This window comes from Gossypium hirsutum, chromosome A09, assembly GCF_007990345.1.
Source record: "Gossypium hirsutum isolate 1008001.06 chromosome A09, Gossypium_hirsutum_v2.1, whole genome shotgun sequence".
In the NCBI taxonomy this organism is placed as follows: domain Eukaryota; kingdom Viridiplantae; phylum Streptophyta; class Magnoliopsida; order Malvales; family Malvaceae; genus Gossypium; species Gossypium hirsutum.
In genome coordinates, this window is record NC_053432.1 from 66932050 (window position 1) to 67004138 (window position 72089).

The 72089-nt window shown below is 32.0% G+C and overlaps 2 protein-coding genes across 3 annotated transcripts; one reads left to right on the forward strand and one right to left on the reverse strand.

Moving 5' to 3' along the window:
* The first annotated feature begins 14838 nt into the window (after positions 1-14838).
* Positions 14839-20992, forward strand: LOC107889233 (putative axial regulator YABBY 2). Of its 2 annotated transcripts, none has more exons than XM_041076458.1 (6): positions 14839-15203; positions 16878-16997; positions 17483-17618; positions 18376-18424; positions 18520-18595; positions 20628-20992. In XM_041076458.1, the coding sequence occupies exons 1-6, from the start codon at positions 15135-15137 to the stop codon at positions 20739-20741; spliced, it is 564 nt and encodes a 187-aa protein (XP_040932392.1). In that variant the 5' UTR covers positions 14839-15134; the 3' UTR covers positions 20742-20992. The 2 variants fall into 2 exon arrangements, with proteins under 2 accessions (XP_040932392.1, XP_016669077.1); XM_016813588.2 differs by having other exon boundaries at positions 17489-17618.
* An 8792-nt stretch (positions 20993-29784) lies between these two features.
* Positions 29785-40663, reverse strand: LOC107889234 (ubiquitin carboxyl-terminal hydrolase 8). Its single transcript, XM_016813589.2, has 13 exons — positions 40244-40663; positions 39552-39806; positions 38317-38458; positions 37626-37685; positions 37447-37542; positions 36141-36488; positions 35875-36015; positions 35587-35757; positions 34811-35068; positions 34556-34704; positions 32422-32982; positions 31226-31499; positions 29785-30407 (listed from the first exon to the last, which is right to left on the reverse strand). The coding sequence occupies exons 1-13, from the start codon at positions 40366-40368 to the stop codon at positions 30294-30296; spliced, it is 2694 nt and encodes an 897-aa protein (XP_016669078.1). The 5' UTR covers positions 40369-40663; the 3' UTR covers positions 29785-30293.
* Between the last annotated feature and the right edge of the window lie 31426 nt (positions 40664-72089).

The following is a 72089-nucleotide window of genomic DNA, read 5'->3' on the forward strand; positions in this document are numbered from 1 at the left end:
TCTTTATAATTTAGTCCTTCCACCAAAAATTCACCATTTTCACCTAGAAATCAAAAGAATTTTCGTGGTTACTAAGAGAGAAAAATAATAAGGAGACTATGGGAAGCTAGAATATCAAGTTAGATTCAAGAAATAAAAGCTGGAGGAGATAGAAAATCAAGTTAAAAGATTGGAAACAATAAGACAAGGTAAGAACATCAAGATTTCCATGTATTTTTAAGTTTGATATTATTGAAAAAGCATGGAAATGAAGCTAAAGTAGAGTTTTCTTATATATGGTTCTATGTTCTTGATATATTAGTGAAGAGAAATAAGAAAAAGTGGTGGGAAATATTGTAGAGGAAGGAAATAAGGGTGTTAAAAACTTAATAATTAACATTTTGCACTAAAACAGTTTTGGGCAGTAGCAGTAGTCTAACTTTCCAAAATACCAAAAATTGTAGAAATCGAATTATAGAATGAATAAAATATTAAATTAAATCTTATTAAGTCTAGTTTCTTATAGAAGAAATCGTGTAAGCAATGGAATTGTGAATCATGAGATATAATAAATTTTGTGAGACAAGGTCAGAATGATTTTAGTTTCCCCTATTCAGACTTTGAAAAATCATAAAAAAAATTGGAGAAAAATAATTAGGTTCTTAAATTTATATGTTTAAAATCCTGAATGAGTCTATTTTCAATAGAAACAAACAATAACATCATCTGAATCCTGTACAATGATATTATTAATTTTTAGTAAAGAATGGTCGGCACTGTCAGACAGCAGAATAAGGGTGACTTTAAAGAATAAACTGTACTTATTGGATAAACCAAAAATTCTAAAAATTTTATGGTAAAAAGATACGTAAGTATGGTTTCATGGAAAATTATCAGATCTTAATTTCGAGTTTTGTAGCTCAAGATATAAATAATTTGGTGACTATAACACAAATGGACAGTTTTGAATATACATATAAGTAAATAGTGAAATTATTGATAATATTACTTGTAGCATGTTATATAAATTAAGGATGTGGAATGGTGAGGAGGGGGAGGAAAATATGTATGAATATTCAGCTAGCATGGCTAATTTGCATGAATTGGAATATTTTATTATTCAAAATTGCAAAATTTAATGAAATTATTAATTTAGTTCAATATCGGGGAAAAATATGTTTTAAGGATTAAATTGAAAAGTGTTGAAATTATGAAAAATTCTAATATTTTATAGAATTCATGGGTTGTTATCAATTTGTATGAGAATAAAAACTGGAAATAAGGATAAATTGCAAGAATTTTATTTTTTTGAGCCTAAGGATGAAATCGTCATTAATTAAAAGTTTAGGGGTAAAATGGTAATTTTGTTTAGAGCATTAATTGAATGTATTAGAACATGAAATAAATGAAAACGACGATCAAATTTATTTATAAAGATCTGGATGACTCGAATACGAGACTTGAACGTGGAAAAGAAAATATATCGGATTAATGAAATTATAAACATGAACAAGCAATGAGGTAAGTTAGTGTAACTTAAATTGTATTTTTAAATGCATGAAATATCGATATAATGAATTACCTGATTTATGTTTATGAAGAAATGGCAAGAGATTATCATGACATGTAAATATGAGATTATCTTTGATACATTATAATCTTTGATACATTAATACAAGGAAATTAAGTATATTTAGACGAGTAATAAATTCAAGTAAAACATGTCGAGAAAAATAAGTACGTTTAAGGGACAATATGTTTGATTTTAATTGGTTCCAAATATGAACGTTAGATGAAATAAAATATCTGATAAATAAATCGGTAACTCTGGTAATGTTCCGTAACTCTATTCCGGTGATGGATTCGGGTTAGAAGCGTTACAGATGTAATGGTTACTAAGACAAAATAGAATCATATTCGGAGAATGGATTTATGACAGGGTAATTGGATGAGCACTGATCGAGTAGCTTTCTTAATGGTATATAATTGGGGAGAGCTAAGTCACGATATTGTAGTTGAATGACTTTGTGACTGAATGAGTTTATAATTAATAGGTAAAAAGATGAAACTTAATTATAAATCATTTGAGCCTTAATTACATATTTCCAATCGTTCCATCCGCTAGCTCGTTGAAACCATAAATGAATTGAATGTAAAATCAAATGGATAGAAATGATAAAGTTAGAGAAATGGGTTACATTCAAAAATGAATGTGATTTCTCACTAGGTATGGAAATGACCTAAAAATTAATTTAAGTTTTTCAGATTATTATTTAATTAAATAATTGAAGTTCAAAAATAAAATAAAATTAATAGGTCATTGTGAATCCCTTGAATATGGAAATTAAATTTATTTTCTCCCTAGATTCTTTTATAGTAAAGTTGCGATGACTTTAACAAAATTAGAATTTGGTTGAGAAAATATTTAATTGGATAATTAATTAATTTAAATTAATTTAATAAATGATTTTTATTTTAGGAAATAGAGAAACATGTACTGGGTTGGATTAGATTACAAAGTGCTAGGTTAAAACTTTAGGACGTACTGTTAAATATGACTTCTATTTTCAGTCAAATTTGAAAAATAATCTTTCAGTTAAACTCTGTTTACTTGTTTCAATCAAACACTGATTAGTTTAGATTATTTTATTATTATTTGATCTATGAATTTAGCCTATAAATAGGCTCTTTTACAACCTTAGAAAATACACCCATTAGAAATTAGAACTCATAACACATTTAGAGAATTTTGTGTTTACATTTTGTGGGTTCTTTGTTTTCGGGTTTTCGGGGTTTAGTTTTTATCTCCATCTTTTGTACTCTTCGTTCTTTTGCCATTATAGTAAAATTATCTTTGCCCGTGGTTTTTTATCCTCTTTGGAGGGGTTTTTCCACGTTAAATTTATGTGTTCAATTTCTCAATTTATTCTGATATTTTACTTATTCGCTGCTTAATCGGGTCAAAATCCTAACAAGTGGTACCAGAGCTAGTTCAATTTTCATAGATCAGCCCGTTCAGAGATGGCAACAATAAGGTTTGAAATTGAGAAGTTCGATGGTGAGACAAATTTCAATCTGTGGCAAGTTCGGATGATGGCAATTCTAGTTCAATCAGGCTTGAAAAAGGTTGTTATCGGGAAAAAGCCTGAGAATCTAAATAAAACAGAATGGGAAGAGCTTGATGAAAAGGCTTTATCTGTAATCCAGTTGTGCCTCACGAATACGGTATTGCAGGAGGTATTGATGGAGAAGACCTTATCTGCCTTGTGGAAAAGGCTAGAAACTCTTTATGCGACTAAGTTTCTGGCTAACCGTTTAGTGTTGAAACAACGTCTATTTACGTTTCGCATGAACAAAGGTGAGCTTCTTAGAGATCACATCAGTCAATTCATTACTCTTTTAAATGATTTAAAGAATGTTGAGGTTCATATTGACGATGAAGATCAGGCTATGCTATTATTGCGCTCTTTACCCCCTTCATACAAATCTTTCAGGGAGACCCTGATTCATGGCAGAGACAAACTCTTGTTCGAAGATGTGAAGGGTCATTTGTTGAGTAGAGACAAACTCGATAATGAGCTTCATTTGGATAGCAAGACAGATATGCAAGCTTCCGTTTTGGTAGCATCAAAGAAACGAGATAAAAGGTGTCGCTATTGTAAAAATTTAGGTCACATCAAAGCAGATTGTTATAAACTGCGAAATAAAAAAGCTGTTGAGAGTAACGAGGAAGATGTAGCTGGTGCTAATTTGGCCGATGAAAATAGGGATGATTTCTTGTTAGCGTCAACAAGTGATAACACCAAGCTCACGTCCGAGTGGATCCTAGATTCAGGATGTTCTTTCCACATGTGTCTCAATAGAGAATGATTCTCCACATACAGTTCGATTGAAGGTAGAGTTGTGCGCATGGGAAACGATTCATCTAGTAAGGTAATTGGTATTGGTACTGTTAAAATTAAGATGCACGATGGGACGATTAGGACACTCTCAGATGACAGGTATGTACCTGATTTACGAAAGAATCTCATCTCCTTAAGTATTTTAGACTTGAAAGGATGCAAAATGAACATCGAGTCGAGTGGCATTAAAGTATCTCGTGAAGCTCTCGTTTTGTTAAAAGGTAAAAGAACCGGCAGTATTTATATTCTGAAAGGTTATACAGTGACCGGTGAAATCGGACGTCCCTCGTCCGTTACAGAGTTGAAGTCAACTTGTTTGGAGCGAAGGTAACTTGGTCATAGGAAGGAAAAATGTATGACTGTTTCATTGAAGAGAGGTTCTCTTTTGGATGCAGGTTCTGAAAAGTTAGGGCACTGTGTTCGTGAAAACCAGACCTGGGTTAGTTTTGATTTGGTAGTGTACAAGTCGAATGCTAGAAGTCTTCCAGTTTCTAAGCACAAATTCGACTCAGTTAATTCCCTGCATAGTTCAAGATAGGCTCGTGGCGGGCTTTGGCAAAGATGGCGTTGTGGAAATATGAGTCAAGGTGGAGATTTGTTAAATATGAGTCCTATTTTCAGTCAAATTTGAAAATTAATCTTTCAGTTAAACTCTGTTTACTTGTTTCAATCAAACACTGATTAATTTAGATTATTTTATTATTATTTGATCTATGAATTTAGCCTATAAATAGGCTCTTTTACAACCTTAGAAAATACACCCATTAGAAATTAGAACTCATAACACATTTAGAGAATTTTGTGTTTACGTTTTGTGGGTTCTTTGTTTTCGGGTTTTCGGGGTTTAGTTTTTATCTCCATTTTTTGTACTCTTCGTTCTTTTGCTATTATAGTAAAATTATCTTTACCCGTGGTTTTTTATCCTCTTTGGAGGGGTTTTTCCACGTTAAATTTGTGTGTTCAATTTCTCAATTTATTCTGCTATTTTCTTGTTCGTTACTTAAGCAGGTTAAAATCCTAATGCGTACATATAATTGAACTCAATATAAGAGAGGCCCAAAACCCCTCGAACTATATATGATGAAACTGAAACCCTAGCATCTTTAACAAATGTGTGTCGACCTTCTCTTCTAAGTAGAACTAAGGGGCTAGTTTTTCTATCAAATAAGTATTATTTGTATTCTACTAATTCAAACAGGATTCTTCTAAACAGGATTCTTCTATCTCTCTCTATAAATAGATGACGTTGGTATGGCTAAAATAACAGAATTTTTCAATATTTTTATTTTACCCAAAAACAGTGAGAACTTATTTTCTAAGTATAAATTTTATCTTCCAAGAATAACAATTCTATCGGTTTCTATTAATATAGAGATTTACTTTCCAACTGAAAATAAGAAAACTGTTTTTGGTTTTGTGTTTGATTCTTAATTGTTCGAGCCCACACTCAAAGCGATTCTTGGTACGAGAATAGCAAAAAAATTTATTCGATCGAAAGCCAGGAATGTCTAGGATCCATCTCACACAAAGCACAAGTACATTTCAGGAAAAGTTTATTGCTATAATGGGTGTAATATATTGGGCCACTTTATGAAGTAAAACTAAAAATGCATGGTCATGCTCAAATATTTGATATATCACACTTATTTATTTAACATAGTCTACACAGAATATCAATAAATATGATATTGGATTTTACAAGTGTGGCTATATTATGACTTGTTTTCAATCTAGATATAAAGGATAAAAGAATATGATGCATGAAAAGTTTATCACCTAAAGGGTATGTCGAATCACAACTTCATGTAACTTGGGTACCAATGATGCATTACTAGATGCCACTCATTGTTTGTAACTTTAGAAATGTTTTAATATTACTACCAATGTTATAAAAACATACAGGTTCATACCATATGGTTAAAGCAAACAGACTTCACGCCAATAGAATGGGCGTATACCCTCCTACGTACAACTATGTCAGATTCTTATCATTGGCGGATAAATATCACCTGGTGGATAATTTCGTCTGGTGGACAGTATTGCCAATGGGACAGCATTGCCTAAAGGACAATGTTACTTGGCGGATATGATTCGGAATTAGCGGATACGATTCACAACTTCTTTCTAGAGTTAATATTAATGGAAGTTAGTATTCTTTTGGAAAAAATATAATTTCAATATCTTCCATGATTTTCTCTGAAAAGTAAAAGGGATTTATTCCATTTAAATATGCATGATATTATTAAAAAAGGAATACAATCCCTGATTATGTAGAGGTGAGTAAGAAAATCAAACTAGGCCTAGCAGCCAAAAGTTTGGATACTCTCTGAGACATTTTTTTATGGTTAGAATTGACATTGCGCAAAGGATTTCAACTAACAACGCTATTCGTCATTTTCAGTTTTAAAAGTTATATCTTCAACCGGATTCGTTCCTCGTACATAGATCCATGGTTGACAATCACCAAAATAAATTTTTTGTTGCGCCATGAGGAATACCTGCAATCCAATAATATGCATATTCATGACATAGATGAAGGTTTGGGTTGATAGCTTGCATATTAAGGTACATTTTTGGGTTGCACTATTTACCACAAGGCCTTGTGTCATACACAGGTTATTGACACGGTCGTGTGCAATTTGATTTTTGGTTACTTTTAAATCACATGGTCACAGTCAGTTACATGGTCCAACCACACAGTCGTGTGACATTTGTTGAAACTTTACAATTTGAGCCACATGGTCGTGTGAGTCAATGCCACACTGTTTCAGCCTGGTTACACGATTATGTGACTCTCTTGTTTTACACTTTTTCCCATTCTATTTCGAAATGTTTCAATTCTTTCCTTGATTGTTTTCGGTTTTATTGTAGAGTTTTTGTAAGCTCTATTTAAGTTCGAAATCATATGCAAAACATGCTTGTTTGAATAATTTAAATATGATGAATGTTTTGTTAAATTTTTAATTAAATTCCCATGTTTTTGTTCTGTTTGTTACTGTAGCATCTCGTAATCTGATTCAAATGACGAATATGAGTGAAGGGTGTTACACACTAATCAACCTTTAAATTAACACATTGCTCTCATTCTTGAAAATCTCTCTATTTAACTTCCCAAGATAGCTTATTTAAGAAATCTAGCTAAAAATTAAACTTCCTAAAGATTAAGGCATTACAAAAGGTTCCAAATTGAAGCCTTTTCTCCACCACGATTTAGATTTCAAAAGAAAAGCCCCAACGGTGTAAAATCCCACCTTTAACTTCAAAGAATTGCAACTCCATAAAACAACATCCATGTATTCTCTTCTCCCAAAGGCTCATTAGAGAACCAACTTCGAAACAACCCCAAATAAGCCTCTTATCTCATTTTTAATCTTTTTGTTTTTAGGTTTTTAAAAATTTTCCTTTCCTTTCTATTTTCATTAGCTCTCTACTTTTAATTATTTGTTGATTTTGTAGTCTTTGTTTCTTTTTTGTAGGTTCGAGCTAGCAATTTCCTCGACTCCTTTTTGTTTTGACTACTTTTTGTTGTTATTGTTTCCTTTTTTGTTTTGTTGTTGCGGTTTATTTCTAGTTTATTGAGAAAATGTTATTTTCCTAGGAAAAAGTCTCGTGTTAAGGTTCAATAGAGGATTGTTGGTTAGGTATAAGGTCAATAATGAGGAGTATAGTGATGACAAAGGACTATTGTGAGGCTTTAAGAGGTTGGAGGTGGCCAAATGGGGCTTGGATGGGTGGGTGGTGTTGAAAAATCAGTTTGAAAATAACGAAATAGTGCATGGTAGAATTTTTTAAAAAATTTTTCAAACCGACAGTTGTGATGTTTATAGAAGTTATTTACCTGGGTTTTGTATGAGATGAACTAAATTGTTTCCAACTTTCAACCACTTGATCTTCTTCACTATCCTCAACCTTGGTTTGTTAGAGTGTGGGCTCTATCATCAAATCGACGAAAACTTTAATGTGAAACTTTTAAGATATAGAAACCAAAAGATGAATTCTTGTCAAAAGATAGAATATATTTGTGAAAATAACTTTTCTATATTTTGACAGAATATCGATATGTATGAGGCATATCTTTGACCTAACCCTTAATCTCTATTTATATATAATGTAACAAGACTTTTAAACGAACAAGTGTTAACTAAATAATAATATTTAAATAGGAAAATAAAACTCCTACTTAGAGTATATCATAGGGGTGATGACAACCCTATTTTGAGACTAGGATTCGCCACCCCTTACTATTAGATTGGGTTTGTTGGTCGTCATGTATCAAGTCAATTATATGTGCTATTTGGTCTTTAAACCAACTCATATAATTTATCCAAGCCTATTAAATATATTTTTCTATGCCCAAAATATTATCTATACTTTTAATTAATTAAACTAATTAAATTATTTTTTGAACCCAATTCTAATTCCGTCAGAGTCATGACAACTTTACCATACTAAAATCTATGAGATGCGTCCATGAAACTATGAGGACTTAATTAACTTAATTTGTACTTCAAATTTCAATTATTTTGTTTCAAATTAAATAATAATTCAAAGATATAAATAAATTTCTAAGTAACTTCTTGTTCATGGCGAGGAATATCATTCACGACAGATAGTGATTCATGCGACTTATCTCTCTAATTCGTCGTTTCACATTTTTCCATTTCATCAAAATTAAATGCAAACCATCAAAATTATATCAAGCTAACGGATGGACCGATTAAACATATAAAATTAGGGATCAAATATTTTGTAATTAAGTTCTGACTCTTCATCTATTAATTACAATATTATTTAGTCATTAAGTCTTTCCACTAAAGTATCATGACTAAGTTCTCCTATTATATGCCATTACAAAAGCTAATTTACTAAGTGCTCGTCCAATGACCTTGTCATATGTGTGTCACCCTCATAAGATAACTTTAATCTCTTTGGGATAAATTTGTTCTTCCACTATGATCTTATTTTATCTCATAGTAACTATTACATCTTCCTTCATGAAAAATCAATTACTAACAAATAATAATTAAATCATTTATCTCTAAGACAAATGACTCATTGTCACATTACTTTTCATCTATCACGTAATATCAATGAGACAATATCATTTACCCTTTATTAAGCTATGAATTTCATTATTGTAAGTGAAACTATGTCATGCAAAATGTTGGATCTGGTGCCTTAAGTGTAGTATTTTCGTTTACGTACACTTATTATTTTTTCGAACAGATTGGTTAATAAAATAATTCATGAATTACATTAATATATTTTGTATAATTTCCTCATGTGGTTTTTGTATGTAAAGTAAAATAGAAGAAAATATTGTCTCATTGGTTGTCTAATGTTTAAGCTAATATTATGCGATATATATTATGTGGCAGGAGCGTAATACAAAAAAACAACTTATATTAGTAGATGAACCTAAACATGTCCTTAGTCTAATAAAAAATGAGTTGGTTGAAAGACTAATATATTGTCTATCAAGTCCAACTGGGGAGATGTTTTGTCTTAGGCGTCAGAACGGATGACTCCCAGAAGATAAAGACATAGATATAACTAACTAAAATGCTATGAAGACATCTTAATCTAGAAATGTCTAGATCCTATCCAAAAAATTGTCGCAAGTTGACTAATCTTTTCAATTTGAAAATTGACATTTCTATTGAATTGACTTTAATACAATTCACATATTCTGTGCATATATCATTCCTCGTTTCCTCGAAAAGATTCATCCTCATATACTGGCTTTGGTTGAATCTTAGTTTGATTTGTTTGACCTTTGACCTTGTTGTTGGGCCTTGAGGTGATGTAAACCTATCACATCCATGGGCTTGGAATTGGGCCTTGAGACTCGTATCATTGCATCAAGACCCAAAAAGAATAGATCCTAAATCTATTTATGAATTTATTCACGTGTAACATTCAAAGTGTGGCATACCTTAATCCTAAATGGATGATAGATTATGTATGCATGACTCGTATACTTTGATGTAAGTAAAAGCCTGAGTTTAAATAGATAAGAAATCAAAAGTTGGTGTGTTGGGTATGCGACTTCTGCAATATGTACCGTCATTCACAATAATGGAATTCATAGCTAGAGATATGGGTAAATGATATTCTCTCATTGGCATTAAATGATAGATGAAAAGTAAACATGGCAATGGGCCGTTCGACTTTGTGATGAATGACTTGATTATTATTTGATAGTAATTGACTTTTTATGAAGAAAGATGTAATTGTTACTATGAGATAAAATAGAATCATATTGGGAGGGATGAATGTCCCTCCTAACAATATTGCCTTCAAAGTTGGAACTTGGATTTTTCTTATTATAGCCAGTTACTTGGTGAATATTTTAACAATATTTTTAGGTTTAATTAATATCTTTTTATTAATTAAAAAATTAATATCTTTTTATAAAGGAGCATGTAGTTTGGAATAACAGAAAATATTATAGAACGTTAAGAATCACTTTATATATCGCTCCGCTAGATTTCTTGTAAAGGTAAGTCTCCACAAAGCGATTTAATTTTGGTAACCAATAACTTAAGAATATTATTCTTTTAACAAGGGATAGGAGCAAAGGAATTTATTAATCTCAGATAGTAGGCAATGTTTGAAAATTTTAACACAATCTTTTTACTGTTTCACTTATAGTTTGATTGACATAGGAGAAGTAGGACCTTGGGTTGGCTCTGCTTTTAGCCTTTCCAAGAATTAACATTTTTAATTTAACCTTATTAGCTTTTAATTAAATGGAATATTTTATATTTTTAGCTTTTTAAAAATATAATAATTTACTTTTTACCTTCCCACATTTTGTTACTTTATTTTGATCTCTTTAACAATTTTTTTTTACCGTGGATTGCCATATTATTCATATATATGTTAAAAGCAATTTGAAGAAGAAATTAATCCTACGTATCGCAGTTAGATTATCGCTATTTATCAATCTAATAATCAGACATCAGTAATTAGATTTCTCTAGCTAAACATATTTAGGTTAAGGAAAATTCTTAAGTAGTTGCTTAGAATATGTTAGTCAAAGGTTTCACCCTCTGCTATTATGCGAAATCTCATTATTAAGGAAAATGCTTAATTAGTTGCTTTGAATATATTAGTCTAAAGTCTCACCTCCTACAACATGTGTACAAGTATAAGAACTAGAAGAAGATGAAATCTATTTCTGTCCATATTATGTGGCTAAGCAATAGCAGGATCCAATATGATTAGATGTTGGAAATATATATATATTAAATTTTAATTTATTTTTTAAAAAAATTAATGTATAATTATAAACATGAACTTTGATTTTGAATAATGGTATAAATGAAATTTAAATTTGATTTAATTCTCACAAATTATTAATACAATTATTGATGTAGCATTATTTTATGTTCATATATTACATACTGAAATAATTATATTTATCTAATATAAAAATTAATTGATATATTTATTTAAATACGTACAATTAAATCAAAATTAAAATTTTAAATAATATCATATTGCACATTAAATCAAAATTCATATATAATTTTGAGATTTATCTTTAAATCTTAAACAAATTCATCACTTAATTAATTCCTTAAAATTAGGCTGCATGTTAAAAAAAAAAATAGTTTTAAAAATATTCTTTACGTTTTTTGTCCAATGCTGTGAAAATGGTAAACTAAGTTGTCAATAAATATATTTACCACATTGTTAATTAATATATTCATTTTGTTCATTTTATTTATATTTACAAATTTTGAAAAGTGTCATAAGAATATTTAAAACTGTATAAAATAAATATTTATAAAAAAAATTTAATCACTATTTTATATAAATTAAGATTATAATTTGAGGTTAAACCCATTACTTACATTTTTCATATTTGAGGGTTAAAATTTTGTACTTAATATGTATAACATTCGTATATACACTTCATATTATAATTACTTAATCTAAAATATTATTTATATGCTTGATTAAGTTAGTGACACAATTTGGTTAGGAAAATTATGAAAATGACATTCCATATTTAAAATGAGTTATATTATTATAATACACTCTAGCCTTTTTATTTTAAAAAAAAAGTAATAAATAATTTGTGTAGGATGAAATTTGAACTCATGTATTTGCATTGTTAAAACATTAATTTTACCACTTAACCAAAGCTTTATTTTAATATATTTATAGTATTTTAATTTTTTATGCATATTATATTACCTCTATAAATTGCATATTTATACTATTATTTTAACTCTTGATTGAGTTGGTATTATGAGTCAATGATATAAAAACTCAATTAGGAAAATTACAAAAATATTATTTTGTATTTAAAATAAGTAATGTTATTCTATGATACTTTAATCTTTTTTATTTTAAAAGAAATAATAAATCATTTGTATATGGTGGGATTTTACAAACTTAAAACTTTATCACTAAATCAAAACTTCATCTCAAAATATATAATACATTTTAATTTTATTATGCATATTTTATTAACTCATCAATTGTATACATTAATAATGCTATTGATTGAGTCGATGTCACAAATTAACTTGATATCAATTAAAGATTGATGACAACATTATAATAAACAATTATAGTGTATTCAAATATTCTTAATCTTATATATTTACGTATTTAAATTTCGTTTTACTCAAAATTTAATCTATTTTTTTATTTTAATATTATAAATATTTTTTAATTTTAAACTATGCATTTCACTATGTAGATAATTTTTAAATTTGTAATATGTATAATATACTTTTTAAGATTACATGATGTTTAGTTTGTTGTACACATTTTCCAAAACAAAAACATTTGCCATTCAAAATAATTTCAAACTTATCAGCAAATTTGATTATAACCCACCAACTGCATATTTAATGACGTAATGATGTTATCAAAATATATATACATTCAACTTCCTCATCTCTCCTTTCCCAAATCACCTTCACATCTCTTTTAACCCAGTTTATAAGAAAAAAAAAAGAGTAATCTTAAAATATTAATCAATTAATATTATAGGAAAAAGTAAAGTTGAATAAGATGATGATAAAAGCTGATGTGTTGAGCCAATCTAGGGAGGTTAGTGAAGAGATTTTATGGGGGGATTTAATCTCAAATCCCTAAAACATTCGAAAGCATAAACAAGAGTGGGGGCTCCTCCTCGTCCGCTACACAAACCCAGGTATGAATGGATGGTTAACTTAAATGACTTGAGAGTTGAGTAACTCCCACCCACTCATTCCCACAATCATAACACCCATTCCCCCCCCCCCTTCCCTTTCTCTCTCCCCTCCTATCTTTTCATATCCCAATCCTATTTTATATTCTATCCATAAATTTACTTGAATTAATCCTTTTATTATTAAAATAATTAAATCAAATCAAATTTTAATAAAGTTAATTTAAAAAATATTAGTTATTTTTTAATAAAGTTATATTTTAAATTTTTTTATAATTTTATAAATAAAAATTTTTGTTTGGAATTAAACTGTAAATGAAAAAAATATAAATTTTATGTCATTTTTAATACAGTAAATGTTATATATATTCTAATTTAGCCTTATTTGAATTTTTTTAATAATACAAGGATTAAATTCTTCCACTTAATAATATGGGGACTTCTAAAGTGCTTTCACTTATATCTATTTATATTATTATTAAGTATTTTGGTTAAGTTGATGTTACCTATTAATTGGGTTCCAAATTAGTTGTAAGGTAGCAAAAATACATTTATTTTACGAAGTAAATTATATTTTTATGGTTTTTTTATCATTTTATATATTTTACATAGAAAATAGCAAAAACATACACATGATAAAATTTGAAGCTACACCTTCAAAGTTTTCAACATTTAAACTTTATCATTCAACCAAAGTCACATTTACTATTTATACCAAATTTTAATAAATATATTTGTTACATAATTTTATTTTTCTCCCACATGTGTGTCTACAGTAATCTAATTTTTTGATAAACCGTTAGCACAAGCGAGTTGAGGGCGTGACAAATCTCACATTTATTTAAATAATTATTTACTTTATTTTTTACTATACCCTATAATAAACTTATCACACCCTCAATCTGCTTGCAAAGTCTAAAAATTTTCACTGGCAATGTATCAAATAATTTTTCATATAAAATTTTGATATAATTGTATTTTTTCTATCGTATATTCTATTACTATATTAAAATGTTTCATTAAATTTGTGTCACCCTTAATCAAATCACCAACTCATTAATGAATTTACTAAAAGCGCCTCATTTTTAATTTATTATTATATTTAAATGTTTTTATTGAGTTGGTGTGACCCTCAATTAAATTACCAATTCAATAATGAATTTACCAAAAACCCCTGTTTTTTAATAATCAATAGATATTATTTTATCTTTTCATATACAATCTAAAAAAATACTTGTGTATAATATGGCTTGAACCTAAAATATTATTATGATTTTTAATTTTATCATTTTTACCTAAATTATTTTTTATTATTGTATAAATTATTTTAAATTTATTACATATATTTTTATCGGAATAACAATATAATCACAAATAGTATATATCCAAACAACAATCAAACCAAAAATAACACCTCATTGATATTTCTTGATGTCATCTTTATTTTATATAATTGTATTCAGATGCCTCATTTAGCATTTTAACTTTTAAATTTTATACGACTTAATAAGGTATGTTTATAGAAGAAGATCATGACGCATTTCACAAGTTGGCTAAAAAAAAAATTGGAAGGAAAACTATATTTATTTGATAAAAAAAGTAGTTGAAATAATAATAACGTAAGTAATTTAATTATGTAAAAAAGGTTAGAATAATTAATTAATTAATAATGTAAGATGTGGGTCTAGGACTTTTTTTTTTTTTAAATATGATAGTTCAAATTTAAATGATTTTTTAATATAATTCAAATACCACATTTTAATTTTAAAAAATGCTAATAATGAAAAGGGTAATAAAAAAAACACTTCCCTACCCACTGTCACTTCGTCCACCCCCACTTCACTACACTCTTTCTCTCTCTCCCGACCAGACTAGTCCTATCAGATTTTTATACATTTCTATATAAATTCATCTACATAAATTATAAGCCAAAAGAAAAGCCAACAAATTTCTTGTTCTTTGTCCTCCTACTTCTCTCCATCAATTCTTCAACCTTTCATCATTTCTTTATTTTGTTGTTGTTGGTTCTAGGGGAATATATATTTAAAAAGAGAGAGAAAAAAAAAGTTGAAACAAAAATGTCACTGGATTTGGCATCTGAACGTGTTTGTTATGTTCACTGCAACTTCTGCAACACCATTTTAGCGGTACACCACTCTAATTCTGATTTTCTTTTTCTCTGTTTATATAGCTTTTCTTTTTTTTTTTTGTTTTTGGGAAAAGAGAGTTGAATTGCCCATTACTGGCTTGTTTTCAATGCCTACCCTTTTGGTTTTGCTGAATTGGGTTCTTTTCTTGAAGAACAGTGTGTGGGAATTCACCTGAAAATATTTAACACTTAAAATATGCCCTTTTACCCCTCCAATTTTCTTCTTCTTAATTTTATGGCCAAAAACAAAAAAACACGCAAAAATAATATTCACTTTACCTATCATAATTCACGGATCATGTGATTTCTTGATTTGACTTGGAAAAAGTAGCTTAAAATTCTTCTTCTTATGTCATATTTTATGAGAAATTTTAGCCTGGTTGGGGATTTTATGATTTGAAACTCTTGAAAAGATTGATCCCTCATAAACAAGCAAATGAAGTGAGTTTCAACAGTTCAAAAGGGAAAACAAAATATCCTCCAAAGGGACTTGTTCTGGTGGTAAAAGCTTTTTCAGGCTATGACTAGGGCTACAGGTAAGCACTATTTAGGGTTCTTCCAGGTCAAGGTACAAGTCAACAATGGAGGAGATTCTTTCCTTTTCCTACCTTCCAAAGTCAATATTATTCATGGTACTTCATGTCTGATTTACCGCTCCTCTCCTCTCCAAATTCAAGCCTACAAGTTGCTTTAGGTTTTTTCAATTACAAATCCTCTTAGATCTTCTTCATTTTATCAGCTAAACATCTACTGCATCAACAATCTTTCTTCTTTTAAGATCTTTACTCTTATGGGTGCTTTTTGTGATGGACATGTATTCGATATAAATATCAAAAAGAAAGAGGTGGAGAGAGAGGTGGTCATGGATAATAAGCAGCAAGCAATAAAACCCAAGTGCTGCTTTTCTTTTTCAACCATCTTTTCCTCATAACATGCTCCGAAAACAAACAAAACCACATTTACAGGATCCCAAACACTGCACATAGATCAGTAAATCAATCACCATTCATGATAAATGTTTTTTTTAATCTTTTTCTTTATTCAATGGCCATATTTGATAGCTCATGACTTTTATGGTTTCCGTTCCAGTCACGTCGTTTTCATCTCTCTCTTTCACTCTGGGTTTTCTTTTTTTCCTTTTTCTATCTTTTATCATCTAGCTTGCGGTGTCAGCCAAAAAAGTGAGGCGCACCGAAAGGAAAATACATAATAATATTGGGGGAGAAATGAGAAGTCCTTTGTACTTGTAGTCATTGCCCATGTGAGCTAATCAAATCACTCACCTCTTTCAACTTTGATGTCTTATTAGTATAAACTTGGCACCTGCTATCATTTCTATCTCCTCCCCCATATAAATAGAACCCTCAATGAAAACTGAAAGCCATACGTAGTTTTTATGACAAAGGGTTACTTCATGTTCATGACTCCCCCCCCCCCTTTCTCTCATTTGCAAGTGTTTGGATACTCAGAAAATGGCAGATCCGGGGACCATAGAAGGAAAATGTCATGGTCTCTGGGGATATTAGGCTTGGAACTTTGATTTCTTCGCTTAGGGTTTGATAATATTGTAATATATGAAACAAACATAACACACCCATATATATATACAGTTTGTTGCTTTTAATCAGTTCTCACTACTTTATTAAGCTTCCAAAATGGTAACATTTTGCAGGTTAGTGTTCCATACAACAGCTTGTTCAAATTTGTGACTGTTAGATGCGGGCATTGTGCCAATCTGCTGTCTGTAAATATGGGAACTTCACAGCAAACAGTTCCCATTCAAGATGCTCAGGTATAAATATAATCAAGGTTCTATTTCCCCCCTCTTATCACTTCCTGAATATTAAACTCAATACTAAAAGATTATGGAAAAGAAGGGTAAGCATTTAAGACAAGGAATGCATATTTTTTCATTAACCAAAGATTCCAAAGCATACTATTATTTTATGGGTTCCTAACCCTTTTAGCTGATATTAATAATATTATACTGTGCTGTGTTCTCAAAATACTATATGAAACAATAAATCTGTTGTTTCAGTTGATTTGACCTCTTTCCTCTTATACTCTGATATTATTATACATACTAACCCTTTTAGTTTCTTTTGTTGGGTGTTTTTCGTTACAATTAATATATGTACCTTGGTCTTTGGATGTGTTTTTTAAACCAAGGCCAAAGTGGAGCTTCAATGCTCTTCTCAATGCTATCAAAAGCTTTGTGGGCCAAATCAGAAAGGGACTGTTTGGAGGATTCACTTGTTTACTTTGTTTTGAGTGGAGTTGCAGAAACAGCAGATCATAAACATTGATGAAGATCCTTCAAATAAGGAATGTGGGTCGTCTTCCAAATGCAACAAGCAGTTTTCTGGATTTGACTCTGCACAAAATGAAGCACCCAGAATGCCTCCTATTCGCCGTTAGTCTCTCTCCCTCTCATATATAGTATTTATATTTGATGGACTATCAAATTCTATGCTCTCTTAGTTCACTGATAATACATCAAATTTTAACTCATATATATTGTACTTATACATATCTACGCAAATGCATTGAGCTAAGTTCCTTATGCAAAAGCCCAATGCATAGTTGATACCATAAGGTTAAATGTAGAACCAAATACCTAGCTTTTGTATGACGGATATGGAAAACTTGGAACCAAAAGGATAAAAAGGGGCTCCCTCACAACTGGCAAAAGTAAAAAAATCAACACATTAAGCAACTTATCTGAGCTCTCCTTTCCAATCATAGTCCCTACAAGATGGTGACCTTACATAACAAGTTTAACTCCTCATTAATTATTAACAGTTCCTACACCATAGCCTATACCATATCAAAGTTGCCCCTACAGCATACGTTAAATTGTTATATATTAATTATCACAAACAATTCGTATGCTTACGTCTGCATGAAAATGGACCACCATTTGAGCACCCAGGTTGGAACCCTATACTGTCAAGTTTCACATGCCACAAATGCTGATTGCCTATGCCAATTGAAAAAATTTCCTTCCTATGTTTTAGCATCTACTATATATCTGCCTACATTCTCTATATATGATCACATAAGTATGGAAAAAACATTGCATAGAGATGTGAAGCCTTAGATCCAGAGTTTTGTTAAATTTAAGCTTGCTTATAATTAAATGTTTGATGAAGTATGATGAAATAATGCAGCCCCTGAGAAGAGACAACGTGTTCCTTCTGCATATAACAGGTTTATAAAGTAAGTTGAACCAAACACATGGTTACTTGATTATGGATGATGGATGGTAAACCATCTTTCACACGTTCTCTTTACTTGGATAATGCTATATTTAGGGAGGAAATCCAAAGGATTAAGGCAAGTAATCCAGACATCAGCCACAGGGAAGCTTTCAGCACTGCTGCAAAAAATGTAAGTTTTTTGGATACATACAATATATACTCATTGCTTATCTAATGCAATTAACCATAACTCCATTATAAGAGATCTTTTCTTCTTCTTCTTGTTGTTTTAAGTTGATGGGTCGAACTTACTCTTTTTTAAGAAGAAATAAATTTGATAAAAAAATATCTTACTTCCTCCTAAAGTTTGAAAAAGACCCACTTATCTCCTAAATTTTGATAAAAATGCATTTACTTATTAAACAAATTTTAAATAAAATTAAAAATTTACTTTTTATTAATTACTTATTTTTTAATTTGTTCTTGTTATCTTCAATCTTTATTTTCAATAATTTTAAATTAAAAATAATAAAAAATAATTAATTATGAAATATTTTGATTATTATTAAATTAAATTATAATTTTTTTTGTAATCATATGTTAAACATGATATATTTTTCAATTAATATATACAAGTTTTTCTTGAGGTTACAAATACATTCACATTGTAATTACAAAGAATAGATCGGATAGACTTAATCATTATAAAATACGATTAGATTAATAACCAAAATATGATGCAGGCTTATATCAAAACAATTTAATTTATAAATTGTTTTATATTATAATATAATCATATTTTAAATATAATGTATTTTCAATTAATATATTAAATAAATTTTTTTAAGTTAGAAATACATTGTGATTAATAAAAAATAGATTGGAATAACTATAATGACAGTTAATCATTACAAAGCATAATTAATTTGATAACAAAATATATCTAAACTTAGACTAGAATAAATTTATACAAGACCCAAATATAATAAAAAATAAATTAAAATAAATATGAATTAAAAACCTATACATGATTTATACAAAAATAAACTTGAAATTGAGATCTTGATTTAACCTTACCCATTAATGTAAGACTTCATTGCCCATATTTTATTTTTATCTTCTCTTTTACTCTTTTTTTTTAAAATAATTTCTTATGCAAATACATGTTACAACCTTTTAAATTTTAATTATATATTAATTTTGAGATTTTTTTATATTTTAGTATTTTTTCCATTAAAACTTTTTGAATAATGGTAACTAATTATTTTACATAGAATTCATCTTAAGCTTAACATATAACTAAATTATATAAAATTAAAATACTTAATTTAAATTGAAGTCAAATATAATTTTTATAAAAAAATTTAAATATATTTAATATTATAATACTTCAATATGTAATTAATTTTTTATTTTTTATTGTTTATTTTTTATACAATCAATTTATGCCTACTTCTACCACAACTCTTCTCAAGATTTAATTGAACCCGTGTCCTCTTAATTAACTTGTAATTAAAACTATAAAAATAAAAAAATAGAAAATATATAGATAAATAATGACAATATTTTTATTATTTTATCTTTTCATTTAAAACTTGCTTAGCAAATAGATCTAACAGTTTATATGATTTTCTTCAAATATGAGGCATAAGGGCATTCTAAAAATCATAGGGATATGTGTAATTTACAGTAAATTAGGATTAAGTTATTTTTTAATACCCAAAACATTATGATTTTTAGTTTTAATTTTACCATTTTAACTAAACTCATATTTGATTATTATAATTTTTTTAAAAATTATTATATATATTTTTTATTCAAGTCGTGAGTGTGTCATAATCTATGATATAGGTATAAATAAAAACATATTCAAAAAATACTTAAACATTATCCATTTATCCAATGAATAATACACACCTTTCGTAATGAAATTACGTCCCTAATGCCAGGCTATTAATTTGGTTATATCCACAATTTGTGTTGAGAACTAATGATTTGTTCTCCACATGTTAAAGGAAACAAGAAATGTAGGACTTTTGCCATGCCTTGACAATATCTTCCACATCTTATCTTTATATTGACAAGTGAAGAAACAATTTAGTCCCTATTATTTGGGTTTCACTTCTTATATGAATATGTATTTATATTGGAAGATTATAAGTGCTTTAGAAGACTTGCACTAATATGATAGTATGCAAATAACAACATAAATGCTTTTGCAGTGGGCACATTTTCCTCACATTCACTTTGGGCTAAAACTGGAGGGAAACAAGCAAGCAAAACTGGACCAGTCATTTGCAGACCAGGGTGCTCAAAAGTCTAACCCCTACTACTGAATACACAGTGGCAATTTGTGACTACAAGCCAATCATCATATGTTTATTTACAAAACAAAGTTGAGGTTTTGATTAATAGTCTCGTAAACCATATTACTAGGAAGGCTGTCCTCTCCTGACCTTGCTATTTGCGTGTTTTGCACTTTTCACAACTAATTTCCTTCTATTTTCTAGCGCTTGCATTTATGCATGTTGAATTCAGCTCCTAACTTTATTCCAGGGAATAATATGTTGCAATTTCTTTTGGTTCATTATGCGACAGGGGTGATAGATACTAAGGCCCCCTAATATGGGAACATTTTAGTAAATTGTTAAATTGCACTTTGACCCTCAAAATAATAATATTTTAATTTAATTTTTTAAAAATTATAAATATATATAAACTAATGCAATATTGATGAAATTGTATTTTAATTGTCATAAAAATACATAAATGTTTAAGCAAAAACCCACTAAGGCCCCTTTATATAGTTAAGCATGGACCCTCTGCAAGGTGTGCCTCTATTCTCTTCTCTCCTTCTGGGTCATCTCTCTATCTTCATGGGAAACCCATCTCTCTAGAGAAGCACTAAGCTTCCTTACCACACTCCAGCTACCATATCATCGGCTCTCCCCCTATCCTAAATAGGGTAAATCAATCAACTCCGCCACTAACCAGTAGGTTATAACAAATAAATTCTGCCAAAATCTCCCCTTTCTGTTTTTCTCTTAATTCCTTTCAATTCTATAGTCCACGACAGGCACTTTGATTCATTCACTACTTAGCCAATATGACATTTTGTTCATGATTTAATGCTTGCTTTAGACGTTTGTGCGGTTAAATATTTTTTTATAAAGAAAAATAGCAATAAAAATACACATTATAGGATTTGAACTCAAAACATTGAGAGGGAATCCTTTTGAGGACCTAGGGGACCTTCTCGCCTGCCAAATTTTAGGAAATTTTGATTTTTTGTTCTGTTGAAATTTTTAGAATATCTTAATTAAGTCCCCTCATATATTTGAGAATTTTCCTTCTACTTTTTAAAATTTTTTTCTAATATTTTAATTAAACTTTCTTAAAAATTTTAAAAATTCTCATTAATCTCACAAAAAGATTAATTGAACCCCTAATTCTTTTATAAAAAATTTTCATTAAACTCTTTAAAATTTTTGAAAATTTTATTAAACTCTCTTCTCAAAATTTAATCTCAAATCTACCGCTACAAACATCTATAATTTTAAACACTTTATAATTTAACATTCAATCAAAACCTCGTCTATTAATAATATTTATTATTACACATATAAGAGAGTTTAGAAATTTCATGATAAAAGCTTTCTCAAGGTTGTTTCACATAATCTTATCAATAGGTTAGATATAATAATTAATATTGATATATAAGCATTGTTTAGCATGTGTCCATATGTTGTGTTCAGATGTCAAATCAAACTCAGATGATTAAATATTAAGGGTTCGTTTACTTACATATAAAAAATTTTGCGAAAAATATTTTCTATATCTTTTTTGTATTTGTTTCATAGAAAACAGTTTACTCAACAGAAAATGACTTACAAGTAATTGTAAAATAAGCCATTTTCCCGTAAAATGACTTACGCTTTTATTTTTTGAAAAAGAGCTCCTCTATAGGTAATTTTATTTTTATATAAAAATTAACTTAAATCAAGCTTAATATTATTATATTGTTAATAAATTTAATTTTTATTTTTAAAAATATTTAAAATTATTGAAATATTAGTATAAAATATTATTAAACATACATAATTAATTATTTATATTTAGTATTAAACATACATAATTATTTATTTATATTTAGTCATATAATAAATTATATTAATAAATTATTTAATATTTCAATTTTACCTTAATAACAAATTTTTTAAAATTATAATGTTAAATAATATTCTTCACATATTATTGAAAATATTCAATATTATAATTTTAATAATAAATGTTTTGTAGTATAAAGGTTAAAATATGTAATAAGTCCATGTACTTTTCACAAATTTACAATTTAGTCTCTGTACTTTTACTTTCAAAAACTTAGTCCCTCTATTTTTCAGATTTGAAAATCAAGTCCAATCGTTGACATTTTTGAAATTTTTTGTCAATTTTTTATATCACGTTTAAAAAAATACTCACTTGATAGTCATGTAACTAAAAAATGACATTGTACTGAACCTGAATTTAACAAAATATTTTTAATATATGCAAAAAAATTGTAAAATATAAATTTATAAATATAAAATAAACTCAGTTAAATAATGAAAAGATAAAAAAAATTAATGTATGTTTGTTTTATTGAAAACAACTTTTATAAAATATTTTTAAGAAAATCAAATAATTGAAAATACTTTACACAGATTAATCCAAACATCAGAAAATATTATTTTTTAAAAACATTAAGTCATTTTTTAAAAATCACTTTCAAGAAACTATTTTCAATGGAACAAACGAAGTCTAAATGTCATTTATAAAGATGATTAAAGTATTTTGTTGGGCTTTCTTCACATAATTTGATGGCACAAAAACCATGCAGAAAGAGTTACACAAATACACGACGAACACACACAAACACACCACCTTGGAGTTCAAAAAAAGTAACATTTATAAGGTTTTGGATTGACCAACCCAATCATACCCTTGTCATACAGAGAACGCTTGGCATTCCAATTTCAGTTCAAACCTCTCTTCAACTCTGCTTTTATTTCTCTACATTTTTGCTTAGATTTTTGTCACCCCTTTTTAAGCTCGATAAAAAGTTGGATTCATGTTTGAGGATGACGACTTAATTTAAAGGTCTGATTTAGTTGGTAGAATATTGATAGGGAGTTTTAAAAAGAAAAAGTTTTGACAAATCACAAATACAATAATTGATATATATATACAGAATTGATTATATTTTTCTTATAAATGTACACAATCGAATTAAAATAAGAGTTTTATGTATAGATTTGAACTATAATATATAATTACATCAAATCAAAATTCATACATTAGATCACAGATTGAACCAAAGTTGATGTATAATTTTGATATTTATCTCAAATATTGAACATTTGATTACATAGTTCACAATGAATGAATAATCTTTAAATAATCAAACTCAGAATGACAATCATGTATGTATTTTGATTAATTTTTAATTTTTAATATTATATAAATACACATGACAAAGACATAGTAGTTCATATTTTGGGTTTATTGTTAATTGTAATAATTGTTTAGCACAGATGTTGAATGCGCATGCATTATGCTGTGCATAATTTTTTAGAATATAGATTCAAGGATCCCACCAGATACCTCCAATAATAGATTTGAGTCATAATAAAGTGGGGTTTAATTGCATAATAAATATGATATCACGCATGCCACTAAATTAACCTAAATTATTCTTAAATGAGGTCATTCACAAAACTCATTTTACTATTTGGGCAAAAAGAGAAAGTGAAGGATTTGAGGGTGTAAATGGAAGTGTTTACAACCCAGTTGGAATAATATATATGTATATGTATATGTATGCTGCCTGGTTTTCCTTTTATGTTTTATATTTTTCTGATACTCTTATTGTTACTGTGATACTGAGTACGAAAAAGATGAGTGGATTGTGTTGTCATGTCGGGTATAAATCAGAGGCTGTACATTTTTATACATTAAAATTTGAATTCAAACAGTAATATTTTTTATGTAAAATATTAAATTTGAATATTATGATTAAAAAATTTAATTCGACTCTACACAAATTCCATCCTAAGATTTAGGAAAGAGAGTGAGATGTTGGTGGTTTCCGTAGCAGACAGCAGCAGTAGCAGGTAGGAAGAAAAAAGCGGATGAGTCAAGTCAATAGTGACATAACCTTATTTTCTCGGTTGCCAGAACATCAGTTTTTTTTATATAAATAATCTAAAAATATTCATTAATTACTAAATTAATCATAAAGATATTTTATATAAGAAAATGACTCGTTTGTAACAATATCGGTTGGTGCTATTAATACACTGGTAGTACCACCCCTTTTCCCTTAATCATCACTCAATTATCAGATTTTTAAAAAAAAATCTCGTATATATTTTTTAAAATACCCGTGAAAAATATAGGTATTCACAGTAGATAAAAAAAAGGAAAAAAAATTTTAATGGGTGCTGCTGGTGTGTCAGGTGGCACCGGTCAAATTTTTTTGAAAAAACCAGGTGAAACAAAAGAAAAAAAATAATTGTAATAAAAAAAACCAAAAAAAAATAAAGAAGGGAGCCCGTGACCGATGCTTGTTTCATAGGTGACTCTTGTCTTCTTAGCTTATTGATGCCACCACCAGTGGATTGAAAAATTCAAAAAATGAAAATTGAACACAAATATTATTTAGTTTCCGACTTTTCCTCTCTCATCCCTCTATTTTTCTCTTATATCTCTTTCTTTCCCACTCTCATCTCATCTAAGATTATTTGGGTTTAGTTGTCCTTTCCTGAGTTTTTCAATCCACTAATGGTGGCATTAGCAAGCCAAGAAAACAAGAGCCACTTATGAAGCAAGCATCGATCAAGGACTTCCTCCTTTATTTTTTTTTTTGGTTTTTTTCTATTTCAACTGTTTCTTTTCAACTTTTTTTTTTCACTTTTTTTAAAAAAAATTCTCACAGTTGTCACTTGATGCATCGATGACCAATAAAAACATATTTTTTTTCATATTTTTCATTGACAAAATATTTTTTTTTAAAAGTTGGACCGACTACTTGCTAGACCGGCTACATCCATTAAAAAATATTTTTTCTTTTTTTTCTCCACCATGAATATTTATATTTTTCACAGGGATTTCAAAAAATACATACAAGTACCACCTGACACAATAACGACACTGAAATAATTTTTTTTATATAATTTTTCCTAAAAGAAAAACCCAACATCATGCATTATCTCCATTTCTAATATCAGTACAAAATATATCTTAAAATGGATGTCCAAATTCTAAATTAGAAAAAAGAAAAAAAAAACTATATATCAGATAGTAACAGTAGATATTTTTACTCCGGTTTAAATAATTAATTTATAAAAATAAATTTAATTATATTAAATAATTATTATTAATATAATATAATTATCATAAATTATATAAGATATGTTGAGATAAAATATATATATGATATCACATAATACATTAAAAAAACAAATAAAATATTACACAAATTTATGAACTATAATTATTAATTTCTTAAATTCGTATTAAAAATCACATACAAATCATGATTTGTACAAATTTGGTTTGAGAAATCAGACACGCTGCACTCCCACTCCACTTTCTAAACTGCTAATTAAAGCTTTCCAAAATTTATAATTATATTTTTTTAAGGGTAAAATATAGAAATAGTGACTTATATGTGGTTTAGGTCACCCAACTTTAATTTGTTGTAAAATGATCACTAATTAATATTATCGATTTATAATATTTCAGATATTAATTGTTAAACAAAAATTTAGGTTAAAGCGCACGTCAAGTCCCTATTCTTTTTTTCTTTTTTTTTTTGTGAGCAGTTTAATTCTTTTTCTTTTTAACTCTCATTTTACAAATTTAATTCATCTAAAAATTAAAATATAGACACGTGAAAAAGTATATATTCATATTGTACACTCTTCTTACCTTTTACAAATTTCCATTATTTGGTACTTTCTTTTGTCCTAAGTCTCATCTTTTACAAAGTAATTCAACCTTTTCAATTAGCTGTAAGTTTTTTACTCATTTGGGATGAGCATGTAGACAATCGAAGTCCCAGAAACTTGGAAAGTGATGAGTAGTCACCACTCGGTTGTGAGTTTACTAGTTCAATTAGTATATGTATTATTATCAATCTAAGAGGATATGGGTTCAAGTGCGCTGAAGTGCATTATCCTCTTATTTATGGGTTGGGGAAGTACTATGAATAATTTTAGACATTGTGTAAAAATAAAAACAAATATGATTATAACTTATAATGAATTTATTAAAAAAAAAGAATAAAATTCACTATATATTTAGAATTTATTTTTAATTCATTTAAAATATTAAGGTTTAGATGAAATCAATTTTGTTAGTGTGCCGATCTTAAATTTCAAAATTTTGATAAAAAATAAGAGATACTTCTTTGATTCCACATAATACATAAAATTAGAAACTCAATGAACCACTAAAAAGAGGAAATTATTTGGTACACTGTAATTGGAGTTTTTAGACTCCACAAGTAAGATTAGGGGATTGACAAATGTATCAAATTATTTCGTGGATTGGATTTCACTTGACTGTCTACGGTTCCATTGCGTGCGCCCGGGGTAGAAGTTTTGTATAAATGTATCGCCATGCTATTATGTATTTTGATTTAAGTTCTTTTCATTCTAAGAGGTGGAATAGAATATCCCGGTTGAAGCATAATGATCATATGCCTATAATGCATTGTATGTCCCATAATAGGTTCCATTCTTCTACCCTTTCCGGGGAGTCGATGACTATTCATAGCTATTACCTTGACACCAAAGAAGAGTTCGACTAATGCTTTATTTCTGTCCTAGTTGATCCTGATTTGACATTAGAAGTATATTGATTTTTCACCAATAACCGAATACTTTTGTCTGTAACTACTACATATTTGATTCCATCCATAAATCTATTTTCTGCCCTATGATTTCAAGTCTCAATAAGAATGCTAGTTCTTACTATTCATATGTTATGATATGAATATACCACACCCATTCGTTATAAGAATATAGTAAAATTTTAAAAAATAAATATTTTTAAAAAGAGACATATGTCAATATTTTAAGGTTGATTGTGAAATAAAAAAATACACTACTAATGTACCAAATACTCAACCCTAAAAAAATATGTTCCAATTGGAATAAAAAAATAGAAGTGTTTTTTTTCATTTTTGTTTTCTTGAAAAATAAAAAACATTAAATAAAATTGAAATTTTTAATTTTTAATTTTTAATTTTTGAAAATGAAAATAAAAACATGTTAAAGAAAAAAAATTTAAAAGTTCTTTTCATTTATTTTCACTATTTTTTTTGTAAAATTGAAAATTTGAAATTAAGGCTGGTAAATTTTAAATAAATTGATGATGGTTCAACTAAAAAATATTCTTTTGTTTAGACAGTTTTTAAATATCAAATTTGTTATGGAATTTATTTCTCATGATTTTATTATAGAAAAATAGATGTTTTTATATTGTTATTATTGAATATAAATTTTTAATTCTATTTATTAAATATTTTTTAATTTTAAAAATAGAAAAAATCATTCAAAAAACACACTCACGTTGAGGAATCAAAGATTGATATTGCAAAAGTCGACAAGCTCGTAGTGGTCAGCCAAAAATATAAAGGGTAACATTAATTAGAGTTTTAATTAGGGATGGTGAAATGCCAACAACCCCATCCATTTCCAACACTGGGGGTGTGAAGACACATTTTGTGTTAGTTTGAATATAATTATTTTACCTTATGTTATATACTTGTTTTGCAAGCTATTCGAGAAGCGCAAGCTTGTGAGTGACACTTCGTTATTCATTGCCCAGGATGTGTTTAAGCTCTACCTCCATTGATCATTCGCTTCAAAATACGCTACCCACTCCTCCGGGCACCCACATCTCTACATACGAACATTCTTGGGATCCATTTAAGCAAGATTGGATAGAGTAGTATAGGCCCCACCATACGCACTCTACGACTAGATCTCCTATTAACCTCCAAACCTATGAGGGAGGGCCTAAGCAGACCTATCTACCATTCTACCCTCTTTCTTTACGTACATCGCTAGACAAGGGTGAACTGCTCCCCTTCTCTTCCCTTGTTCATCTTCGCATCAACACTTTATATATTTAAATGAGATATTTATAATTTATTCTTCCGTGTCAAATAGAGGTGCTATCCTGCCCTGTCAAAATGGCTCATTTTACCGCTTAATAATAATAATAATATATTTTCTTTAAATTTAATTATAAATATTAAATAGTAAAACGAGCCGATTGAAAAATCTAAAATCTAGACTCAAGCTTGATCCAAAAACAGGATCGATCGATGGGTCAAATGTACAATGAAAAGGGATGAGATAGAATGGTTATGGATATATAAAAAATCCATGGAAATGATAGCGATCCATTTCAGAGTATGGTTGAACAATATCAACTCCCTTCATTGCAAATTATATTTTACTTTCCTCCTATCAAAACAAAAAGATGGAAGGAAATCGTGTGGTGGCTGTTTGTCCATCTTATTTTTGATGCAAAAACCAGAAACCAAATCTCACCCACATTATTAAATGATGCCCCCCTTCGGGTCTTGTTTTGATCAAATTATTTTATGACAGGGTTACCCTACATGCATATCCATTTTAAGGTTATAAAAAAAAGGAATCAATATCACGTCTTTGGATTTTTGTACTGAATAAAACATCATTACAACGATGATGGATCACATAATTTCATTAACAGGTGGGTAGCGTTAAGAATAAAGAACAAAAAAATTATTTAAAGCAATGCTAGTAGATAAACAAGGGATGATACGAGCTTAAGTTATTTATTTAAATCCATGTAGGGAATAGAGGCATCAAAGCTTGAAACTTTGGTTTTTATGGGAGAAAAGGCAATTGGGCTAAAGTGGGTGAAATATGAGAACCACAAGGGCTGGGATAGGGACCCGACATGACGTGACCAAAATGTGAACCAAGGGATAGTGGTCCTGGAATTTAACCGGGCTCATTTCATGGCTGCCATGGTACTATCGGAGAAAGTCTGGTCACATCTTACACCAAAATGGGAAAAGAACTGTGGCCCACCATTACTGGTAGAACTCTGAAATAAAAAACACATAGCAGCTTCCTTCTTATCCTACATTATAAACAAAAACAGATTTTTTTTTCCCTGAGAATTTAACTCATTCTGTCTTCACATCAAAATTCAAGGCAATCCCTATGTAAATCTGAATTTGAGCATGTATGCATGCAGGCATAAAGATGTCATTTAGATTATAAGTGAAGCATACAGGCAATGGGTTATGAAATCACATTTTGGACAAAATGGAAATTCATGAATTAGCTATCAATCAATTAATTCAGTGTTCAATCAACAATTGTACATTAATAACGGTAAACAAAAACTACACTTTCATGGATTAAAACCAACAACATTTGTTAAACCTTTCACAATATTATAGAAGAAAAAAATAATAAAAAAATAAGAAAAGGAGGAAAAAGAAGATAAGGCTAGACACTTCATTTCACAAATGATTATAGGTATAAAAGGGGGTAAAAAAGGAAAAAGAAAAGATCCCCTTCTTCGATCACTCTCACCTCTCATTTCTTTCTTGCTACTATATTACAATCATCAATGGCATCAACTCTAAGATTATTATTCCCCTTCCTCTGTAACACTGGCTGCTATCAACTTAGGCTTAAACAGTGCCAAACATGAAAGCATGCTACTCTTTTGAGATTGAGTTGATAATTGTAAGGCAGCATGAACTTTGATATACTCACCAACAAATGATACCTGGCTTGAAATTGTTTACTCAGTAAATGATGTCTCGGATGTTTTTATTCTACAACTCTTCTGTAGAAAAGAAGATAAGCAGCAGATGTCTTTATCTTCTCCAGGCTGATGGGAAAAACATGACTATCATCGAACTCATACCATTGTCCACCCCCATGCTACATCACAAAAACAAAATTTAGATTAATCTAGCAATGCCAACATGCAATCACAAATCTTTAGAATGAGAAGGGGAATTTATATTTCTTAGATTTGAGTCCTAGAAGGGTGACCACATAAATTAAATGAGCTAATCCCTGGGTTTGAATACTTCTATATTTCATGCTAAACAAATTGATCAGTAGCATCATCACAATATATTGGTATTTATACATGTGCATCCTCTTCTGATACAAGCCTGCATCATACAATCCAATGTCAAAATTTTGGACAACATTTAGGGGGACTGGGGGAGAGTCTGGGGCTTGAGAAGTGCAAGAAGCACGTTCTGAAGCTTGAAAGATGTTGTACTCAGTATTAACTTCACGAATGAAGTACTCCATTAATATGTGCCGAATTGAGATAACTACAAAGAAGTAAATAAGCTAAGCTCAAGAATGCTAAACTAATTAGTTTAATTGTCCACCTAAAATTTTGCTATCAGATCATAAGGTTAAAATATTAAGGCACTATGCCTTTGGTACAGAGCAATATCCATGTGCTATTTCAAAAGGTTCCCCTACCCTGACCAATGTTGAGACTGACCACCATGGTTCCAAATTTACTGAAACAGGTTTGACGTTTACAGCAACTCTAGGGGTGTTAGTGTGAGTGTGTTTTGGTCTTTCCACATGAACAAACCTACAGTTCATGATGGCACATACTAATATGATAATATGAAATTAATTTATTAATTAAAAAAGCCAATAAAAAGCTTTTTGCCCTTTTTTTATTCTATGGAAAAAAAAATCAGATTCCAGCTTATTTCATCACTTACATGGACAAATGCAGTATAGTGACCACCTCCCATACTTCCATAGTGGTTACTGACAGCATAAAGCATGTAACGATTAGATAACTCGCCATTCCTAGAGCCAATATAATTTGACAAATCAAGATTGTCAATGGGGAAGTCAACATATGTCTCCAGCTTGTTTTTCAAGAATCGATTATAAGAAAATCGTTTTAAATGAATAACCACAATCTCAGGCAGCCTCCAAAGATCCAACTTTTTACTGGCTTGATGGTGCTCTTTGCAGCGTGGACAGTACCTAAAATCACATTAAACAAGACCAGACATTAGATAGACAATGACCACCAAAGCATCCACGCGAAGGGTTAATATACCATTTGGTACCTAAGTTTGGCTTCAACATTTGGTACCCAGACCAATAAGCATCATATGGCCCGATGAATGTTTGACCTATGTGTACTAGTACAAAATACACAGGTGCTTAATTGAAAGGAAAAAAGCTTAGATACCAAATTGAATATTGAAGCCACGCTCAGGTATTTAACTGAGATAAAAAACTCAAGTATCAAAATGGAAAATTCGGCCTCCGGTACCAAATTGGGACAAGAAAACTCAAGTACTAAATTGAACATTAAAGCCAAACTCAAGTGCCAAATAGAATATTAACCCTTTCTAATATACATGCATGCATTGATATATATATAGTAGGCTAATGTTTTAAGTACTCATATAAACAACTTATCGAAGCTTGGAGAGATTGTGTCAATTCAAGAAACAAATAGATTTTAAAAACTGTATCTCACGCATTAAAAACAGAATGACATTTTTTTTCTTTTAATCTGCAAAAAAATGCAGTGGCTGGTTAAGCAAACCTGCTAGAGGTCTATAGCTTTGAAAAACAGATGCGGAGCATAGAGTCTAAGCCGATATATATTAAATCCTAAATCAAGGGACCTCTTAACAAATAGAATAGTAATGATGAGCTATTAGTTCATACAAGGACATTGCATCTTCCAAATAGGAAACACCTATAGACAAAGTTTTCTATCACAAGGCAAAGCAAAGACAAGGAAACATTGCTAGGATCAAAATAATCAGCAAAATAATATTCAACTTGCTGATAAAAGTTAATCCTCCCAAATAAGGAACACATTCTAGTTACTTTAAGATTCAAAATACTTCTTAAGCAAAGTTACAAATGTGAAAATTTAGACACTAACCACATATCTTCTGGCCCAAGTGGCTCCTCCATTAAGAATGCTTGAAGACATTTATAAAGAGAAACAGATTCCTGAGGTCGCTTAGCAAAAAAGCAGGACTTAAAAATCTGCGGTAAAGAGCCAAGAAGCTGTGTATCATACTGTTTAACATATTTTTCTGGCCAAGGAACGAGCACATGTAACCTTCTAGACATGCCAGCAGCTGGTATTGCTTCAGCCATAAGTATCTGGGATTCCTTGACTATTCCCTTGTCATCTGTTATGTAAAGTTGTAATTTAGCCTCTGAGAGTGCAGAAACCCCATTTGCATCGCGAGGCTTTTCAATGCCGTTTGAAGTCGGAGATGATGCATCATGCTCTTTCAGAGAAATGGCTTCAACTGCAGTACTCTCAGAGGTATCATTGTCTTCTAAGACATCTTCAGCCTGTGTCTGAAATGAATTTAGTAATTTGAGATATAGACCATGGATGTCAGACCCAGTGACAACATTAGAAAGCCTTGCTACAAGAGGAATTCCAAATGTTTTCCAACTTGAAGTCAGTTTCCCAAGCATATACTGCCTGAAAATATGAAATTCAAAAACCTTAGGTTATGAGGATACACCAACCAAACTAACTGATATTCTTTAAACAAACCCAAAGTATTTGTTGTGCAGCAGTAAGTGCGTGAACAACAAAGATAATTTTTTGAGTCGAAAGAAAACAAGTAACATTTAATTAAAATATTTCTAGCCAATCATAGGGGTTATCAGCAAGTAGAGAAAGGAAAAGGAAAACGAACAAGAAGAAACAGGAAAAACAGTACAATCCACGTGAGAGTTTTATATCTTTAGAAGGTAAAACACCATGTGAGAGCCTTAATGCTCAACATGTTAAACCCGTCTTTCTTTTCCAAGTAACATTGATAGGTAAAAACTAGAGCTTACAAAATATTTCATTTGATATATATACATACATATATGTATATGTATACATATATCATCAGTTTCAGTTATTAAGTTCAAGCATTGATTGAGTTTGACCTTAGTTGTTAGGATCCATCAAGCAATCTCAAAATGTGTCCTTACGAAGCAAGCAGCAAGATTTACATAATACGAAATGAATTGTATTCTATCAAATCTACAATAAATGATTGATAAACAACTTTATAAAGCCATTAAACTTGATAATACCATAAAGAGATGCAAGAATTCTGAGTAGCCATACAAAGATGCAACTATAGGATAACTTTACTAACATGTTTTGGTTCAAACATGCGCCTTCAGTAACAGACACTCGTAAATACAAAATATAGACTAGGAATAGCAAAATTTGGTAGTAACATATAACCCATACTACTTATTTTCAATTTACATGAACTAGAATATTCTTTTAGCAAAGTAAAACAAGAGATGCAAACATATAAAAGTCAAATCTAAATCCTGAAGAGGGTGGGAATGGGATGTTGAGCAGTGATGTCAAGGCGAGCGCCTAGGTGCTAAGGCACAGCGCAAATGGCCATTACCACCTCAGCCACCTCAAGGTGAGGCAACTTCAATTAGGCGAGCTCCTGGTGCGCTTTTCGGGCACCTTTGTTGCAAACCCAGACGCAAAAGAAGCATGCCTCACTAAAGAGCCATTCCATTCCCCCTTTTTGTTTTTCATTTTGACTTTTAAAAGAAAAGTATGACTTTTTTAATTAATTATGGACCTAATTTTATTATATAAAAACCTAGTTAACTCTTAAAAGTTAAAACTTTTAAGAGAAGATGAAGGAAATTTAGAGCTAGTTTCTGATGATATATTTAATTTCATTCTTATGGTGTTTTATTTTACAATACATTTAAGTAAATTATTAAACTTAAACTATAGAACAATGTTTTGAATTTATAAATTGAACTATATTAAAATTTATCTTTCTTTTACTAATTAATACTTATCAATTATATGTATTAGTTACATATGTTTTTATTTACATTTTACTTATATATTTATATTTATATGCTTGTGCCTCGGTTTACTTGGGTGAGCGCTTTTTTTGTGCCTTGCACCTCAGGCTATATAGAGGTCTTAGCGCCTCAAGTGCACCTAGCGCTGTTGACAACATTGATCTTGAGTGCTGAAAACAGTCAAGCTAGGAATTAAACGAACTTACTCCTCCATCTGCTGATGCATAAACACAACTAAAGGAGCTTTCTCAATGTCTTTATTTAATCGATAAGCAACCAGCGTGTCATCGTCTCTAATCAAGGATAACGAATCAGAAAGCTCTTCAAGATAACGTATAATTCGGTGGTTGTATATCTGCAATATAAGTTAATGCTTACAGATTAATTAAACATTCATAAGCATAAAAACGATATTAGTAAATAATCCAACAAATGCAGATGTTGTAAAGAAGGTAATATACCTCTGCCACCAGAAGGTTCTCATCAGCCCCCAAAGAACAAGCAATACTGAGAGCCTGTATAAGGTCTTCAAGTTTCCCACTCTTTGGGACAGTAATTGTAAATGGGGCTGGTTGAAAGGTTCCATCAGTACTGATGACAGTTACAGTCATTGTTCGCGAAGTTGTTGATGGTAGAGGTAGTGACAGGTACATGAATGGATCAAACGTTACAGAAACCTTTTTGCATTGTGGACAAACTAAAGTTGATTTATACTGACCCTGCAATGAATATGATCTTGACTAATTAAGTGGAATAACAAACATGCAAACAAATAAAGCAAACACCAGCTACTTTTATACTGGAATACATAGTGTGTTACTTAAGATTGTAAATAAATTAGATCCAACTTGCCTGAGGTATTTGATTAAGTAAACAAAATTAACTATGGTATAAATGAATAATTGATTCAACCTACAAGCAACATTACTATAATTCTATAAGAAAACATTAAAGCAAAAATGAATAGTGAATCTTCCAAAATGCTATCACCATGTCCCCCTCCTCCAAAAGAAAAGGAATTTTATGCTATCCATTACTTCCCCCCCCCCGGGCGGGTGGGGACCAATGCTATCTCCAACTTACATAAGTAATGAATATCTTTAGAAGTTCGACGTTCAAAAGAATGGAAATTAAATAACGACCAACGGAAAATGAAAGTGATTACTATGTGAACAATGCTGATGAAACCTTTCAATGAGTACTCAGAACAAAGTCAAATCAGGGGGGAAAAAATTACTTGGCACACATCAACGATGATAGAATCATTGCGAGCGATGTGATTTTGCCAATACTCATCAGCTACTTCTTCATCTTGGCGACCTTCGCTGTCCTTCATTTCAACATAAGGCTTACTTTTCACACGGTTGAGATCCTCATGAAGTCCATCCAACAAAAATGCAAGAAGTTCCTAAGATAAAAGGCACATCAAATTAATAAAGAAAAACATGGAATATGATCACATTACAATCACCCACCAAAGGGAAAACAAAACTCAACTATTGAGATCAAGAAAACGTTCACCGACTTGAGAATCATGCTGATTGAAGCCACTAAACTGAGGAGCAAAACGAGCAAGCTTTGACTTAAATGTTCTCGGTGCCACAGGGGTTGCTCCAGGGGCCCATAACTTCCTCAACAGATCCCCGAAGGCTGAAGCAATCTCACCCTGAAAAACTCGCATGCTTTATGGATGCATACAACTAAGAACAGTTCAAACTTCACACTATTCTGAAACCTATAATAAATGTAATGAAACATGAAAGCAGAGGGATTGAAGTAAATATAACGTACTTTCATTCCCAAAGGATTGTCGGGATTTATTTCTCTAGTATAATCTCCAAGAAAATAATCAACCACCTTTGGTGTATGAGCCAAGCACTGAATGGCACTGTTCATGAAACAAGTGTTCCCAAGATTTTGTAATCCAGTTAATCCCAAAGAACCAGCTTCTCCAGATCGTCCACAGAATATTGAAGCACTTGTGCTGCCAAAATTGGAATTTGTAGTGCCATTGCAACCATTTGACAAGACTGGAGCATCAGAAGAGCAATTTGCTGGATGTCCTAACATTTCATCTTTTCTCCCCTCCCTACATTTCATGGAATCTGACAACCCATAGACTTGCAACTCCAGGAGAATCTACAGATAAACAAATGTAACAAAACGTTATTGGCATGCATCAAAACTACAACAAATGATTTGTCATTGATCTGATCAACAAGAAAGCAGAAGAGAGCAGTATATTAACATGAAGATGAAAATCAGTTTGCCCATAGAGTCAATACTGGTTGACACTCTGCCACACATTGCTTCCTACTCACAGCTGGCATCATCTTCAGATTCATCCCCTTATTTTAAAATTTGAGTCATAGTAAAAATTACCTCAAGTATACAAAATACCCTTTTAAGGTTACATAAGATTATTTATTGCCACAGAATTTGACCTTTTGGGGCCTCAAATTTGGTGAGACATAATTGCTAGAAATTTTAGTATAATAAAGCAATCAATGAAAAAACAATAGTATATGGTAGGAATAATTGATACATGACAAGTGGCTTAAATTGTACCATAAAAAGAATCAATCAAATGGGAAAAGGAAAGCATAAGGACATCCCTTGTAAGGGAAAAGAAACATGAAACTCTCTTGAAGGAAATTCAAATGTCAAGATTTGTCTCAGAAGGCACAATTAATCTCATGTAATCTTACTTCATAAAAAAAATCTCATGTAATCTTTAATCACATCAATAAAGGATTCTTCCAATTTTCTTTAGTGACTAGCCAAACACTGGAGCATGAAACATACAACAGATTCAACGTTTATGAATTAGTATTTAGTTTTATTTATAACAATCATATTAGAAATGAATTTCATCAAAATGTTATACTAAACGTGAAGACAGTGTCAGATTCTATAACTTGAATAGTTAGGCCAATTATGAACTTATTAAGAACAATGCTTGCAGACAAGCACAATAGTTAAAAGAGTGGGTTTTAAAAAACTAAGGATGACATCTTGGAGGGAGAGTGAACAGAATCAAACAAACGTGTAGATGTAAACCAATATCTCATTTAAAACCCAAAAAGATACCTCTTACCTCCTGATCTGATTGGCGTTGAGAATCTTTGAGAAATCTATCTCTCTCATTCACAAAATATAGAGCTGTCTGCCCGGAAAAGTCCCAAATGCGTAACTGTGCAATAGATGAACATAGATAGCCATCTCATTGAAAAGTAACTAAAAAGAAAAATCCTCCCTAAAGAAAAGGAAAATTACCTGCTCAGAATCTATACTAAAGATTTTGCATGCTCTTCTGAAAAGTTCCACTGCATTGTCCTGTAAAAAGTGAAATATAAAGTTGGCACAGAGAACCAAGGGCATTCCATAATAAGGATGAGGGCTAATGATTCAGAAATGCAAGAACATGTCAAATTTAACCAAATAACAACTAATGAGAAAACATCTTTTAGTACAGGTGAGAAAACTGTAAACTATAGCATGATTCGAGAACACTTTAATTGTAAGAACATCAAAAATCCCAAGATGCAAGCAAAAATGTTATGAATCAAAAATCAATTTATATGGAGTCGATTTGTCTGTCAATAATAAAGTTTCAAACTAAGTCGTTACATTACCACAAAGGACTCAAATCAGAAATGCATTTAGTCCTCTAACTGGAAAATTTATATAAATAACACAAGTGGTCCTATGAAAATAGAACTAATTATTTTTTAAACATTTTTTATAACAAACATGGAATGAATAAACTAAGTCCATCTCCAGAGTGAAAAATGAACATAGACCTTTAATCTTATGCTATCAATATCATGCTCGATATCCACTTTACAAATAAGATTGGGGGAAACATTAAAACTAAAAATTAGACTTATACAAATCTATGGCCAGACTAGAGTGATATATCTTCACAGACCAAATGTGGAAAAATGGGTTACTTAAATGAACTTACCTTTTTGCTAATTTTTACTGCCAACGAATTCGTTTCCCTTGGAATAGAAAGTCTTAGATGTAAGGGATACACATCCGCCATGTCATCTTCAGCAGCTGAAAAGCTTTTTCCACCTTTTGCTGCAACTTTAGCATCGCTATGCCTACAAGGAACAGCACAAAGTAGAACTTGAGAGATATTAAAAAACTCTTTTTAGTTTCTAAGGGCCACATAGAATTGATTCATCAAGCGCTAGAACAGAATTCCAGGTATCAAATCTTAGTAAGTCAAATACACATTGCTTTTCATTCTAAAATTCATTCGACCAGTGGCAAATAACAGGAGAATGAAAAGCAAAGCAGAAATGGAAGAATAAGCCATGTAAATATCCCAAAGTAAAGGATCCAAAAAAAAATGGAAATGATGCATAAAAGCTTATTATAAATTGACTGTTGTTGCAAATAGAATAAACAGATCATTCTTAATATAGGAGGTCATACTCTTCTAAAACTAAGATTAACAAGTTTAATTTTGCTACAATGAAGGAGCAATCTTAGAAAAGATGTGGAATATGCGTAGTTACAGTTTTCATCTGAAATAAACTTGTCATAAATTTTCAGTCCATATTAGTGGGCTTCCCTAATTAATATAGACTACAGTGACATAAAAGTTCAGAAAGCAGATCTTAAGCTAAATCAGTTTTAAAAGGTCACACATAGTTTTCCATGTCAAGAACGCAGGAATTGTACTAGAATATATACTGAGGTGTGATGCAAAGATCCCAAAGTAGGATAATTCCCCATGTCAAGAATTGTTGACCTAGTTTTCCGTAGACTTACTGTGCTTATGTTTCAAGGAGCAATGGAGACATTCCCACGATATTAAAGAGGAAGCAAATAGCTCACTTAATGAAGAAACTATACTTAACAGAGAACTTAAGGATCTTTTTAAAGGCAGACTGGGATCAAAAACAGAATATGCTAAAATTATCACTTTTCTCTAATCCGAACATTTGAAGCAGATCCACACTTCACTTTGATTCAATTGCCTCATACAAGTCCCATTCTTTCCTCTTTATTCCTATCAATCCAATTAATATCCATTGCTTAAACTCTTAGATGCAATGCACCCAAGGCAGGAACCAAAAAGCATGCAAAGAACAGTAGATAAGTAGAACCACCTATTCAAACTATTTAACATCAAAGGCTACAGTATCTGATCTGATTATACTGAAAAATCAATCTTAAAACACTCACCACTTAAGAGCCTGCAACCACATTTCACCAGGAACCAATGCATAGTCCCTTCCTGAAACACCAACCTCTCCATTTTCACCATTGTGCAAAGAACTCTCCTCTTCCTTCCTTAAATTGAAAGCAAGATCTGAGTTGAAAATGTTGTTGATTAACTTCATGGGACCCGCATACGAGGTTCCTGATGTAGCTGTATACAAAATCCCCTTCTTCGAATCAGATTCGCTTGAAGTTGAATCCTGTGCATCCTTCCACCACCTTTAAGAGAAAAGTATAAATATGAATCAACTCTTAACCAATGTAGAGCGTAGACATTACCAAAAAAAAAAAAAAAAAGAAGGTCAAAATCTTAAAATACAACACTAAAAATTTCTAAAGGTAGATATCTCACTTCAAACAGTTCGTAAAAAAGAAATCCAAGCAAATCCTTATAAATTTTAACGAAAACCCAATTGAAGCAAATCTAAATGAAGGATCGAAAACATTATCTTTTTGGTTACTAAGAAAGTTACCCGTAAAGAACACCATAAAAAGTAAATGTTTATCAACATTCCAAATCATATTACCAGAGATTGACTACTACATTAATACCCAATACCCAACAATAGAAAAACCCTTTTTTATTGTGATTGGATCAATTTTTAAGTAGGGTTATTTTAGATTTCAAGAAATGTTTTGCTGGAAAGGAAACTGACCTGAAGGGCACAAAGTAAACTCGCTGGTCATCATTGTTGCTGATGTCGTTGTTGTTGTTGCCCTCGTCGTCTGAGTCGACTCGGTAAGTGGAATCTGAGGAATCCTCAGAAGGGAGACCCACCATTTCCGGAAGAGAAAGAACGAAAGAAAAGAAAAGAAAAGAAAAGGAAGAACGAACGAGAGCTTAAAAATGAAGAGAGAAAAGGGTGCTCATCATTATTGCTTTTCGCTATATATTTTGAGAGAACAGAGAGGGAAAAAAATGCCGGATTTCGCAAAATAAAGGAAGAAATAAACAAAACAAAGTGGAGTTTTTTTTTTTCCCCCTTCTTGTGAAGAGGATTCAAGGAGGGGAAAACATATATTTTTGGGTTTATTTTTTCCATTATTTATGGATTGATGTTGGGAAATAAAGATTTCGGACAAAAAGAGAGACGAATGAATTGAAAAAATAATAAATAAATAAATAATAATAAATCAAGGCCTAGATTCATTTCAGTAAGTTTGATCGGATTGGTGATGGAATAAGTTGTTATTAAATTTTATTTACGGTATAAATTACAATATTAATTTAATTTAAATTTAATATTAAATTTTAATATATTTCTATTAATATGATTATTTTATTTGATCTTTTGGATCAAGTTTTTTAAAATCGAACCAATAATTGAATCAGTTACACTATCAATTTATCGTTTTGATCAATTCTATTAAAAATTATAAAAACAAAAAAAATTAATTTATCAATCGGTTCAATAGATTTTTAACTTAATTCAATCGGTTAACATTTGTTTATGGATTATCTGACTCAACTTCTTATTTCAAATCAAATTCTAATTTCACGAAAAAATTATAGGTTGGAATTCATATTCCTGTAAAATTAAAAAGCTTACATTAATCTATCTTTAGTCTTTGCCGCTTAAAACAAATTTAATTTTTTCATAAAAAAATCATATCAAAAAAATTCAACAAAAAATAGTAATTTAAATGTTAGTTTGTTGGATTATTTAAAATTTTGCTAATTTTTCGCAGCTTCACATCTCAAATGAAACATGAAACTCGCTTTGCAAGGGAGTTGTACAATTTGCTATATTGATTGGTATTATTTTCATCCAAATATCTTAGACTTATTCATACATCTAAGCAGTAAATTAGTGATCAGATCATGCTGAATATCAATGAAGCAAGATATCTTTTTGAAGACTTTATGAATGGTCGTATGTCCTTAATTAAAGAGATCCAATTTCTTTAAAAATCTACAAGTCAAAAACAAATTTACATTCCTTGTTCAATCTAACACAAATCATTTCTCACATTTCTTGTTCAATCTATAAACTGTAAACTTCAAGTTATTGGTCGACGATTTTGTCTTTTCCTTTTTTTTTCAAGGAATTTGGGTTGACATTAGCTACGAATTAATATAAACATACAAAATCATCAATATACAAACCAATTCACACTCAATTGCTAATTTAACCAACTTTCACATTTTATTCAATTTAATCCCTAAAATTGAGACTAATATAACTTTCGATTCTATCCTCAATTTTTCATGTCAATTTCACTATAGTCCTTATTGGACCTCATATTTCTCACTTTTACCATAAATTTTAAATTTTTACATTTTAGTCCCTATTGAACAAAACCATCAATTGACTTTACAATTTAATCTTTTTTCAACTCCAAACTTAAAATGTATCAAGTTAACATCTAAAACTTCAAATATCCAACAATGGCAACATCCTAAATCTTTAACAGTTTCGAAAATCAATACATGGGTCGGCTAGCTTAAGCTCCTAGGATTCCAAAAAAATAAAAATTACAAGAAAATGTGTAACACCCCTAACCTATATCCATTGTGGGAATAGGGTTACGAAGCATTACCATAAAACCGTAATATAAAAACATACATTTCCAATTATTTCATTAATCATAGCAAAGCCCATTCATACACATGCATGACGTCCCTTAATCGAGCCTTCGAGGCCTTAGAAACACTTTAGAAACAGTTCGGGACTAAATCGAAAACATTTAAATATTTAAGGAAAAAGTTGGAAAAAACTTAAATTGCAAGGGTCACACGGCCATGTGACTTACACGACTGAGACACACACCTGTGTCTCAAGTCGTGTAACATTTGAAATAGGGACACACGATCGTGTCCCAGCCTATGTCCATGCCCGTGTAACTCTCTGACTTAGGTCACACGACCAAGCCACACACCCGTATGCCAAGCCATGTAACTCTCGAAATGGTCTTACACGCCTGTGTGCCAAACCATGTGCTAGGCCGTGTAACTACCTGACTTGTAACCCTTTAAAACCTACAAGGGACAGACGACCGTGTCGCATGGCCGTGTGTCACACACAATTGAGATATACACCTATGTCTTAGGCTATGTGGACAAGAAATAGACTAAAAACAAGCTATTTCCACCACCTCTTTCACGCTTGTACCTAAACACATTTTGCACATATGAACAAGGCATCATAAACATACCAAAACATACATAATATGACCAATTAGCCATACAAGGCACCTAAAAAGCAAGCATTCAACTTAACTACACATGTGCATAATTGGTCACCTTACTACCATTACAAAACATACCGTACTTGACTTATACCATGTCAATATAACTTACCATTTGAACCATTATTCTAATTCATTTCAAACACATATACCTAACTTATACATATTTGACCATAACTCATCCATACATATCTAGCTTAATTCCATACCAAGTTATACCAAAATTAACCATATTGCAAACATGCCAAACTTACCATTTTGGTCATAGAACCATGCATCAACTTGACCATATTAACACCAACCATCAAAATACCATAAGTACATTAACCATAATGACACTTATACATATCAACACAACAACTAGATCATTTATACACAAATCCACCTATACATGCCATTATAACCTTGCTTAAAACATCAAAATCTACGGATATAATCTCTGGATAGTGTGATTGATCTCCAATAAGCTTCCAAACCAATCGAGCTTCCAATAATCTAAAAAGTAAAGGAAAATAACTACGTAAGCAATAAATGCTTAGCAAGCTCGTATAAACTATAAACATAACATACCATTTTAATAATAAACTTTATGGGGTAATTATAAAACCTATACCAATTCTACAAAGTTTATCAACTTTATAACCATCAACTCATAAATGAGTAAGTTCATCAATATCACAAATATTTTTCATTCCTAACATACTAGGATTTATAAAACATATTACTCAATCATTAACCTTTTCATAATACTATGAACCACTCCATTTACTTTCTTACCATTCCATTTACTTACTTTCCATTTCATTTACTTAGCATAAAATTAATTAACAACATCAATTTACTAATTAGTATATTTGTTCATAAACTAGGTCAATTCATCCATAACATACGCAAGTTTCTAACATATAAGTACATCATTCAACTCATCAATCCCTTTTTCATTATATTACATTACAACTTTGAACTTATCGTTTTGTCACCTTTTCTTACATGTTTTGTAATACCCCAAAACCCGACCTAGAAGTTTAAACTGAATCTCAAAGGTTACATTGATCACTGAAGTGATCGTGGGAAAATTTTACAAAACAAACATTTTTGTTTTAACGAACCGAAAACATTTAATCATTTAGATTTCAATCAAAAAAATTACAGTTAGGTTTAATATATGATCAAAGTAAGATTTACGAGAAAAATCCAAAACAGAACTTATACCATAGTTTTTATAAAGCCTTACAGTTCGAAACAGTATATCAAAATTGGAACTGAAAAGAAGAACTGTTAACTTATTTTTAACCAGGAATGTCCGAGACCTACGCATACCGAGTCTAGCATCAGAATTCAGAAATGTACCTGAAAGGGTAAACACTAAGGGGGTGAGCTATACGAACTCAGTGTGAGTTCGAAATACAACTAATAACAGAATTACGAAAAATAATGCTTTAGCAAAACATACTTACAGATATACGCAGAATCAAAAAGTACCCTTGGAACCAACATCCCAACAGAACGTAACAATTCAAGCACACCATGTCATACACAGACACTTAGTCACAAGTGTTATTCAATTAGACAAAACACAGTCAAATAATCTTACACCCAGTCACTCAAACAGATGCGTATGAATGCAGTCAAGTGATAAAACCCACCCTTCTAGCCAAACACACCACAAAGGACCTCGAAAGGCCCATCCAACCCTACACACCATGTATATGGACTAAGCCACTTGGATAATAACACGCAGCAAAGCTAGCGTATATGCAGTACAGTGTAATGCGGTAAACTGTTGTACAGACATATTGCAGTTTAAACTATCAGATCAAATAATAATATGCAGTAAAGTTGACGTATATGCGGTACAATGCGGTAAACCATTGTACAAATAGGTTACAGTTTAACTGTCAGATCAGAACAGTCTTCCTTCTCTTCACAACCAAATCCTAAAAGTTTTATGCAAATGTATGTATGCAAACAAACGTACAGAATTAGAATACAATATTTCCAAACAGTCATTCGAACCCAGAAACTCACATCAAGTCAATCAGTTATAGAATTCCCATCCAGTCACAGAATGTGCACTACACACAAACACTCACATACCAATCACTCAGAATTAGAAATGCGTACATTCATTTACCCAAATTCAGTATCAATTGCAAAGTAATCTCAAGCAACAATCAAACAATCTGCTTAAATAAAGGTATATCTATACAACACACACTAGTCTAGGCCAAATCAAAGTCCCAATCACCCTTGCTAAAACCTCGTTAATAGTCGGAACACACAGAATCACAATCAAGCTTTAATTGACACAAAACAACATTATGTGAGATAAGGCTACACGGCCGTGTGGAAATGCCTAGGTTATGTGGGGGGCACATGCCCGTGTGAAAGGAGGCACACGCATGTGTAACCTAGGGACATGGCCATGTGATCCTTCCATTTGTGCTAAAATAGAGCACAGGGTAGACACATTTGTGTGAGGGTCTCACACGCCCGTGTACCCACCAGACACGACCGTGTGTCCAAAACACATGCTCGTGTAGGATCCCTAAATCCCTAAATTAGCCACACGGCCATGTGGCTAGGTCGTATGACACCAAATCACTAAACCCTAATTCCCAAACGCACACGCTTGTGTGCCTAGGGGACAAGGCCGTGTGAAAATTGACTAATTATCCCAAATCAACCACATGACTGTGTGGCATCCAGATTAGCTCGTAAACCCTAAATTTCGACTGCATACGGCCGTGTGGTCCTCCTGTGTAGGGGTAAACACCCGTGTGGCCACGCAAGTGGTCACAAAGCAACACCGAAATTGGCCGAAAACTAGATTTTGTGATGTCAAAATGAACACCAAACCTTAACAACCCAAAAGTATATCAAAGTCACACCCAATTTCCAGCCATCACCACATTAATTGACCTTTCAAAAGGTTTATTTCCCAAACACACAAACAATGTCAAATTCCACAGAACATGTTGAAAATTCGACAATGAATGGGTGTAACAACCCAATTTTCAGTGATGTCGGGAAAAATGGTTCAAAACCACTAAATCCGACAAGTAAGCTCATAAATTTTATTATTTAGTATTTATGAGTCAATTGTGATTTTAAGAAGACATTTAAATTAGTGAATTGTGTTTTAGAAGAATTTAATATGTTAAGTGACTTTGAAAATAAGGTATCGAGACCTTGGATTTATAAACTGAGTCGTAAATATTTTATTTTTATAAATATTTATGGATTTTCATTGAGTTAGTGTTAAATTTTCGTTAGAAAATTTTAACGTTTTGATGGTTAATTAATTAAAAAGGATTAAATTGAAAAAGGTGCAAAATTTGCTAAAGTGATTAAATAACTTAAGTGTTTAATAAAGGAGGACTAAAAGGGAAAGCTAGCTCAAAATGAAAGGCTTGGACGGTAAAAGCTGAAAAAAAAAATCAAAGGATTAGTGTGAATAAGGGGAAAATTGGCAAAGAAATAAAATTAAATAGTTAAAATTGGACTAAACTAAATCTCTAGACATTTCCTCACTTTTCTTCAGCCAAAAACTCCATATGAGAAGGTTTTAAGATGATTTTATTTATTTTACTTCATGTAATTTCAATTCTTGCTCTTTTCTTGTATTTTTTGTGTTTTTAAGACTTTTACAATTAGGTCTAACTACTTATTTCATTAGTTTTTTCTTCTATGGGTAATTTTGAAAGTTACCATTGATGAGTTCTGGATATTTATGATGAATTATCATGGAATTTAAGCTTTAATTTTGTTATATGATGATTTTATTAAGTAATTTTGATAGATATAGATACTAGGACCAAATTGTGAAAAGGTTAAGAATTAGGGTTTGGTGTTGAAATTCTTAATATAAAAGGTTGTATGGTAACCTAAAATAATTATATGAAGTGTTAATTGTGAAAAATTAGCTTAATTGATGGGTAAATTGATGAGGGACTAAATTGTAAAAATTGTAAAAGTTGGGGAAAATGTGTAATTTTAAAAATTGAAGGGCATAAATTTTGAAGTGAATTAGAATTGAGTTAGATGCTGAATAATTTTATATTATAGATCAAGAACCTAAAGAAAATCGTGAAAAAAAATTAGCTGAGTAGTCCCCGAATTACTACGAATTCTGCAATTTAGCTAGGTAAGTTCGTATGGTTAAATTTTAATGTTTACATATTTAATTGATGAATGGTATTTATGTTTATTGATAAAAATAAAATTATTACTAAAGTTAAGAAAAATGAAATGAAAATACAAAGTAATCGGAACACAGGATTGAGTACAGTTGTAATGCCCCCACGCCCGAGACCATCACCGGAGTCGAGTTTGAGGGGTTACCGAACATAATTTATCAATTTAAGAACTTCAAATCATTTGTTTCTACACTCATAGCTTTCTAGCTACTCGCGTCACAGTTACAAGAAAAATCATATCTCAAGTTACGAAACTCGAAATCAAGATCCGTAAATTTTTCCTGAATCTAGACTCATATATCTATTTACTAATTTTTTTCTAGAATTTTTTATTAGGCCAATTAGTACAGTTATTAATTAAAGTATCCCCTGTTTCAGGGTTCGACTGCTCTGACCTCTGTGTATTACGAATCAGATATATCTCTATACAAAATTTCAATGACTATGAGGTTTGTTTCTATTAAAACTAGACTCAATATGGAATCTGTACATATAAATAAAAACTTCTAATTATTTTAGTAAAATTTATTATGAATTTTTAAAGTCAGAACAGGGGATCCAGAAATCACTCTGGCCCTGTTTCGCAAAAGTTTAAATATCTCATAAAATATAATTTATATTCCTATTTTGTTCAATCCATATGAAAATAGACTCATTAAGCTTAAATTTCATAACTTAATCATCATTTAGTTCTATTTATACTATTTTTAGTGATTTTTCAAATTCATGTCATTGCTGCAGCAATATTCTGTTTTAAGGCAAGTTTCATCTTTCCATGAATTTTTATGAACTAGATAACCTGTTAAACTTCCATGATATCAAACATGATCTAAATTAGCCATCACCATGACTTATCAATTTCAAACATTTTCTCAACCAAACATGGCCATATCATAAAATTATTTACACAAAATAGGTATATTGCTACACATGCCATACTTAAGTAGTTGTACAAGCCATTTACCAAGATAAAAGTCCTTTGGATAGTGTGATCGAACTTTCGACCTGTCCCGATTCCTGAGCCGGCTTGTTCAAAACTACAGTGAATGAAAAGGAAGGAGTAAGCATAAATGCTTAGTAAGTTCATATGTAAATAACAAGTAACATAACAATACAAATATACCAAACAACTTTAGCATGGTACCACCAAAACATATATCACATCTTTAAACATCATTCATCATCTTACCACCTTATCGTTGTTGTATCTATTTTCAACCCGAGGGTTAAGAACATACCTGTCCAAAGTGTCCATTTCACAACACTTACCCAAAACGTCACTTATATCTTAAGTGCTCTTCCATTAAACTAGAAATTTCACCCGTTGAACACATCGGAATATAACTCGGATACATGGATAATTTGCACATAAATGCCACATATGTAATCAAGAAATCATGTAACCCGCCCCTAAGTGAACTTGGACTCAACTCAACGAGCTCGGGCGTTCGCATCCATAAATGAACTCGGACTCGACTCAACGAGTTCGGATGCCTAGTTACATCTCACGAACTCGGACTCAACTCAACGAGTTCAGACATTTGCATCCATAAGTGAACTCGGACTCAACTCAACGAGTTCGGATGCTCAACCATCCTAATGACATGTCACTTGTATCCAAATCTATTCCTAAGGTTCAAACGGGCTTTTTCCCTCGATCTCACATTTGCCGTCTTCCATGGAATATCGGAACCGATACTCGATAGCAATTCATATTTATCAAGTAGTAAACATAATTTGTATATTACTCAACATTAACCACAAAGCATAATATTTCACGATTAAAAATCAGCATATCATATAATTAACATTAATAACTTAAAAATAACATTTATGCTACATTATTTACACATGAACTTACCTTGGTACCAAAATATAAAGATTTTGCAATTTAGTCCATAATCTTTTCTTTTCCTCGATCACGACTTGAATCTCGTTTTTCTTGATTATGGAGCTTGGAAGCTTGAAACAAACCCTAGCTATGGAGAACCCTTGAAATTTCGGCCTAATGAAGAAGATGGACAAAAATTGGCTTTTAATTTTGTTTTTAATTCATTTTAATAACTAAATGACCAAAATACCCTTACTACTAAACTTTCCAAAAATTCCTTCCATGTCCTAATTTTGTCCATGAACTTAAAATTGGTCAAATTGCTATTTAAGACCTCCTCATTAATATTCCAAAACAATTTCATACTAAAAACTTCTAGAATGCAAGTTTTGCAACTTATTCGATTTAGTCCCTACTTTCAATTTAAGCACTTTAGGCATAGAATTTCATCACGAAATTTTCACACAATCATGCAATCATATCAGAAACATCAAAATCATTGTAAAATAATTATTTCTATCTCAGATTTGTGGTCACGAAACCACTATTCCGATTAAGCCCTAATTCAAGATATTACAACTCTCCCCCCTTTTAAGGATTTTCATCCTCGAAAATCTTACCAGTAAACAGGTGTGGGTATTGGTTTCTCATAGTTTCTTTAGGTTCCCATGTAGTCTCTTCTACCCCATGCTTTTGCCACAACACTTTTACAAGTGCAACACTTTTATTTCTTAGTTGTTTGACTTCTCGAGCTAAAATCTTAATCGGTTCTTCTTCATAAGTCATATCCGGTCGCAGTTCAATTTCTGTAGGTGAAATTATATGTGAAGGATCCGAACGATACCGATGTAACATAGATACGTGAAACACATCATGAATCTTCTCTAATTCGGGTGGTAACGCTAGCTGATATGCTACCGGTCCAACTTTTTCAATTATTTCATACGGTCCAATAAAACGCGGACTTAACTTGCCCTTTCGTCCAAATCTAAGGACTTTCTTCCATGGAGACATTTTCAAAAATATCTTATCACCAACTTGAAACTCCATTTCCTTTCGTTTCAAATCCGCATAAGATTTATGTCTATCTGAAGCAGCTTTCAAACAATCTCGAATCACTTTCACCTTTTCTTCGGTTTCTTTTATTAAATCAACTCCATAAATCTGATTTTCCTTGAGTTCAGTCCAACACAATGACGTCCGACATTTACGACCATATAATGCTTCATAAGGTGCCATCTTCAAACTTGTCTGATAACTATTATTATAAGCAAATTCTACCAACGGTAAATACTTTTCCCAACTACCTTGAAATTCCAATACACAACATCTGAGCATGTCTTCAAGAATCTGAATTACTCTCTCTGATTGTCCATCAGTTTGTGGATGAAAGGCAGTGCTGAAATTTAACTTTGTACCTAATGCTTCTTGCAACTTTTGCCAAAACCGTGAGGTAAACCTTGGATCTCTATCCGAAATGATTGACAAAGGTATCCCATGAAGTCTAACAATCTCTCGGATATACAATTCAGCCAACTTATTAAGAGAATAATCTGCATGTACCGGAATAAAATGAGCCGATTTAGTCAGTCTGTCAACTATTGCACAGATGGCATTTTTCTTCCCTGGAGTTAACGGCAACCCTGATATAAAATCCATAGTAATCCGATCCCATTTCCATTCAGGAACCATAATAGGCTGGAGTAATCCCGAAGGTACTTGGTGTTCAGCTTTCACTTGTTGGCAAACTAAGCACTTTGATACAAACTCGGAAATATCTCTTTTCATTCCGCTCCACCAGTACATTTTCTTCAAGTCATTATACATCTTCGTACTGCCCGGATGAACCGCTAAACAACCATTATGTGCTTCATGCAAAATCTTTTGAATCAACTCATTATTTTTCGGTACACAAATCTGATTTTTAAACATCAAACAACTATCAGAACCGATTCTGAAATCTGATCCCGTATCAGCTTTACACTGTTTTCTTTTGGCTAGCAAATCTTGATCATTTTTTTGAGCTTCAGAAATCTATTGTAAAAACATCGGTCTTGCTCTTAACACTGCTAGAATCGAACCGTCATTTGAAATTTTCAACTGAGTGTTCATAACTCTCAAAGCAAACAACAACTTTCTGCTTAAAGCATCGGCAACCACATTCGCTTTTCCTGGATGATAATCGATAACAAGCTCGTAATCTTTCAATAACTCCAACCATCTTCGCTGTCTCAAATTCAAGTCTTTTTGTGACATCAAGTATTTAAGACTTTTGTGATCGGTATATACTCGGCACTTTTCACCATACAAATAATGTCGCCAAATCTTCAAAGCAAATACCACCGCAGCCAATTCCAAATCGTGAGTAGGATAATTCTTCTCATGAGGTTTTAACTATCTCGAAGCATAAGCCACCACTTTTCCTTCTTACATGAGTACACACCTCAAACCATTTAGAGAAGCATCACTATACACCACAAATTCTTTACCTGATTCGGGTTGTATCAACACTGGTGCTTCAGTTAATAACTTTTTCAATTCTTCGAAACTCTGTTGACATTCTTCCGTCCATTCAAATTTAACATCCTTTCGGAGTAGTCTAGTCATAGGAGCAGCAATTATAGAAAATCCATTTACGAACCGCCTATAATACCCAGCTAGCCCCAAGAAACTTCTAACTTCAGTTACGTTTTTCGGTGGTTTCCAATCAACAATGGCTGAAATTTTACTAGAATCAACCCGTATACCATCACCTGAAACAATATGACCCAAAAATCCAACTTCCCGGAGCAAAAATTCACTTTTACTAAACTTAACATACAGCTGCTTATCTCTCAAAGTTTGCAAAACTATCCTCAAATGCTCAGCATGCTCTGTCTCATCTTTTGAATAAATTAAAATATCATCTATAAACACCACAACAAATCTGTCCAAGTATGGCCGAAATATGCGATTCATTAAATCCATAAACACAGCAGGAGCATTTGTCAACCCGAATGGCATAACTAAAAATTCATAATGACCGTACCTTGTTCTAAAAGCAGTTTTAGGCACATCTGACTCTTTTACTTGCAGCTGATAATACCCAGATCTCAAGTCAATCTTTGAAAACCATATTGCTCCTTTTAGCTGATCAAACAAATCATAAATTCTCGGCAATGGATACTTGTTTTTGATTGTCACCTTGTTTAACTGCCGATAATCAACACATAATCTCATAGAACCATCCTTCTTTTTCACAAATAACACGGGAGCACCCCAAGGTGAAAAACTCGGTCTCACAAAGCCTTTATCAGTCAACTCTTGCAACTGCGACTTTAATTCTTTCAACTCTGTTGGTGCCATTCTATATGGAGCAATCGAGATCGGAGCTGTTCCCGGTATTAAATCAATACCAAATTCTACTTCCCTGACTGGAGGCAAACCCGGCAATTCTTCTGGAAATACGTTCGCAAATTCACACACAACCGGCACTGATTCAACTTTCTTTTCAACTTCTTTTGTATTAATTACATACGCCAAATAAGCTTCATAACCCTTTCTCAAATATCTCTGAGCCGACATCGAAGAAATCATACTAGATAATGCCTCTGATTTGTCTGGCTCAACCCGCAGAATTTCACCACTTTCACACTTTAATTCTATAACATTTTCTTTGCAATTTATTATAGCATCATGCAATGTCAACCAATCCATACCCAAAATAACATCAAATTCATCAAACGACAACAACATCAAGTCGGTCGGAAAGTAATGACCCCGAATCATTAAAGGGCATTTCTTGCTTACTTTATCAACTATCACGCATTTGCCTAACGGGTTCGACACTCTAATCATAAATTCTGTGTTCTCAACAGGTATATTCATACTAGACACCAGTTTAATGCATATGTATGAATGAGTAGAACCAGGATCAATCAAAGCAATAACATTAATATCATAAAGAGAAAATGTACCGGTAATCACATCGGGTGAGGAAGCATCTTCACGCGCTTTAATAGCATAAGTTCTAGCCAGAGCTCTTCCCTCAGATCTAACTGCTGCATCGCTGGCTACATTCTTACTGCTTGTTTCACTTCCAGCTTTTCTCGGATACCTTCCCCTCGAGTTTGCACCACTAGCTTTTACACTCTGAAATTTTTCTTTCTCAGCTCTCTCTGGGCAGTCTCTAATAAAATGATCTGGAGAACCACATCGAAAACATTCATTCATTTGCTCTGCAAGGACCAAAATGATTTCTACCACACCGCTGGCACTCGGGTTTAACAAATCTCGAGTTCCCTACACTGGCTGCAGAAGTATTCTGAGATTTAGGACCCACATTCTGCTTCTTAAAATTTCCATATGATTGCCCAGCTGAAACTGGGAACGAGGATTCATATTTCTTGACTTTCCGAGTTGCTGTGAAGGTGCCTTACTCATTGTCCTTTTCTTCCAATTTCCTGTCTCAGCCTCTACCTTCCTCTTCTCTTTAAGTAGTTCTTCAACCTTACAAGCTCGATCAACTAGGACTACCATTTCTTTCAGTTCAAGGATCCCGACTAAATGTAATGCCCCCAAGCCCGAGACCATCACCGGAGTCGAGCTTGAGGGGTTACCAAACATAATTTAATAATTTAAGAACTTCAAATCATTTGTTTCTACATTCACAGCTTTTTAGCTACTCGCGTCACAGTTACAAAAAAAATCATATCTCGAGTTACGAAACTCGAAATCAAGATCCGTAAATTTTCCCTGAATCTAGACTCATATATCTATTTACTAATTTTTTTCTAGAGTTTTTTATTGGGCAAATTAGTACAGTTTATTAATTAAAGTATCCCCTGTTTTAGGGTTTGACTGCTCTAACCTCTGTGTATTACGAATCAGATATATCTCTATACAAAATTTCAATGACTATGAGGTTTGTTTCTATTAAAACTAGACTCAATAAGGAATCTGTAAATATAAATAAAAACTTATAATTATTTTAGTAAAATTTATTATGAATTTTTAAAGTCAAAACAGGGGATCCAGAAATCACTCTGGCCCTGTTTCGCAAAAGTTTAAATATCTCATAAAATATAATTTATATTCCTGTTTTGTTCAATCCATATGAAAATAGACTCATTAAGATTCAATTTCATAACTTAATCATCATTTAGTTCTATTTATACTATTTTTAGTGATTTTTCAAATTCATGTCATTGCTGCAGCAATATTCTGTTTTAAGGCAAGTTTCATCTTTCCATGAATTTTTATGAACTAGATAACCTGTTAAACTTCCATGATATCAAACATGATCTAAATTAGCCATCACCATGACTTATCAATATCAAACATTTTCTCAACCAAACATGGCCATATCATAAAATTATTTACACAAAATAGGTATATTGCTATACATGCCATACTTAAGTAGTTGTACAAGCCATTTACCAAGATAAAAGTCCATTGGATAGTGTGATCGAACTTTCGACCTGTCCTGATTCCTAAGCCGGCTTGTTAAAAACTACAGTGAATGAAAAGGAAGGAGTAAGCATAAATGCTTAGTAAGTTCATATGTAAATAACAAGTAACATAACAATACAAATATACCAAACAACTTTAGCATGGTACCACCAAAACATATATCACATCTTTAAACATCATTCATCATCTTACCACCTTATCGTTGTTGTATCTATTTTCAACCCGAGGGTTAAGAACATACCTGTCCAAAGTGTCCATTTCACAACACTTACCCAAAACGTCACTTATATCTTAAGTGCTCCTCCATTAAACTTGAAATTTCACCCGTTGAACACATCGGAATATAACTCGGATACATGGATAATTTGCACATAAATGCCACATATGTAATCAAGAAATCATGTAACCCGCCCCTAAGTGAACTCGGACTCAACTCAACGAGTTCGGATGCCTAGTTACATCTCACGAACTCGAACTCAACTCAACGAGTTCGGACATTTGCATCCATAAGTGAACTCGGACTCAACTCAACGAGTTCGGATGCTCAACCATCCTAGTGACATGTCACTTGTATCCAAATCTATTCCTAAGGTTCAAACGGGCTTTTTCCCTCGATCTCACATTTGTCGTCTTCCATGGAATATCGGAACCGATACTCGGTAGCAATTCATATTTATCAAGTAGTAAACATAATTTGCATATTACTCAACATTAACCACAAAGCATAATATTTCACGATTAAAAATCAGCATATCATATAATTAACATTAATAACTTAAAAATAACATTTATGCTACATTATTTACACATGAACTTACCTTGGTACCAAAATATAAAGATTTTGCAATTTAGTCCACAATCTTTTCTTTTCCTCGATCACGACTTGAATCTCGTTTTTCTTAATTATGGAGCTTGGAAGCTTGAAACAAACCCTAGCTATGGAGAACCCTTGAAATTTCGGCCTAATGAAGAAGATGGACAAAAATTAGCTTTTAATTTTGTTTTTAATTCATTTTAATAACTAAATAACCAAAATACCCTTACTACTAAACTTTCTAAAAATTCCTTCCATGTCCTAATTTTGTCCATGAACTTAAAATTGGTCAAATTGCTATTTAAGACCTCCTCATTAATATTCCAAAACAATTTCATACTAAAAACTTCTAGAATGCAAGTTTTGCAACTTATTCGATTTAGTCCCTACTTTCAATTTAAGCACTTTAGGCATAGAATTTCATCACGAAATTTTCACACAATCATGCAATCATATCATAAACATCAAAATCATTGTAAAATAATTATTTCTATCTCGAATTTGTGGTCACGAAACCACTATTCCGATTAAGCCCTAATTCAGGATATTACAACAGTTGTTCAGTGCAAGAAAGGAATTGACGGCAAAATTACCCAAGTAAACCGAGTTTCAGCATTTGTTGCGAACTTCTATGTTTTCTTTCAGTTTAGCTCTCATGAGCTTCAGTTAACTCATATTAGTTTTTGTTTAACCCTAATGAGTTTTTGTTTAGCTCTTACGAGCTTTAGTTTAACCTTGATGGGTTTCCGTTTAGCTCTTTTGAGCTTCCGTTCAACCCTTATGGGTTTCAGTTTAGCACTTATGTGCTTTCGTGCAACCTTTGGGCTTTTATTTACGATGTACTCAAATTCGTAAGTCATTATTTGATTGACAAGAAGTAGCAAGTGCTATATGGAATTAATGTGGATGAATTTACGTTATTATTGATTTTGAGCTCAAATAAGTGATTTCATCGATTAAAGTTGTGTCTGGCAGGAAATGTGAAATGAATAATTTACTTAAATGAATTGTTATAGCATGTTTGGTAAGATTTATATTTTAAGCCAACGAATTTACTAAGCTTCATTAAGCTTACTTGTGTTGTTTTATGTTCTTTGTAGATTTTTAAGAAGTGTGGAGGATTGGATCAACACATCGGGTCATATTATCCAGATTTCTCTGGTAGATTTTGTTGTACATTCTATGGTTTATATGGCATGTATAGGGATAGATTGAAAAGGGCTAAACTTGAAGTATAAATTTGAATGACAATTATATATATGTGTGTGTTTGTATGTATGTGACTAGAAGTAGGTTTTGTTATATCAATGAAGAAGTTAGTTTGGAAATTTTAGGGAATTGAGTTTCTTTGTTTAACATTTTATTTTTAAAACATGATTTTTTGGCTTGTATTGTTGCTTAGTTGGGATAAATTGGTGTATTTCAATGTTGTATGCAGGTTGATATTAAAAAGAGTGAGAAAAATGGCCTTGAAATAGCCTATTTTTGTCCACATGGGCAAAGACACAGGCTTGTGTCTCAACCGTGTGTGACACACGGCCTGGCACATAGGCATGTGGTCTGGCCATGTGTCCCCTACATTTTAAAATTTCAAAATAGAATGCCCAGGTTTTTGTACACGGCCTAGCACACGAGTGTGTGGTTGGCCGTGTGACACAAGTTAGAGAGTTACACGGGTAAGGACATGGGCTGGGACACGGCCGTGTGCCTCACATAGAATACCCACACGTCTTAAGACATGGGCGTGTCTGTAACACCCCTTACCAGTATTCAATGCTAGAACAGGGTACGAGGTGTTACCAAACTCATCACACGAACGAACATACAATTTCATGTTACAAATTTCCATCCAAATTAGAACTTTTTGCATTCAACCACAATGTCCCTATTACTAGCCTACGAGACCCAAAACATGCTTTAGAAGTAATTCGGGACTAAATCGTGAACTTTAGAAAATTTTACCAAACTTAGGAAATTTTTCAATAAACAGGGGTCGCACGCCCGTGTGAATATGGGACACGCCCGTGTAGGAGGGCCGTGTGGTCACACATGCCCTTGTCCTGACCCTGTGTAACTTTCTATTTGTCAACCAGAACAAATTGATGACACACAGCCAAGTCATACGCCCTTGTGCTAGGTCTTGTGGTCGAATTAAAATTTATAATTTTTCATAAAATAGGTGCAGACTTCACAAGCCCGTGCCTGGGGCTATGTCGTCCACACGGCTGAGACACACTTCTGTATGCTCAATTCTAAGCATTTTGTTTCTCAAAATTAAGGTGCAAGGGACACACGGCCTAAGCACATGCCCGTGGGGCAAGCCGTGTGTCACATACGGCCTAGACACATGCCCATGTGCCTATCCGTGTGAACAAAAATAAGGCTATTTACCAAGCCATTTTGCCTCCCCTTTGATGCACACACCTACACAATACAACATAGCACCAATTCAAGCATTTACATACAACCAAATCAGCCACAACCAAGACATCAACACATCATTCATTTGCTACCATCTATCATACACAAACATCACATACTTATCAACTCAACTCAAGTCCCACATCCATAAAAGATATCATCATATAGATTACTTATACCAATAGTAGCCAATTTCAAATGGCCTTATTCAAAATGAATTTTCAACCAATAATAGCCAACAGATTTGGCCAAATCAATTATGACACATAACAAAATGACCAAGTCCCTTGTACATGCCATAACTCAAAATGTTGAAATCATTGGTACCAAAATAATTGTTGATAGTGTGAGTGGATCTCCGACGATCTCCAATCCTCGAGCTAGCTTGGTGACACTATAAGACAAGAGAAAGGAAGGGAGTAAGTTATAAAGCTTAGTAAGTTCCTATGCAAATAATAAGCATCATAACCACACATTTAACATACAATTAACATAATGAAATTTGACATGGAGTTTATTAAAATCTTATAGTCATAACTTACTCAACCACCACCTTACCAAGGTTTTATCACATATCGAGCTCATTACGTATGAGTTTTACGTACATACCTGTACCAACTTGCAACATAACCATAGTCTTTCACAACTTTGACATTCTCGTTGAACACTCGGAATATTAACGGATACTCAAAAATCTTGCACATAAGTGTCTTATATGTAGCCAAAGCTGCCTTACATCTCATAGTACATATAGGCTTATTTTTGAACTATTCATGGGCCTGCTCACACAAGCTGTCAGTTAGGTCGTAGCTACACAATGCTGCTCACACAAGCTGTCAGGTATTAGTAACATATGCCATGTAACAGTCCAGTTTAGACTTTAGTCGGAATAGTGGTTTCAGGACCACATATCAGAGTCAGAAAAATATTTAAATATTATTTTTCATGCTTATGATATGTGAATGAGCATGTTTGAAAATCTCGTATAGAAATTTGAATGTTTGTGTGCTTAATTTTGAAAAATAACCTAATCGCGTAAAATGTAAAAGTTTTCTGCTTTATGTTAAAAGTGCCTATTTGATTTGGCTTTATGATTTTGAGGTCATTATGATGTTATTTGACCATTGAATGAATGAAATGACATAAAATGGCATTGGTTGGTGGAATTTTAATGAATTATAATAAGGTTAAATTGGTAAAAAGCATATTAATGTAATATTAGTTAAAACCAAAGTTAAAAATCATCATATTTCTATCATCCTTGGTTGAAAATTCAAGAAAAAAAGAGAGAAAAGAATAGCTAGGGTTCAGCACTTGCAAGCCTTGATTTAGGTATATTTTTGCTTCGATTTTTGATAATTTCTACATTTTTGTAATCGTTGCTTCATATACTATCAAGCCCATGCCTCAATTTTTTATTTTGATGATGTTTTAAAAATGTGCCATGGATAAATTCATGAGCTTTATGTTGTTATATGATGAAATATGAAAGTTTGATGTTGGGTTTATATGTTTTGTCTTTGGATTTTGATGATTTTGAGTAAAATGGGCTAAATTGTGAAATTTGTAAATTGAGGGACTAAAATGTGAAATAAATGAAATATGTGGACTTTGTATGGGTGATATAAATATTCGGCCAAGCATGAGTATATGCAAATTACGTGTATTTTATGATTTTGTGAATTAGGGACTAAAGTGTCAAAATGTGAAAATGTGAGGGCTAGTTTGCAAATTACCCTAAATATGTGTTTATAGATTGTTCTGAATGAATTTATGATTGAATAAGTTAAATTTGAATTTATTTAGATCAAGAATTAAAGAAAACAAAGTTAGATCGGGGAAAGTCAAAAGTTGTCGAGTAATCGATTTCATTCATCAGAATTCGTACGAGTTAGTCAATATACAATAAACGTGTTTGAATTGATTTATTGTTCATATGATATCGAATTCTGATGAATGAATATTCAAGTTTAATATGTGCTATTCGAAAAAGTATCGACAAAGTTCAGACGTTTGAAAAGCCCCATACGAACCCTAGGAATAGTTAGGATACATATGTCATGACATAGGATTTCGTGTAAGACCATGTCTGGGATGTTGGCATCGATTTCTATTTTACGTGTAAGACCATGTCTGGGACATCGGCATCGTATCTTATTTCGTATAAGACTTTCTCTAAGACAGTGGCATTGATGTTTGATTATATGTAAGACCATGTCTGGGACATTGGCATTGTAAATGTTCTCTGAGCTATCCGCGTATCCTTACGTTTCCAAATGGTTCAACGGGCATTCCGAGAAAATGAATGAATAAGTGAATATATATCCGATTCAGGTACGTTTGAATTGTTTACTATATTTGAAAATGAAGGGTAAGTATATGTGCAAATGATGATCTATGATCCAAGTATATGAATATGAGGTTTGTGTTGGTAATTGACTCTAAAGTATAAGTAATTTGATGATGTTTATATGCTTTAAATGATAAGTTTATTTGTGTATGGCTTACTAAGCTTTTGAAAGCTTACTTGTGTGTGTTTGCATTATTTTATAAATATCGAAGCTGCTGTGAGCTAGGGGATCATCGAGAATCGTCACCATACTATCGAACCTTATTTTGGTACTTTTGAAAATGTATATATTGAAGTATGGCATGTATAGGCTAAAAGTGTTTAAATTATGTTTTGTGATGTATATATATTTAGCCATGTGATATGGCTTGGTATGGACGTGTTTATGATATGGTTTTGTGAATTATAAGGCAATATGATATATTTGGTGTGTTTATATATGAATATAAGAAATTGTAGGATTGGTAAGCTTTTGGCATGGGTTAGCTATGGTAATTGATAAGTTTTGATCATGAAATTGAAGCATATGTTTGATATGATTTTATTTTAGATTTGTTATGATTTGGTTGATGAATTGAGATTGAAATTTGGTTGGCATTGATAAATCATGAATGGCTTATGTTTTGGTCATAAAATGCTGTGCAAATATGCTTGGTTTGGTGCTTGTAGGTTTGACCCAATTGGGGTGGCAAGTTGGCTATTCAAATGGCCTATTTTTGTCTACATGGGCAGAGACATGGGTGAGTGTCTCAGCCGTGTGCGACACACGGCTATGTTGCACGGCCATGTGTCCCATGGGGTATCCTACAATTATAAATCAGGCTCGAGCATAGCCAATACACACGGACGTGTGGCTAGCCGTATGGCCTAAGTTAGGCTCAGACACAGCCACAGCCAAGGCACACGGGCGTGTCTTGTGGCCGCGTGAGCAAGTCAGTATGTGTACCCTATTTTGACACGGCTTGTTAACACGGATGTGTGACCTGTACTTCTTTGAAAAATGTTTAAGTTTTGGAAAAATTCTATATGTGTTCGATTTAGTCTCGACCCCTTTCTAAAGTATGTTTTAGGTCTCGAAGACCTATATAAAGGACTCTGTATTGATGTTGATCTCTGATGCTTTGATGATTATGAAATGAAAGTTAAATGTTTCGATTCGTCTTGTAATACCTTTAACCCTAGTCCGGCGATGGATATCGGTTAGGGGTGTTACATTTTATTGATATTAGAGCTGCGGTTTTGTTGGTTCTAGGATTACCATAGCGTATGTGAGTCTAGCTATACATGCCATATTTATGAACTGCGATAGTGTGATGAATCCTGACATTGAAATGTGCTTTTATATAGCAAATGGATCCCGAACGAGCCTAGCAGATAATGTCGAAAGTAATGCGCCTGCTCCCGCGCAAGGGACGGCGCCATCTGATTCTAGACTGGCTACAAATAGTCGTGATGGTGAGGCTAGACAAGCCTTCTATCAGTTGATGAACAATTAGTTTAGCCAATATATTTGAACCAATCCGGCTATTCAACAACCCCCACCCCCGGTCAATTCTCCGCAAGCACCTGTTATACCATTAGTGAATTCGGTTCAATTAAATAAGCCTCCAGTAGAAAAGATTAGAAAGTATAGGGCCGAAGAGTTTCGAGCTACAACAAATAATGATGTTGAAAAGGCTGAATTCTGGTTAGAGAACACGATAAGAGTAGTTGATGAATTGTCTTTGAATCTCGAGGAATGTATAAAATGTGTCGGTTCACTTTTGAGAGATACGGCGTACCACTGGTGGAAAACTTTGATATCGGTAGTTCCGAGTGAGTGAGTCACTTCGAATTTCTTCCAAGCCAAATTTCGAAAAAAATACATCACTCAGAGATTTATTGATAAAAAATGTAAAGAATTTCTCGAGCTTAAACAAGGCTGTATGTCTGTCACAAAATACGAGCGGAAATTTGTAAGACTGAGTTAGTATGCTTGTGAATGTGTATCTATGGAAGCAATAATGTGCAAAAGATTTGAAGGTGGTTTGAACGAGGATATTTGTTTCTTAGTCGGGATTCTAGAGATTGAAGAATTTATTGTACTAGTTGAACGATCATGTAAAGCTGAAGATCTCTTATGATACATTTACTCTTTATGATACTTCTGTGATTGCTTTGATAGATCCTGGATCGACACATTCATTTATATACATGAACTTAGTGAACAGTAAGACTTTACCTGTAGAGTCTATTGAATTTGTAATTAGAGTTTCGAACCCTCTAGGCAAATATGTTTTGATTGATAAAGTCTGCAAGAATTGTCCTTTAATGTTTCGAGACACTTATTTTCCGGCTGATCTGATGTTGTTACCTTTTGATGAATTTGATATAATTTTGGGCATGGATTGGTTAACTTTGCATGATGCTATTTTGAACTGCAAATGGAAAACTATTGATTTGAGATGCAAGAATGATGAAATAGTTAGACTTGAATATAATGATTTGAATGGATTATTTGTTGTAATAACTTCGATAAAAGCTTTGAGTATTGTGAGAAAGGGTTGTGAAGCCTACTTTGTTTATGTAATTTATTTGAAAGTTTCAGAAAAGAAAGTTGAATCAGTGCCTGTTGTATGTGAGCTTCCTAATGTGTTTCCTGAAGAACTTTCGGGTTTACCTCATGTTGAAGAAGTTGAATTTGGCATTGAATTGGTACCTGGTACTACTCCGATTTCGATAGCTCCATATAGAATGGATCCGACCGAATTGAAAACATTAAAGTCTCAATTCTAAGAATTGACTGATAGAGGGTTTGCTAGATCGAGTTTCTAACCTTGGGGTGCTCCGGTTCTGTTTGTGAAAAAGAAAGATGGTACGATGAGAATGTGTATCGATTATCGTCAGTTGAATAAAGTGACTATCAAGAATAAATATCCTTTGCCTCATATTGATGATTTGTTTGATCAGTTGAAAGGAGCTGTTGTGTTTTCAAAGATAGATTTGAGATCATGCTATTATCAGTTGTGAGTGAAAGACTCAGACATTCCGAAAACTACTTTCAGATCAAGGTATGACCACTATGAATTCTTAGTTATGCCTTTTAGATTGACTAACGCACCTGCTATCTTTATGGATTTGATGAACAGAATTTTCAAATCGTATTTAGATCAATTTGTTGTTGTATTCATTGATGACATACTGATTTATTCAAGAGATGAAACTGAACGTGCCGAGCATCTGAGAATAATGCTATAGACTCTACGAGATAAACAGTTGTATGCGAAGTTTAGCAAATGTGAATTTTGGTTACATGAAGTCAATTTTATGGGTCATATTGTATCAGTATTTGGTATTCGAGTTGATCCGAAAAAGATTTCAGCTATTCTGGATTGGAAACCTCCGAGGAACGTCTTTTAAGTTCGTAGTTTTCTGGGACTTGCCGGTTACTATAGAAGGTTCGTAAAAGGCTTTTTTATGATTGCAACTCCGTTAACGAAGCTACTCCAAGTGAAGTTTGAATGGTCTGAAAAGTGTTAGAATAGCTTTGATCAGTTGAAAACTTTGTTGATTGAAGTTCCGGTATTGGTACAATCTGAATAGGGTAAAGAATTTGTAATCTACAGTGATGCATCGTTGATCGGTCTGGGATGTGTTTTGATGCAAAAAGGTAAAGTCATTGCTTATGCTTCAAGACAACTGAAGCCGCATGAAAAGAACTATCCAACACATGACTTTGAGTTAGTTGCAATTGTATTTGCTTTAAAGATTTGGCGCTACTATCTGTTTGGTGAGAAATGTCATGTATATTCTGATCATAAGAGTTTGAAATATCTGATGACTCAGAAAGATTTGAATCTACGACAAAGAAGATGACTTGAATTGCTAAAAGACTATGACCTTGTGATTGATTATTATCCAGGTAAAGCAAATGTTGTTGCTGATACTTTGAGCCGAAAATCATTATTTGCTTTGCGTACAATGAATGCTCATTTGGTTCTATCCGATGGTTTAGTTTTAGCTGAATTGAAAGCAAGACCTTTGTTCTTACAACTGATTATTGAAGCTTAGAAGATTGATAATGAAATTTTAGCAAAACGAGCTCAATGTGATTTAGAGTCTAATTCAGAATTCAGACATGATAAAGATAATTGTCTAAGATTCCGAGATAGAATTTGTGTTCTGAGAAATCCAGAGTTAATTCAGTTATGATTTTGAATGAACCTCACAGCAGTCGGTTATCTGTTCACCTGGGTAGTACGAAAATGTATAATGATCTGAAACAGCTTTATTGGTGGCAAGGTATGAAACGAGACATTTCTGACTTTGTTTCGAAATGTTTAGTTTGTCAGCAAATAAAATTCGAGCATTAGGTACCTTCTGGGTTGCTTCAACCAATCATGATACCTAAGTGGAAGTGGGATAGAGTCACAATGGATTTTTTATTTGGTCTACCGTTGACACCGAGCAAGAAAGATACAATCTGGGTTATTGTGGATAGATTGTCTAAATCGGCTCACTTTGTTTGGTTCGTATAGATTATTCGCTTGACAAGCTTGCTGAGTTATATGTTTCTTAGATTGTGAGATTACATGGTGTGCCTATTTCTATTGTTTCGGATAGAGATCCAAGGTTTACATCACGATTTTGGAAGAAACTGCAAGATGCACTAGGTACTAAATTACATTTTAGTACTTCTTTCCATCCGCAAATAGATGGTCAGTCTGAGCAAATCATTCAGATACTTGAGGATATGTTGAGATGTTGCATTCTCGAGTTTGAAGGTACGTGAGAACAGTATTTGCCTTTGATTGAATTAGCTTATAATAAAAGTTTTCGATCGAGTATCAAAATGGCACCATACGAAGCTTTATATGGACGTAAATGCCGTACACCTTTGTATTGGACTGAGCTCAAGGAAAATGAGATTCATGGAATTGATTTGATAAAAGAAACCGAACAGAAAGTAAAAGTGACTCGAGATAGTTTGAAAGTAGCTTCCAATCGTCAGAAATCTTATGCAGATTTGAAAAGAAAAGACATTGAGTTTGAAGTCAACGACAAAGTGTTTTTGAAAGTATCTCCATGGAAGAAAGTACTTTGGTTCGGTAGAAAAGGCAAATGGAGTCCGAGATTCATCGAGCTGTATGAGATTACTGAGCATATTGGGCCGGTAGCATATAGATTATTGTTTCCACCAGAGTTAGAAAAGATCCATGATGTGTTTCATGTATTGATGCTTCGACGATACAAATCCGATCATTCGTATGTGATTCCTCCGTCTGAGATTGAAATTCAGTCTGATATGACTTACGACGAAAAGCCGATCCGTATCTTAGCTCGTGAGGTTAAAGAGCTGTGTAATAAGAAAATTTCGTTAATAAAAGTGATGTGGCATCGACACGGTATTGAAGAGGCCACGTGGGAGCTTGAAGATGCTATGAGACAGCAATATCTGAATCTGTTTAACGGTAAGATTTTCAGGGACGAAAATCCTTAAAGGAGGAGAATCGTAACAGTCTAGTTTAGACCCTAGTCGGAACAGTGGTTTCGGGACCACATATTCGAGTTAGAAAAATATTTAAATATTATTTTTCGTGTTTATGATATGTGAATGAGCATGTGTGAAAATCTCGTATGGAAATTTGAATGTTTGTGTGCTTAATTTTGAAAAATGACCTAATCGCGTAAAATGTAAAAGTTTTCTGCTATATGTTAAAAGTGCCTATTTGATTTGGCTTTATGATTGTGAGGTCCTTATGATGTTATTTGACCATTGAATGAATGAAATGACATAAAATGGCATTAGTTGGTGGAATTTTAATGAATTATAATAAGGTTAAATTGGTAAAAAGCATATTAATGTAATATTTGTTAAAACCAAAGTTAAAAATCATCATATTTCTATCATCCTTAGCCGAAAATTCAAGAAAAAGAAAAAAGAAAAGAATATCTAGGGTTTGGCACTTGCAAGCCTTAATTTAGGTATGTTTTTGCTTCGGTTTTTTATAATTTCTACGTTCTTGTAATCTTTGCTTGGTATACTATGAAGCTCATGCCTCAATTTCTGATTTTAATGATGATTTTGAAATGTGTCATGGATAAATTCATGAGCTTTATGTTGTTATATGATGAAATATGAAAGTTTGATGTTGGGTTTATATGTTTTGTCTTTGGATTTTTGATGATTTTGAGTAAAATGAGCTAAATTGTGAAATTTGTAAATTGAGGGAGTAAAATGTGAGATAAATGAAATGTATGGACTTCTATGAGTGCTATAAATATTCGGCCAAGCATTAGTATATGCAAATTATGTGTATTTTGTGATTTTGTGAATTAGGGACTAAAGTGTCAAAATGTGAAAATGTAAGGGCTAATTTGCAAATTACCCTAAATATATGTTTATGGATTCTTTTGAATGAATTTATAATTGAATAAGTTAAATTGGAATTTATTTAGATCAAGAATTAAAGAAAACAGAGTTAGATCGGGGAAAGTCGAAAGTTGTCGAGTAACCGATTTCATTCATCCGAATTCGTACGAGGTAAGTCAATATACAATAATGTGTTTGAATTGATTTATTATTGTTCATATGATATCTAATTGTGATGAATGAATATTCAAGCTCAATATGTGCTATTCGAGAAAGTATCAACAAAACGTCTGAAAAGCCCTGTACGAACCATAGGAATAGTTAGGATACATATGTCATGTGATACATATGTCATGACATAGGATTTCATGTAAGACCACGTCTGAGACGTTGGCATCAATTTTTGTTTTACGTGTAAGACCATGTCTGGGACATCGGTATCGTATCTGATTTTGTGTAGGACTCTGTCTGGGATAGTGGTATCGATGTTTGATTACATGTAAGACCACGTCTGGGACGCTGGCATTGTATATGTTCTCTGAGCTATCCGAGTATCTTTACGTTTCCGAATGGTTCAATGGGCATTATGAGAAAATGAATGAATAAGTGAATATATATATCCGATTCAGGTACGTTCGAATTGTGTACTAAATTTGAAAATAAATGGTAAGTATATGTGCAAATGATGATCTATGATCCAAGTATATGAATATGAGGTTTGTGTTGGTAATTGGCTCCAAAGTATAAGTAATTTGATGATGTTTATATGTTTTAAATGATAAGTTTATTTGTGTGTGGCTTACTAAGCTTTTGAAAGCTTACTTGTGTGTGTGTTTGCATTGTTCTATAGATATTGAAGCTACTGTGAGCTCGGGGATCGTCGAGAATCATCACCATACTATCGAACCTTTTTTTGGTCTTTTTGAAATGTATATATTGAAGTATGGCATGTATAAGCTAGAAGTGTTTAAATTATGTTTTGTGATGTATATATATTTAGCCATGAGATATGGCTTGTTATGGATGTGTTTATAATATGGTTTTGGTATATGAATTATGAGGCAATATGATATATTTGGTGTGTTTATGTATGAATATAAGAAATGGTCGGATTGGTAAGCATTTGGCATGTGTTAGCAATGGTAATTGATCAGTCTTGATCATGAAATTGAAACATATGTTTGATATGATTTTATTTTAGATTTGTTATGATTTGGTTGATGAATTGAGATGGAAATTTGGTTGGCATTGATAAATCATGAATGCCTTATGTTTTGGTTGTGAATTGGTCATAAAATGTTGAGCAAATATGCTTGGTTTGGTGCTTGTAGGTTTGACCCAATTGGGGTGGCAAGTTGGCTAGTCAAATGGCTTATTTTTGTCCACACGGGCAAAGACACGGGCGTGTGTCTCAGCCGTGTGTCACGCACGGCTATGTTGCACGGCCATGTGTCCCCTAGGGTACCCTACAATTGTAAATCAGGCTCGAGCACGACCAAGGCACACGGGCATGTGGCTAGCTGTGTGGCCTAAGTCTTACTTGACCACAGCCAAGGCACACGGGTAGGTCTTGTGGCAGTGTGAGCAAGTCAGTATGTGTGCCCTGTTTTAACACGACCTAGACACACGAGTGTGTTTAATGTCGTGTAAGGCACGCGGCCTGTCAACACGAGTGTGTGACCTGTAATTCTTTGAAAAAATTTTAAGTTTTGGAAAAATTCTGTATGTGTTCAGTTTAGTCCCGACCCTTTTCTAAAGTATGTTTTAGGTCTCGATGACCTATATAAGGGACTCTATATTGATGTTGATCTCTAATGCTTTGATGATTATGAAATGAAAGTTAAATGTTTCAATTCATCTGGTAATGCCTAACCCTAGTCCGACGACAGATATGGGTTAAGGGTATTACATGCCGCATATCCAACCACTAGTAGGACGTACAAGACCAACACCAGGATCACATAAACACATAGGTAACTAGCGACATGTCGTTCGTATCCTATTCTATTCCTAAGGCTCAATGGAGAATTCTCGCTTGTCGAAACTTTATCAAATACGTCCAAAGAGTTAATCATAATTCATACAATATTAAATCATTTAAAACATAAATGTAACAATGCATTACTTACATACGAACTTACCTCGGTACAAAAATAGTGGAATTTGACCTAATCGTCAAACACTTTGTTTTTCCCCTGATCTAGGTCCGAACCTTGTTTTTCTTGATCTATAATAACAAATTTAACTCATTTAATACTCATATTGTTCAATTCAGTCCAAAAATCATATTATGACAAAATTATATTTTTACCCCTAATGTTTCACATTTTTACAATTTAGTCTCTAGGCTCGTAAATTGAAATGTATTCAATTTATTCAAAATCCAAGCCTAGCCGAACAATTTTCATACTTATACCAGGCCAAAATTTTCACTTAATCACATTTTAACTACTTATTTTATAACTTTTACAAATAGGTCCTTTTTTACATTTTTACCGAAAATTACTTAGCAAAAGTTGTTTTTCTAACAACAAACATGCATTTTATACCATTATCCATCAAAATACACAAATATCTAACATGGTTAAAATTTTAAACTTCATATTTCTTTCAATTTAGTCATTGAATAAGCTAGATTAGGTTGCAAGAATCTAAAAAACATGAAAATTATTAGAAACGGGGCTAGAATGGACTTACAATCAAGCTTGGAAGCTTCAAAAACTGTAGGTATGTCTCCCTCTTGTAAATTTTGGCCAAGGGGTAGAAGATGAGCGAAAATTGGATTTTATTTTACTTATTAATTCATTTATTAACCAAATGACCAAAATGCCCCTAATTTAAAACATAAAAATTCTCTTACTTCATGTCCATTTTTCTCCACTAACTTAAGTAATGGTCTAATTACTATTTAAGGACCTCTAAGATAAAATTTCATAGCAATTAGACATCTCTAACTTATAGAACTCAAGTTTTACACTTTTTCAATTTAGTCATTTTTGCTAAATTGAGTGTCCAAACGTCAAAATTTTCGAACGAAAGTTCTGATTCTATAAAACTTTAGACTATAAAAATATAAGAAAAAAAAATTTCTATGTCAAATTCATGGTCCCGAAACCACTATTCCGGCTAGACCCAAAATCGGGATGTTACAGCGTCTTCAAGCCGTGTGAGCCACATGGCTTGGCCACACGAGTGTGTCCCCTATTTCTGTGGAAAATTTTGACATTTCATGAAAAATTTCCTGAGTGTCCAGTTTAGTCCCGACTCATTTCTAAAGTGTATTTTAGGTCTCGAAGGCTCATATAAGGGACAATATGAGTATTATATGAATAGTTTTTTATATGTGTACTAAATTTTATGAAATGGTAGTGTTTGATTTCGAAAAGTCTAGTAATACTTCATAACTCTATTCTGGTGACGAATGAGGGTTAGGGGCATTACAAAGGGAAAGATTCCCAATACACATGAAATTAGGACACCACCAAATCGAATCCTCAATTCATAAATAAACTAAAAGAGTTACGAATCTCACACCTGATTTGTGATCAAAGATGTCCAGAACTCAACTCGATGACCAAGAAATCGAAACTCTTCGAAAACCACAACACAACCATTTCAAAAAGAAAAGAAGAACAAAAAAAAGAAAACAAAGAGATGCAGAGGGAGAGGATAACATGAAAAGAAAGCAGTAACCAAAATAAAAATAATAAAAATAAAACTAATAATTTTTTTAAAACTTAAAACAAGTCTACTATTTAACAAAGTAAAAAAAATATTTCTCCAAAACACACACATAAAAATTCGAACACGTGACTTGGAGATACACTAACACACAACTAACCACCAAACCAGCAGGCCCATTCTATCAATTTAACATAAAAACTATTCCAAGTGCGCGACCTTCTCACTGACCCTTACTTAGAATCTCAAACTTCTAACATCAAAAACCGGGGTGTTACATGTTTCATTTGCATAATACAAGACATAAGTATAAAGATCACCCACATGATAAACCATTTTATTAGAAAATACTTACTTTGATTCTTGCCATTTCAATCCAACCAGTAGCTTGGCACAAGCCTAAGCATCATCAACAACACATGTTAGTGCATCAATTCATAATTCACTTGAATTAACATAAGATAAGTCATTAAACATGAAATACCACACTTGAAATCATCAATTTCATTAACATAGACATACATTCATTTAACATTTTCTTTTCATTCCTTTTTCATAGCTTTCATGATGTAAGTCATTTGAATACTTATCATTTCTTTTCTTTTCTTGCTCATTTCATTTGCATAGTACAAAGGATAAACATAAAAAAAAATCAACCATATCTGTTCCTAGCATCCACCATATCAACCGATAGATTACAAACGTTCAATTCAAATCAAATATATGGTAAATTCATCAAAAATTACTCATCAATTTACCTTACAAAGATTTTCAATCTGATGAACGACTTACGAATAAGAGTACATCCCTCCAAAACACACCAATGCTCATAAGAGCTACTCCAATCGAAACGCACCAATGTTCAAAAGAGCTAGTCCCTCCGAAACACACCAAATAGAGAGTATAACATGCGAGTTCGCAACAAATGCTGAACCTCGGTTTACTCGGGGTAATATATATGCATCACTCCAAAACCATCTCCACTCCAATCCCCCCATAACACACCAAATCACGACTGTACTCTATCCAACGATCAATCCAAACCGAGCATCAAATTCAATTATATATCTCAAATAATCATCCATTATTTACAATTGAATATATATTGTACCATGTTATTCTATTCAAAAATTCATATAAATGATAAATTCTAAACCGTACGAACTTACCTGGCTAAATTGCAGAAATGTCAAAATATATGGGCTATTTGGTAATTTTCTCTTCTCCTTGATTTTCTACTCGTTCTTGATCTAAATTAATAATTTAATTCAATTAATTAATTTAGATAGTAATACTTATTCATTTTATACAATTTATTCATTTTTCAAATTTTTACAAAATTGCTCCTAACATTTTATTTTTATTTAATTTAGTCCCTGAGCCTAAAATATGCAAATTAACCATTTTTATTGCAAATTCATACCAGCTGAATAGTGATAGCTTCCATTTTAGCCTATTTTTGGAACAATTTCACACCAAGTCCTTGTATTTTTACTATTTCAACAATTTAATCCCTAATCATTAAATTCATCAAAATCACTTAACAAAATACTTGTAAATAAAAGATAATACTTCAAATTCATCATTTAACATTTAAAATCACATAGATTTATCAATGGAAACATTCAAAATCTTTAACAATTTCAAAAACGAAGGTACAGACTAGCTGGACCTAGTTGCAACGATCTCAAAAACATAAAAATTATTAAAAACGAGTGAAAAATGACTTACCATGCATGAATTGAAGCATGGACGAACCTTGGTTCTTCTTGCTATGGAGTTTCGGTGATGAAAAAAGTAATTTGAAGAAGAAAACATTATGTTTTCTTATAATTTTTACCTTTTGTTATTTTATTTTAATATTATAATAACATATAAAACATTAAAATTAAAATAAATTAAAGCATCATACCGTACCACTATTTTAAGGATGGTTTATTTATCCATTAAGTCATCCAATTATAATTATTTAATCAATTATCATTTTTAAATTAATAGTCATTTACTTTTTTAGCTTTTACGATTTGGTAATTTTTGCTTAATTAACTATCGAAACATTAAAATTTCTTAACGAAACTTTAATACAACTTTAACAACACTCCATAAATATTTTTATTTACGGCTTGATTTATAAAAACGAGGTCTCGATACCTCATTTTCTAAAACCACTTGATCTTAGTGTCATACCACTTGAACCTATTTATTCTTCTATTT

Coding starts and splice junctions, on each gene's coding strand:
- LOC107889233 (XM_041076458.1), top strand. CDS start 15,135: ATGTCACTGGATTTGGCATCTGAACGTGTTTGTTATGTTCACTGCAAC. Junction 17,619..18,375: donor CAGAATGCCTCCTATTCGCC/GTTAGTCTCTCT, acceptor GAAATAATGCAG/CCCCTGAGAAGAGACAACGT. Junction 18,596..20,627: donor TCAGCACTGCTGCAAAAAAT/GTAAGTTTTTTG, acceptor ATGCTTTTGCAG/TGGGCACATTTTCCTCACAT.
- LOC107889234 (XM_016813589.2), bottom strand. CDS start 40,368: ATGGTGGGTCTCCCTTCTGAGGATTCCTCAGATTCCACTTACCGAGTC. Junction 38,459..39,551: donor TGGTTGCAGGCTCTTAAGTG/GTGAGTGTTTTA, acceptor TGTTCCTTGTAG/GCATAGCGATGCTAAAGTTG. Junction 32,983..34,555: donor ATGCATCAGCAGATGGAGGA/GTAAGTTCGTTT, acceptor TCATATTTTCAG/GCAGTATATGCTTGGGAAAC.